This window comes from Anastrepha obliqua, chromosome 2 (assembly GCF_027943255.1).
Source record: "Anastrepha obliqua isolate idAnaObli1 chromosome 2, idAnaObli1_1.0, whole genome shotgun sequence".
Lineage (NCBI taxonomy): Eukaryota > Metazoa > Arthropoda > Insecta > Diptera > Tephritidae > Anastrepha > Anastrepha obliqua.
The window spans coordinates 92319502-92391590 of NC_072893.1; the positions used below are offsets into that span (position 1 = coordinate 92319502).

Consider the following 72089-nt stretch of genomic DNA (forward strand, 5'->3'; position numbering starts at 1 on the left):
TTTGTAACTAATTATTAAAAATGGTGCAGGGAATTTAGTTATTTGCTTTATAAGTTAAATAAATACCCGTTCCAAGTTTTCGGAAATCGGACGCAACGAGTTCTGACGCCACTTAGTACTCGCTATGCAAAATTTTTTTAAATTCAAAGAAGAGTTTACGCAAAATTCGTCTTTATTTGACTGAACACAGTTTTTCCGCGTTGACTCAAACGTGCATATTTATGTATATATGTATATAACATGTTTTACGAATGTCTGAAAAAGTATATATACTCTGAAACTCTCACTTATTTCACAAACGGCTGCCTGACATGTCGAAAGCTGCGAATGAAGCGCGATTTTGTCACTCAACTGGAAACATCAACACATATGTAAATTTGTATGTAGGAGTATATGAACGTGAATAATTGTAATATACAATGCGCATATATTTGTAAAATGAAGTACAGTATTAGCACGATAATCATGGCGCATTTGTCTGAGTGCATCTATAAAGAGCTATAAATTGAACGGCTTTAGTTTTTTACTCGGACTCTAGAAACATATTTATGTTGTCTGTATGAAGAACTATATATTTTCGATTTGCTTCGCACATTCTTTTTATATTGAACAGAAAGACACAGCCGTGGATCATGTGGGTTGGTTGGTTGAAGTGATGATTCGCCAGGATGGCCACCTCCTCGCTACCAACAAGTTGTACGGTTATTCTTTTACGACTACTTCCAGTCTGTGTGAATAAGAAACCTCAAAAGGTTGTTTACGTCTATGCTGGCCAGCTTTTCGAAGATTTCAAAAAGCTGTTTGCCAAGGCTTAACATCCTCGCCTTCCATACGGCAGTGCATTGACAGAGGAAGTGGAAGACAGTTTCCTTTTTCTCCGGTGGATTAAGTGAAACCCAAGAATGATAGAAAGAAGATTGCGCCCATCAGGGAGTGCGTGACGTCACGTTTTTCCGAGTTGGGCAGCATTGCCAACCATTTACTCTTCGCAATAGATTTATTGCTTTTTTATACCCAAAATGCGAAAATTTTGAAGTTTCGTGTTTGTTTCTTTTTTTAATTTAAACCTATCGAAACTTAAAGTTTAAAAAAACTGTATTATTATACAAAAGAAGGTTAAAAAAGGCCACTCTGAGAAGATTTTAGTGCTAATGAAAATTAGTTGGTTCTTATAAAATTTGATATTTTGAAAGTGTGAATTTAATTTTTAACTCCTTTTAAGGTTATGGAAGAATATTAAATGTCCCTCTCTCAACTCTTCTTAAAATTGAAAACCTTTTTACACATTTTAAAAGGCGTTTGAATTTACAGAATGCGGATTAAAACCATAGAGGTGTAATCGTTACATCCGGCCATCAATCCTTAGTGGGACTTATGGCATCAAGAGGTGTATTCATTGTAAAAATAAGCCACAAAATACCAGAAAATACTAAAGAAACCATACTTACATTTTTACAAAAAGAGTACCTTATCTAGTTACATAACCTCAAATATAGCAAATAAGTCGTTCCCTTAACAAAAGAGTCTCGCTTAACAAAAAAAAAAAAATCATAAATTATATTGTACATAAGCACAACACATTTATTTAAAAAGAACGCACATTCTAAAGACAATTTGTCACGCATACAAAGTTCTTTAAGTGATTAAAAAAAAAATTTGGTGTTTTATTTTATTTCAATGGGCATTTTAGTGCGTTTTTATATCCAAAGCTAGGCAACACTGCAGTAGCGAGAGAGAGATTTGACTGCCGAAAGCAGAAGAACACCAACAACACTTGCAATAGCGGGCAATGCCACCAGATGTTAAAGCTAAATAAAACTGAGTGAATTATTTAACTAATTATTGAAAAATGGATATTTTACAAAATTTTAAACATTACATTTTAATTAGAACAGGCTAAAAAAATGTCATGACGAAAGAACTAAAACTCCGAGGCTAACTAACAAACAAAAAATGCTAAATCAAGTTTCGAAAATGGTAATCTGGCCATACTGGTGCTAAAATCACGTAACTCGTTGTCAAATTCGCTGAGAGCAAAGTAACGGGACCACGATAGGCGCCATCTCATTAATCTTTCCATCATGCATTACGACTATATCCAGTCTGTGCGATTGCGAAACCTCAAAAAAATTTTTACGTCTATACTGGCCAGCTTTCGAAGTTTTCATAAAGCTGTTTGCCAAGAGTTAACATCCTCGCCTTCCATACGGCAGTCCCCTTTTTCTCCGGTGGATTAAGTGATACCCATTTTGGCTGCCTGCAGCTTACGCTTTAAGTTTATCATTTTATAAGCCCGTTGAGAGATGCAGTGGTCTGCTCGGTAAATGAAATGATAAACAAAGACGCCACTTGCTGCACACTTATAGGCGGGAATGAATTTACAGCTGTAAAAAATAATAATAGCAAATAAAAAAGGACCTTTTCTTGTTTCATCTTCAAAAGATTCAAAAAAACATATTTCTAAAATCATCATTTTACTATTCAGGCGAACAGTTCTTTTAAATAAAAGAAAAAATTAAAAAGTGAAAATCTTAACTTTAACCTGTGCGTGATCCATTACTTGTCTGTGTGCATACCGCAGCTGTCTAGTTCCAATATGAGTGTCAAATAGTGTCAAATATGATGGACGTACGACTATGATAAAATACTTTGCTTTATTTGTATATGTATAAATAAATGTAATGAAATCAAGTTAATATGTAAACTTTAACGGTATTTTTTATAACATTTTCGAAAAAACGCCAGTCCATGGGTCACCCTGTAAACATATGTACAAATATTATGTGTTATTTTCGTAATCTCTGTGAAAAGCCAGCTCCGCCAATAGAAATAATCTGACAAAACTGTTTTTAAATTAAAATTATTTATAATCCAAAATTAAAGCTCTCCTTATTCTGCGTGTTCGCATTATCGAGGCAGTACTGTGTACCAAAACATTAAATGATTTTCGCGCTTCTGCGACGACGTGCTCCCGCGTGGAGGCACGTACTTATTGTGTATACTATGCAGCGGGTGGTGTGGACGCATATGTTGTTGACAGTTGCTGTTGCAACTGTTTTGTTATTTATTTATGTGCTGTTGTGCTTATTACTGTTTTTACAGTACCAATACAAGCTGAGTTATTTAAATGATATTTATTATTTTTGCATTTTTTTCCAACCGCTTTGGCGCCAATTACCATTTTTGCCAATTCAAAATTTTTTCACAAATTCACTTGGAACAAATGTGAAATTAATTATGCGGCAGCTACAAGTGGCGGCGCACTCATAGCGCATGACTGGCATGTGTAATTTGCTGAATAATAAAAACAAAAAGAAAAAAAAAACGCTAAAATAAATCGAAGCTGTTGCAAATGCTCCCGCTTTTTGCTTTGCCGTATAACGCTGGGAAATCGCTTTCTTTTGCCAATTTTTTTCTGCGTTTTTTTCTGATTACTTTTCAAGATGACAACCAATATTTACAATAGCAACCTTAAAAACAATCTCAGCAACAGGAATTGCAATTAACCGAATTATTACTGTCAATGTATTGCGGTGGCTCTATACGTGAAAGTGTGTGTGTGTGTTTTTTACCGGCGTATTTTTATCGCGAGGCTGTATTGGTGGGAACCAGTTGCCTACCATGCTACTGGTTTTTCTTCGCCACAGACGAGCAGCTGCAACAGGAGCAGCAGCGGGAGGTAAGCTGGCAACCAGCGGCGTTTGTTAGCTTTGAGCGGCTATCAAAAATAGTAGAGCAGCGAAGCGCGGCGCCGCGGCAATGCCTGTCTCACGATAATTGCCTATTATTGAAAATATTACACATTATTATGATTTAATAGCAGAACAGTGATAATTTGGCGAAGCGGTGGCACGGCACGGCATGGCGGAGTTGGCATTGAGGTTTGGCGCTAAATATCTTTGCCAGCCATCGTGTTATGCATTGTTTGTTGCTCGCTGCTGGGTGTTGATTACTGCGACTACCGTGCGCTTCGTCAACTCCTCTACATGCATCCCTCCTTGCTTCTATTCGGCCGCTGCGCTGTCAATAAAAGTCGTTTACCGCTGACGTTGGCGCACCAGTAGGCCCCTCGCGCAACTGCACTATTATCTTTGAAATCTGTCAAAATCGCGTTTGTTCAATTATAAATTTACTGACAATTGCCACACAAATGCCAAAAGGTGCAACGGAAAACAGCAACAACACCAACTCGAGCTGTACTATGTATTACTGTACTGTCGCCAATGAATCGAAAAGATGCAAAAAACAAGCAAAAACAAAAACAAAACAACAAGAAAACCAAATAATATCTACAGTCAATAGCTTTTAGTTGCCGCTCGTAAAGTCATTGCATGCGCTAATGATCACTAAAATCGCTGCACCACCAATAATGCCACATACGCTGCCTTGCAACTCTGTTTGCCTGTGTGCTCAGCCGTCATCAGCAATCACAGATGTATGTATGTGTGTGTGGCGGTGTATGCCTGTGTGCGACAATGCCAATTTAAACGGTTTCGTATGCAATTTTTTGACTTTTAAATACTTTTAAATGCCATTACCGCTATTTACCACTGCCTGTTGCCTTAGCGATCTTTGCTGCAGCTAAATAGTTTAATAGACAGATGGACGCAGCCACTGAGCGAGAGAATGTGCCAGGCTCCAATCAAAGTTAAATTTTTTGAGTGTTTCATTGCCATTAGGTGGCTAGTGATGATGACTGGAATTGCAATTTATGCGCGATCGGTAGTAATTACGTCGGGAAACAGAGAATGATTAACGCCAGGGGTATTCATGGTATTTTTTAGTTCTTATGAACGTTTCAAGCCGTGAAAAAAATAGAAATTTCGATTCGAACTTCAATTGGGAACGGTATTAAATACGTCGCTTAACGACTTTTGCTTATGGTAGCCACTTCCTGACCATGGTTTAAGCCCATATACCTATGTGTGGCGCCGTAATCGTTATTTCGCTCAAAATATTCCTCTTGATTATTTTTTCCTAAGACCGACAAATGATATGCATAAATCGCGCGTGGTTTAACATATCTCTTTTCGAGTTGCTGTTCCGTTTTCCCTGGGCTCCAGGTCCATTTGATGTATTTCTTTTCAATATTGTCTTCTTTCTTTTAACGTGAAGATTATTCTGCATGACCATTTCCTAGTCTTAATTTAACACCTTTTGGCGCTGCGATTATTTATAGATTAATTTTAAATATTCTTGTATTAGTATAACATTTTTTAATAGATATAGTATGAAAATTAGCTAATTCAATCGTTTTGCACTTTGCAACAAGAAATAAGTAGTAACTGCAGTAATGGAAAATCGCCACAAAATGTGAGTTAACTTTTATGAAGCCGAAAGTTATTTTTAAACTGTTCTTTCGTTTTGAACCAGTTCCTTTTTTGATCAAGTCGTTGAAAATTTCTAATAAAACCTTAATAGTTCGGCTAAAGAAGCAGACCCTCTTCCTTGAACTCTGGTGAAGGTAATGATAGTCGGGCCAAATCTTTGCTGTGTCCATAGCTCAGAATAGCTACTTAATTTGAGAGCGTAATTCCACAACTTTCAAAAAAAAAAAAATGTACGCCACATATTGTTAAGTTTTTGACTACTTACTAATTTAAATTACTCTTTTATAAAAATATAGTTTATGCTTAAATGATAAAAACGCAAGCAACTGAGCTAACGACACTACAGAAAATTTTGAAGCTGCAAAGGAGACAATTTAGAGAACTATTTTGAAACACTAAAAAGGTTTTGCAACACACCAACATTTCAGTTTGCAGTCGTAGTGCACACAAACACATTTTTTGATCCTTTCTAACCCTTTACAAATATATGAATTATGCCAAATCACATTTCATTAAGAACAAAACTCGCCGTAATTGATTCTAACGAACAGGAATTTACTGAATTTTTTAATAACGAAATATTTATAAATACACAAAAAATCAATTTTTTTATCTTTCAAGTTTCTCTAATATCTTTAATATGCGTATGAGACACTGAGACACAAAAGATTCAGGTGAAGAAAAAGGTTTTAAAATTTATAATTTGCATTTTTGACGCTTTGGCTCTTAGACCGATGCATACCATACTGAAAGTGTTAAAAGCGCTTTTTGTTTGAAATTACATTTTTCAAGTCTCTCTTTCAAGTCAAAGTGTTAAACTACTGATATAGTTTTCCATTTTCTCGGTGGCACGTTGGGCTCCAAAAGTATTAAGGAACAACTCGTCATAAGATAAATTTTATTTTGTTAGTTGGGGCATCAGTGATATGAAGAAGTTGGATTTATTACATAATGATCAATTAAAATTTCGATAACATTTTTTCTATAAGATCCGAAATAAAACTTGTTCCAAGGCGGATTCTTATAAGGTAGAGCAGCTGATTTGCTTGTTGGTGGTGATCTTGCGATTTTTTCGTTTGAATGCCGAAGGTACTCTGTTTTTTTGTTTTGTTTTTTGTAAGATTTTTTGGACAAAAAAAAAACAACCGCAACACCGTACGCGGGAAAAATGGTTGAAAATCAGCGAGAATCTAGAGTCAGTTCAAACTTGCACTTCTTTATACCTAAATACTAAAATTTAATTGGCTATAAAACTGCGCACCCATTTTTTTCTTTTTTGCTTTGAATAAGCGCATTTTTAGCACTCTGATTTCAGTCATAACGGGGCACTGCCTAGATATGTACGCCCAGAGGATGGGTATGCAAACACATAACTTCTGTAGAAGTTGTCTGGATGAGGAGGAAGACACAATCTCGCACCTCTGCGCCATTGTCCTGCTCTATCCAGGCGTTGATTTACCATTCCAGGTAGACAATTTTTTAATGTATTGGAAGATCTCAGTTCTGCAGAAATCAGGGATATTCTAAAATTTTTGAAAAGCTCACTCTGGTTTTAGGAGAGATAGCGAAAAGCTCCCCACGTGGCATCACAATGGGTTATGGGTGTGCCCCACAGGACAACCGCTTCAACCTGACCTAACCTAAGTTTGAGTAAAAGGTTCGAAATTTGTCGATTTTGTATAACTCTTGTACAAACTTTAATTATATCTTTATAAATAATTAATGAAAACTAAGCAAACAAACGAAATGTTGTAAAAACTTATCAAAATACGGCGTTATTAGTTAGTTACATTGCCGCCCTTCGATTGGCAATGGCAAACCTGCGGGTGTTTTTCTGCCATTAAAAGCTTCTCATTGTAGTATTTTTACTGTTATTACATTGAAGAAAGTACCCAACACCGTCAGCGAAAAAAAATTATCAAAAATCAACGCGATTTTTAAGCAATCCCCCATTTGTGGAACAATATCATAAGGACGCACACCACAAATAGAGGCAGGAGCTCGGCCAAACACCCAAAATGGGCACTTACTAAAATTCAAAGAGCGATAAAACTGTATACACGAAATTCTGCTAAAAAGTGTCAGATGCTAAAAAATTCTGATTAAAAAGTGTGAAATTTTACGAATATTTGTTATTTTTTTTTCAAATTTGCGCAAAGTTTGAAACTTAGGTATGGAGAATGAAAAATGTTTTCACACATAAATTATTAAAGTTAAATAAGAAACAAATATGCAAATTGTTAATCAACGAGGTTACATGAGCCTCAGGAAAAACGTGCGGTACAAAAAATTGAATTATAATTATGACTATTTACAAATCTACGAGTATTGTCAGTTCACAAAACCAAAAATAAGGTATTAACTTCAATTACTCACAAAAAAAAAAACTTTCAATTAAGCGATACATAATTCTTCCAGCTTGTGCGGTTTCTTGCTATCGATCTTAGCCTGCCTCATGTTCGTCTGCCTTGCGCATGTAGCGAATGTAGCGCAGCATGCGGAATTTCACCAACATCTTTCCTGAGCGTGGGACCGATCTACCTATATTTTAATTTCTTCATATCTGGAGTCATTTGTACTACCTCGAAAATAGGCATACAAATAATTTTACCTATTGCAAGTGTGGCGAAAATCTTTCCTGTGTGTACATTTTTGCTGGTTGAACGCTGCATTCCTGCTTTCGATAGTACTAAGTAAACTCTATAGATACTATCTAGTCCGCCCCACATATCTCTTTAGGTTAGATGCGGGAACAGTCCTTAATGATTTACATTTTATTATAACTCAAAAAAAAATTGGATAGATTTGGATTTGCACGATCGAAATGTGCAACGAGGGCTTGCTTGCGCTTTTTTTGCGACTTTAACATTCTCATACTCTGACGATGGATGCCACTATGTGCCTCAGATGACTAGCTAGTGGTTCCTTTTTGACAAAATCGCATTGACTCTACACCAAAATTTCTTTTCACAAGTTCAGATTTGCTTTACAGGGTGGCAACGTTTGATCAATACGCTGTGCCTTGGTGACAAAGTAGATGGTGGCATGACAAAAACAAAGCGATAAATAACATTTGCTGTAATTGTGAATTGTCTCTGTTGCCACATTCAATTAGTTGCTATTTAATTTTTTTCTTTCTGCAAAACTGCTGACAGTCAGGCGGTGTAGGAAAAGGCATCTCGCACAAACAGACACTCATACATACTTACGACTGCACATATACATACACATATATAATATAAAAATTAAAATGGAAAACAGCAGCGCATCATCAACAGCAGCACACCGAAAAACAACAAAAACAAAAACACTCACTTAAAACAAAACCAACAACACCACGTTTTGCCGCCGATTGGCAATTGTCTATTGCGCTGAGTGGTTCAACCGCTACGCTTGTTGCTGCTACATGCAACAGCTGTCAGCAAGTCAGTCACTGCTGCCAATTCAGTTGGTTGCGCTGCCAATTGACGGGCCTTGTAAAAAACGGTGCCTTTTATTGTTGTTGATGAAGATTTAAAAAAAGGATGCGAAAAATTGTATCAGCAGCAGCATTTTAAAGCGAAGCGGGAAAAGTCCAAACAAAGCGACAAATTATCAACGTAAATTAAGTAATTGTAGTGAGTAAGCGAGCATTCGAACGAACTGGCTGACAGCCGTTTTGTTTTTATTGTTGCTGTAAATTAAATAGTTGTTCGCAAATGCTTTGTCCACATTTGATTAAATATGAATTGACAATTGTTGTATGCAACGCGAGTGATCGACCGCACAATCAACAGAGCAGCGAACGGCGAGCGGCTAACCATTTGCTGGCCAGAGAAGGTAAATTGCAGCAAACAGTCACCCAAAACAACTCAAGTGCAAAGCACTAAATAGGGGCAACAGCAACAGCATCAGCAGCTGTAACGCCAGCGTTTGGGGAGCAATGGCGGATGCATACATAAATAAGTTGATTGGCGGCGCATTTGTGGCAAGCGGATAAGCAATTCCGAGGCACACAAATCATTGAAATAACATTCACTTTATTTAAGTTTTTGTAGAGATTTTTTTCTTGTCCAAGCGAATAAAATTGGCTAATGACAGTTAATGACAGTAAATGCCGTTTGGTCGCCTCTCTTAACTTCAGTTGAATTGGCCAAAGTTGACCACCTGCTGTCACCTTAATTGAGTGGCTAATTGTTTTTTGCTTTTTTATTTGACTTGAAGCAATTAAGGGTTAATTATGGCCCGTTGGCGCAAATATAAATATTCGTAGCTACGTCGATATGTACATACAAGTCATATTGGCGGACAACCGAGTCAATTAAATTGTAAATTGCTGTTCATAAATGAAAAGTATTGAGATAAATTGAATTTATTTCAATGGAATTATTAAAATCTTTCAAACAAGGTAAAAACTATTTGATTGAAGTATTTAGCTGATGAATAGTGAAACAGTAGAAACAATGTGTGCCAATAACTTGGCTACAGATTTAATGCGATTTGACATTTTCCATAAGAGATACAATTTTATAATTATCACTACTACACTACATTTATGTAAAAGTCGTTGGTGAAGGAGAATAAACAGAATTCCACTCGGAGGTCTCATCATGTGGAATATCATGCATTGTTAACTAACTACTATTATTTGAATATTTTTCCATAAAACCTGACCTTACAGAAGAGCTAAGTTTTTCTTCGATGTTGAAGATTTGAAATAATGCTTAAGTGAGACAGCTCATCTTGCATGCAGTACAAAGCAAGCGAAAGTATTTACATTTTAGAAATATCGGTATTCCTTTAATACAGGGTGGGCCGTATAACGATTGCTTTTAGAACCACCTATTTTTTTGAGAATGGTAACACAAATGACTTGTCAAATGTGTTCATAATTTACTTAAAGGTTTGACATTTACGAAATGGGACGCTATACGCTTGAACAAAATTGGGAAATATTGAAAACCTATTTCCAAAGTAGTGAGTCTTCTTCTTCTTTTCTGATGCAGCTCATTTTCACATCGGTGGCTACGTCAATAAGCAAAATTGTCGGATTTGGGGCTCAGAAAATCCACACGTTACTGCAGAGAAGCAAATGCATCCACAACGAGTCACTGTTTGGTGCGGTTTTGGTCTGGCGGCATCATCGCGACATTTTTTTTCGTGACATGTTCAACGAGTTGTTTCCAAAAATTGAAGAGGATGACATGGACGACATTTGGTTTCCCCAGGACGGTGCAACTTGTCACACTGCCAAAGTTGCACTCGAACTTATGGCTACCGTTTTTGAATTCCGAATAATCAGCCGAAATTCCGATATCAATTGGCCGCCTCGGAGCTGTGATTTAAGCCCGTTGGACTATTTCTATTTTTTGTGGGGAGCCGTTAAGGACAAATGCTTTGCGAACCATCCAGAGACGATTGATGCTTTAAAACACGAAATCGAAGTTGCCATTCATGAAATTGGAGCCCAAACAATCGAAAATGTGCTTAAAAATTGGGTTGATCGAATGGCCTACTGTAAAGCCAGTCGTGGCAGTCATTTCAACGATATTATTTTTCATTCATAAATGACAATGTTCAATCTTCAAAATAAAAAAAGTTAAAAAAAATATTGATTATTTTTTTTTTTATAGCCGATTAAAAAAGCAAATTTTACATGGCCCACCCTATATTTATCGTATGGACTATATTTATTGTTATCCCTGTGATCGCTTTTGATTTTTTAAATTTAGAATTGTTGTTTCTCTTAAATTTTCCACTGTAGAGTAGTGAAGCATTGAGATTACGCTGTAGAATGATCGGTGAAAGATTTTTTTATTGGGGGGTCGTAACTCTGGCCATTTAAATTTTCATACTAGTACTTCAATATTCTATTACCCGGTGTAGCTTTAACTAATTATTCAATTACGTTTAAACTGACTCTAAAAATATTTCTCAATACATTTTTTTCCTACACCTGCCTATGTATTGTTTAACAAAGTAAAAATTCAAAACAATTTATTTAATCTTCCGAATCTATTTCTTCGCCTTCAGAGTAATTTCTTTTCTGCAAAAATTCACTTTTGCCAATGTCTTTCCAAATGCCTGAAACAGTTGATAAGCTTGATTTCTGAAACGGTCTGTACTTTACGTAGCGATTTGTGTTGATTTTCTTCTATAAACTTCAAACGGTGTCTTTAAAATGGTATTTTTCCGTTGAAGTCACACCGATATATTTGAGTCAAGTTTTTAGATAGATGATCCATAATGAATGGATTTTGAGTTGGCGAACTGTATTGGTGTAAACAACAAGGAGCTCTTTTAGTTCAATTTCTTGTATCAGTATACCTGTATCAAAAATCCCTTGATTTTAACCATGTTAACCAATACGGCATTCATTCAACATCTATCGCTCAAAAACTCTGCGAATTGATATTTTAGTCGATTGATATTTTGTAACAGTCTTTAATTCTTTCAGTTATAAGTGACCGCATTTCCAGGAAATCAATAGTTTTAAGCCATCTCCGAACTTGAAACACAACTAACTGCCAAGAACACACACATACACATTTTGGTTTTGTTTTTCGCATTTTACATTATCAATCGCAACACCAGGCAAACTCTGCCACTAATACTCAAATGATAATTTCAATCGCAGTGTAGACTGAAAGTGTATTGATGCGTGGGTGATTTCTGGAATCTCGCAGACCGTCCTAAATATATCTAAGCTGCAATTGCGTAAATTGCGCTATTAATATGAATAGGTACGTGTATAAATGTATGTGTGTGTATATAGGCCAATGTCAGTTACTCCATTTCACCAATTCCTTGATGATCCACAATGGAACTCTATTCATTGCTATCCCAACCAACCAACCAACCGTGGAAATAGCTTTTTGAGTACTCTCTGCATTTTTTCCTGACCATTGGCCATGTGAGTCTGCTTTTGCTGCCGCATCATTGTCCAGCACTTGCCATTGTTTGCTAACATCGTTCAACCGTAGCTGCTGCTAGCATTGCGCGCTCTTAGTCTGCAGTGGCCGTCCGCCGTTCATTCCATAGTTGGCAGTTGGCGGCAGCAAATGTGCGCGCCTCATAAAAATTCAATCAAAATCAAATCAAATCACTTTATGTAAATTTAACGCGGCGGAAATCGTTTGTAACTCGATATGGCAGCAAAACTTCATACACTGACATCTCATCCTATAGATTCCTAGTCTCCTAGATCCATTTCAACACACACACCCACACCCGCTAACCCGCTCACTCACTGACTTAGTCGATGAGTCGCTCAATTGCATGCCCATTCACCGTCCCCACATGCCCTCACTTTCAGTTCCGCAGCGCTCCGAAAATTCAGTTCCATAAACATCAACGAATTCCGCTAACCAATTCGAATGCCGCCAAACAGCCAATTTGACTATTCCACACCCAGCCAGTCCAAAGCTAGTCCAGCCGCGTGTTGCCAAAATTGGTCAAGAGTTTTGCATATCTGTGAGCACGTATCACATTTTATATGAATGCAGGTGTGTATGTATGTGTGTATATTTATGCAGAAACCAGTTTATATGCAACGGCACTGGCTTGCTTTTCATTATTTGCCGCCGCGGTGCGCCCTTTTGTTTTCAATTTCACCACTGAAATGGAAATTTAAAAATATTCATGAAATCATATTTCCTCCCCCATCCATCGCTGTTAGACAGGCGCTCACTGTAGTAGCACACCTGCACCGCTAGGTCATCCACTCAATTTTGCCGACTTAATAGGCCATACAAACTGATGAGTAAATGTATGTTTGCACAAATACCAACGCGATTTTCATAACAATAAAAAGTAACTATTCCTATTCGTTTTTTTTCTTTTTTTGTATCTAAATATCAATTTTTCTACGCTTGTAAATTTCCAATCAATTTACTTTCCATTTATGTAGAAATTTATGGATTTTTGAATTTGTCTGTTACCCGAGTTGGGTTTGTTTTATGCTTAGGAATTTAGATATCCATTGACATTGAAACAGAATGCCAACAACAAATTGTCCATTGTTGCGTGTTTGAGTGAGTTATTTACAATTTTTACGATTGACTGATTTACAACTTTATTTTATTAGAAACAGCGTAAATAAATGCGGCCAATTCATATTCCTGAATTAAAGTCATTTTGATTTTTATTTGGTTAGATAATTTTTAATTATGACGGTTTTCCAGCTAGATGAACGTAAACATATTTATTGCCAAGATATAAAAGCCTCCACTACCCGCTGTTGGCTTCATCATTCCCGAAGAGCCGGTTACCCATTTGATTGATCACTATTCACGCTACTCTCAAAGAAGCCTTCCTGTCCTACCCAAAAGGCTATCATAATTTCATATTCCAGCAACTCCACTATATCTATTGCATTGAAAGGATCTGCTGATGGTCACAATTGTAACACCTCTATCCACTATTACTCTGATTTTGTACTTTATAAAAATTTATTTAAAGATATAAAGTGGTGTGGAGGGAATAGAGTGTTAGCCAAAGTTTTCTAGCCAACGAAACTTTTAAATTTTTGAAGATTTAAGCTTTTACTTCTATAGAGTATTGATGTGTTTCAAGCATTTTTTGAATTAAATTTGGAATGATTCGTGGCAAAAAAAAGTACTAAGATTCTTCAGGCTGTATTGCTTCATATGTGAAATAAAATAGAGTAAAAATTGCATTCTACGAGTAGCAATTTAAGCGAAACATACCAGTAAAAAAGGTTTATATTTAAAATTTACTACTGCGGTGCAGCAACACTTGTAATTCGCATTCCAATGTGGAATGAACCAAGTGTTTTGGAAGCTGTCGTAAATTTTTGTGAAAACTGGTTTATTTTTAGGCTTTTAATTTGAAAAACCTAGTTTCGAAGAAAATGTATAATTAAAAAAAAAAAAAAATATAATAGTTTCTGAAAACTTTTGTATAGAGGTTTTCTAAGTGAAATATCTTCGAGTATTTTCAACATTTTTATATATTCTTTTTCTATGTAAGTTTTGGTATAAAATAATAAATAAATTTTGTTTTGCTCAAATTTTTTGGGAGTAATTGTTTTTTGTTAGTTTTGAGAAAACCCCACTCAGATTTGTTTCTTATTTTTTCATTAATCCTTCATAGTTTCATAGTGGGATTCCCATAACTTTTCGAGTTATATTCAAATATGTAAAGCGAGTCAGTGGAAAACAATACAAAATACTGCTCCAGCGAAGGCCTGGCGCATTTGTTCCTTACCGATACTTTGCTTTTTTTGGTAATCCTATCCAAGACGACATGTCATCTAACTTAGAAAATAAATTCAATTTAACATCGGGAGTTCAGAAACGCGAAGTTAAAGCTTACTTATTTACTGCACGAGTTAAAATGGGGAACAACATTGCCACCTTCATGAAAAATTTTAAGATTCCAGTCTAGCGTCATTCGAGTGAAGTAATTTGGTGGTGTGCTGTGCGTGTGGTCTATCCTTCGCCATTTTCTGCGTTTTATGTGCCGCGGAACGGGCTTTTCACCAGTATGATTCCACAACGCGGCATTACTGATTATTTTTGGCTAGAATATTCTGTAAATTATTATTATTATTAACTGCGCACTGCGACCAAAATAGATCTACGTCCAGCAGCGCTAAAAATGCGCTAAAAGAAAAACTGTTTTTAGAAGGGATAACAATAGAAATAAACATAAAAAAATTTTATACATTGTTTATCAGTACTTAAACTTTATAAAACAATTTATTTTAATTTTTCTTTACAAAATTTAGTATTTAAAAAATCACGTGACCCAAAGTACAATGAAAAAAAGTTGCTCACGGTCTGCCTTGAAATGTTGATGGATCTGTAAAAAGTAAAAATTTCTTGTAAAATAAAGTTGTAGTTATAGTCTTTCGCGCGGGATTTTTGAATTTCGAAAAATTTTGCAATTTACGGCATTAAAAAAAGGATGTGATTTACGTCATAATTACGTCACACTTTAATTATGTTTAATAAAAATATCCTAAATCCGGGTTGACAGACTATAGAGGAAACGCTTTCGAATATTTAAAAAGAAACTGCATTAAAAAATATTAAAAAATTGTATGAGTTATGATGCAAACCGTGCCGGAAAAAGTAGTTTCGAGAAAAATGAGTTTAAGCCAGCTGCCTCAAACGAAGGACAGCTACCTGTGCGCATCAAACTCTCGTCGGGCAGATACATTTTCTACCATAACTTTGTATGCATGGGGAATTTTTACAATCGACTTCCACAGAAATACGCCTAAAACTATAAAGAATAATAATTATTACAGATTATAATCTGTAAGAAAAATCGAACTATTATTGTTCCATAGTTTATATGGAGGCACGGCAGTGCCAATATAAATGATACGTAAGCAATTGTTTATAAAGGTTTGGAGCCTCTGTGTGATGCACCAAATTTAGAACGTAATTTATTTGCAGTTTCGGAAGGTGGTTTATAATTGTCCAAGTAAATTTGTATTATATCACAACTTTGTTCAAGTGGTTTACGTTTCAAACATTGGATGCCCCACTCTATACAGAGATCTGAAAGTCTACTTCGAGATTTATTTGTTTATAGATTTGTAGTTTCAAGACTTGACTCGTTTTTCTTTAGAAAACGATATCAATTGTCAAGTAAGTTTGCCGGATTGGTCTCATGCGCCCACAGTCTTTATTATCCATCATTTCTATTCATCTATTGCGTAAAGTAGTTGATCCCAAAAGTTTTTGAATGCTGTTAAGGCATAATCTCATATTACCCGATCGTTATGCATGAATTTGCTCTAAATATCTTAGCTGACAAATTTAATTTGTAGATGGATCCGATTCGAAGTTGCTATGTAAAAGCAGATTAAATTTTGGCGGCAAACACAATTTCTCTCTGGACGTTTTTGGGCTGTGCGCGACTTTGCTCCTCCTAGAGAATTTTAACTTTGAATTGATTTACTTTTGGCAGCAGCTACACTGTCTCTGTGGTCATGTAGACTGCATATCGGACGAATATGTATCAAATCTTATGGTATTCCAATGCCCTTGAGATCGTTCCTCAGCGTTAAATACTTATTTATTTGCACGCTTGGTTTTCACAAGCTTAAATACGAAACCTCAGTTCGGCGTAGAGCTATTTGCCGCTTAAATTAAGTCATAAGCCAATTGCGGTGACGCATTTTTGGTTTAGGATTAGTTGTTGCACATTGATTTGAACATTTTGCCGTTAAACATTGAACAGCATTGATTTGAACATCAAAGTTATCATCAGCCGAGCTTTAGTTGATATTGAGACTGAACTTGGCTGACTTGGCTTAACCACAACGTGATACCTATTTTTATTGAAGCTTTGGAATCTGATCTCGGTACCAGCTAATGTTAAATGAAGAACAAACAACATAAATCACCATTTGACACTAGTGGCTTATCCGCCGTCAGACAAACCGCAGCAATAAACACCAATCAGTATCGAGAGACAGTGTTGCAGCTGGTGCCCTGCGGTAAGTGGAGCAATCTAAGGATAAAGTCAAAATTTGCGACATGAAATCAAAAACAAAAAAGTCGGGGTTTAAGTTAAACGCCAAAAAGTATGCTACAAAGTACTGGCAATGCATGCAATGCAGCAAAAATGTGCAACAAAAGGGTGGGTGTACGGCAGAAGATACTCGGTATCAGTGAAAAAGTTAGAACAAAGCGGGTGTAAAAAATGTTGCTATTGCACATTTTGCGTCGCATTTGAATCGCGTGCACTGCGTGGAATTTCGCGTATTTTCACAAGCTAAATAAATAACCAAACATACGCGCACAGTGAGGCGGAAGAGAAGAAATTATCGAAGCCAGTTGCCGCTCAAAGGGAAATAAAAGCATTTACGCGTGTATGTGTAGTGGTGTTTTATATATGTATGTTTGTGGTGGTGTTGCAACTTTATTATTTGTTTATTACTATGCTTGCTTAAGTTGAGCATTGTTTGCTATACACACATACATGCATACACATTTTCCTTGTTCCACTATGGCGCCTTGCTTGCCGCATTTTGCAGACTATGGGGGCGCGACGTTTGACAGCTGTTTTTGACGCTTTAAAAGTGTTCAAATGCGCAACGCTATCAAACTCAAAATCAGCGAGAGATAAATGCGCTCGCCACATTCCATAGCCAGCCATGGCGGCTGACAGACAGGCACGGAGGCAAAATCATACCATTTATGAAATCTCAATATCAGCAACTTTAATTGAGCGCCGCGCTACAAAAACTACTGAGCAAGAAATAAACGCACGTTAACATTCTAACAATTGCTGTGTATTTTTTGGTAATCATAAAAATTCTATGTGATTTTTGTAATAACGCAAACCATTAAATTTAATTGCGCCAAGCGTTAGTTCCATGTTTTCTTCCCCCATAATCTGCCCAAACAACTGCCGAGAGAAAAATGGTATGGCAGGTCTGTTGATTTGGTTTTTAAACTTTTAATTGCCTATTAGCGAAATTGTTTGGCGCGCAAGTTCCACTAAACTTCATCACACAAATGACGGGTTTTTCTAAATGCACATAATTTGTTTTTAGTTTTTGCTGCGAAATTCGCTCTACATTAAATATCAGCACAACACCTTTTGCCTTCTCGCCTGTCTAAATTAACGTTAATAAACCATTAAAATTGACATCTTTGGCATAAAATTCACTCATACCGCCACTTTGCTTGCCACTCCATCACTCACTCACTCGCGCGCTCGCTTGGTCGTCATGAACGTTAATGTGCTCGCATTCTAACACTTGCGCACATCAGCCGCACGTCTCATAAATTGGCCAAAATGGTTAAGTTAATTAGTCAGTTATGAGTTTTGTGCATGTTGGTATGTGTGTAGCTATGTGCAATATTTAATTGTACATACAAAGTACTGTTCGCCGTTTTGTCGCTTATGACCAACCAAATGCCCAAATGGCGAGCGTTCTTATAGTGGCGCGCGCAAATTCATTGCCTCAATCGCGCGTTAGACGACTGGCTGGTGGTTGGTCGCTGGCTGTTCCCCTAATTAGAGCATTAAAGACATTTTAAGAGCCCCGACTTGCGCTAATGAATTGGCAGGTGTGAAGCGAAACCGGTACTACATATACATACATGCAAGTGATTGTACTAAATAAGCAAATGTTTATGGGTTCGCTTCCCCGCACACCTGTTATTCGCTTCACCAACTAAAAAATGTTACCTTGCTGCCTCTGGGGCTTACTAAAAAATCTATGTGTTTCAATCAACATTTTTTAAAATTGACCAATAAATATTAAAACTCATTCCGACAGGAGGTATGCACTAAATCTATTTATATAGATGAGAGGAATTTTTAAAATACAAATAAATATGTCAAAATTGCATTTACATCCATTTTGAGTTATTCTACAACTATTAGATTTTCGGATCCATATGGATCCGATTTACAATTGATAGTTGATCGCACTAAATAAGGGCGTTCTAAATTCAATGGCGTCCCCGGTTTCGTCAGATTTATTATTAAAAAATTTCCCCTGGAGCCGCTGGGGGCTCATTCGCAACAATTTTAATCTTAATTTATATGTAATATACGCTGAAAAAAATAATTGCAGTGAATTGTAACGTGTTTCATTGATTTAACAAAAATTATATTTAATTTATAATTTTATATCTTCTATAAAATTTTTAAAATTTTTTTTCTTATTTTATTTATTTTTATTATTATATTTAATTTTTGCTCAGGAAATTCGCTTCGACTTTAACTGTTTCGTAAATACATGCTTGAGTTTTAAAGCTATTCTGCTAAGATTTTGCTTAGGCCTGTTTTTTATACAAAATTAATGCAAAATTAATTACCCTGTCTGAATATTTATAATTTTTGCAAGTGGCATCGTACATCAATCATATTTGACACTTCTGAACTAGAAAGATTTTATATTAAAAAATAAAGATTTCCATCACTTAAAATAATTTAATTTTTATTTATTACAAAAGTTATTCAAAACTAAAACTGGATGACTAATTTTGCGCCACCTTGTATAATCTCAGATATTTCTAAAAACAATCAAGATCACATATGTGACCGGTCTACGTGCGAAAACAAGTTTTCGAGAAAACAGCAGTTCAAGTTTAAACTTCTAAAAACCCTTATAACTTTTTTAAATATTAATATTTTTCAATCCGGTTTGGCTTATTTTCTTCAGCATAGATCACAGTATCAATAAAATCACAGAAGCAGTGAAAAACATTTTTTTTTATATATAAATAAACAAGAAAAAGTTAATGCATATATATTTTCATTACTTTAGTTTTTAAATAGAATAAGTTTTTAAAAAATTTCAAACGAATCCGATGAATTTTGATTTTCGAAAACCATATTGGATCCATCATTTAGAATCTTTTAAATTTGATATTGGATTCGCAAGTAGCGACACCAAAAACCCCTAAGTAACGAGTTTAGAAAGAATTCGATGCATTTTTTTAAATTTGTCCGCCATATTGGATCAGCTATTTTGATTTTTTTAAATCTCACAACAGATTCGTAATCAGCGACCTCCAAACCCTCGCGTGAAAAGTTTCAAGCGGATCTGATGAATTTTGAAAAAATATGTCCGCCATATTGGACCCGCCGTATTGAATTTCTGAAATCTGATATCGGACTCGTAATCAGCAACGCCAAAACCCCCATGTATTGAATCTTAGGAGGATCCGTTAAATTTTAAAAAACATGCCCGACATATTGGATCCGCCATTTTGATTTTAAATAATCTCGCTTCATATTCATATTCAGCGACCTCGCAAACCCCAGAATAACAGTTTTTAAATATTTTAATTAAGTTTTGATGTTGAAACAATGCCACAATTCGTGACAAAAATTTTGACAAATCCTTAAAAACCACCATTTATAAAGTTATGAATACATTTTTTGTAACAAATTTTTTTAAACCGACTTCAGTATCGTATTCATTACACCTCAGACTGTCCAGGAATGCTTCAGTTTTTAATTTGCACAAATTATTGTCTTCGTTATTCTAATTTGTATCATGACAAAAAAATCAGTCTTTTTCGTATTTGTACTTTTCTTTTTTTTTACTTTTAACAAACTTTTAAACAAATTATGACTTTCTGGTTTTCACCATTTTGAAGAGCCTTTCACACACTATTCGAATCAACAAAAAAGTGAAAAATGATTTTTTGACACGTAAGGTACCTTTTCATAGACCAGGTCACATATGTATAACACCTACATAACTGATTGCTCAAATTTAAGGTTACCATGTGGCAGTTCTACCGTTATCTAGGAAACTGCAGCAAATCTGACAAAACGGGGTGCGCCATTGAATTTAGAATGTATCAATTCAGTGAATGAAATATTACCCCTTTGCCAAAAAAAAATTTAAAAGCTGAGCTCATTGCAATTTTTTTTACTCAAACATATAAATAAATAAATAAACCCGACCGGCCAATTCCTATGTAAACTCGCTTGCTGAATCTGAAAATCCACATTTTTTTTTTCTAAAAATGATTTAGTGATATGCAATGTAAAATTTTCTGGACTGTTCCGTTTTTTAGACATCTTTGACATTTGTCAAGTAAACTGATTTACAATTTTACACGATAGAACAACACGTTAATATTATTAATAATTATCATGAAAATTAGCGATTTTTATTTTAAAATTTGTGATTTGTTTGGGGGAAATAATCGTCCGAAGGAGTTGGCAATTCAACTTGGTGAAAATATTTCAAGAAACTGGTTCTGTCGGGGATAGAAAAAGGACTAACGAAGCTTTGTTTGACAACCTTCAACATCGATATCTCGACGTTCTCAACAATTAGACATTCATGATTCGAATGTTTAGAGAATTTTATCTGTAGACGTGCTCAAGGTGGATAATGTAATTTTTCACATATAATTGTGAAGAGTCATATTTTGAATAAAAATAGGGAAAGGTGAAAAAATCTGAATTTTTACATGTTTTATTTTAAAACAACCTCTGGGTGCCTCTTTTGAAATACAATTTATTTCAATGGGTAGTCAGAATTGGTTGCCCATGTTTTAGCTGGAAAGGCCTTAATCTGTAGTATAATAAATAGGTATATTAGGTACTAAAATTGAAATAAGTGCAATCTTTATGAAATTTTTGAATGACAATTTTAGGAATTCTTCGGAGCATTTTTTAAATGTCGTATTATTTTCTAAGACCTTTCCAATGATACACGCCGATTAGATGCCAAGGTGAACAGTTCTAAATTTCGTGTGTATGTATATAAGTATGTGTACATAGCGGTTATTGTATACATGTGTATTCATTTCTATATATATACACACAAATTGATTTAAAGTATTATTTTTAACCCTTGCCATTATCTCTCATTAACAAAACAAATTTCTACCCAGTTGTGGCAAAAAACAAAAATAGATTAACTCCCTAAGCCCCTAATTAAGCCCCTTTAAGTTATTTGCTACTATTTGTTTTTGGGCATTTAAATTGTCATTAAAAGCTACACCTGCTGTTAATTTGTTTTAAATGTGTACAGTGGGACCACGATAAATAAACACTCAAAAAGGTAATTGATCGGAGATATGTTTAATTCCTCTTTATACAGTAAGGGAGAGCAAAATAAGCTATTTTATTTTTATTTATTTAGGTTCGGACTAGCTAATATGGCATGCAATTAAAAATTAAATACCAAAATAAAAACAAAGAACAAACAAAAAATTTAAAAAGTAAAGTAAAAGCTACGAATTAGAAAAATATTAAACAAATATATTTCTATTAATTTATTTGTCTCAGCCCAGCGGATAAACAACATTTTTCGTCTTCTTATTTGGTGGCTTAAATGAACAATTTATAAGAAGTCCGAAGTCTTGAGTAGGCTATAAAAAGTTGGCCATAGAAAAAACCAAAATTATTTACATAAGTTCAGTGCAACCTTATTTAAAGATTGTTCTTAACTATCGGTTACTGAAAGTAATGTGTTTAATGGGGAAGTGACGCTTGTAACACAGCAACTTCTCTCCAATTGACAACGTCCAACCACTGTCCTCGAATTACTGTTTTGGACTTGGTGCCCCCTGTTTTTGCTAACGCGGCTCTAACGACCGAGTCAAGGCGGTATAATCCTTCCATCAGCGAGGAAGAAACTCCTTCGCCTTGGGTAGCATGGTGGCATATCCGGCAGCCCCGGTCCCAAGCTCGGATGCAGAAGGCCAATCTCCTATATATATGTTCATATATAGGGTCCGCCATATAACTTTACGGAATTAAAAATGCTATAAAAAAGAAACTACTCAATATTTTTCCAAACTGTTTTTTTTATTTTGAAGTACAATCCTTCCGGTTAATGATGGAACACAACTTCATTCATATGGCTGCCTCGGCTAGCCATGCACCATCCCATACGATCGGTCCAATTTTTCAACACATTTTCGATTATATGCGGCTGTATTTCAGCTATGACATTGCGTATGTTGGTCTTCAGTGCATCAATTGTCGCTGGTTTGTTGGCATAACACTGGTCTTTGACGGCACCCCAAAGATAATAATCCAACGGCGTCAAATCGCAGCTCCGAGGCGGCCAAACGATATCGGTGCTTTTCTTCTTTCCATTGCCGTACGTAATTTTCGTACACATTCTGCAACATTACCATGATTTTCAAAGTAATGTCGCAATATTTCCCAGCGTTCTTTGAGCGTATACATAACCATTTTCGTTCAGCGGAAGAATAAAACTAATTTTCTGTCAAATCAGATGACAGCTAAGTGTTACCATTCTTTAAATAATACCTAGTTCAAATCCGTAACGATAGATGGCGGGCCCTATATAATTGGCGCATATACCCTTTCTGGGTGTTTGGCCGAGCTCCTCCTCAAATAGAGGATCCTACAGTTTCAAGCCGATTCCGAACGGCAGATATTTTTTATGAGGATCTTTTTCATGGCAGAAATACATACACTCGGAGGATTGCCATTGCCTGCCAAGGGGCGGCCGCTATTAGAAACGACTTTTTCTTCATTTTGGTGTTTCGCTGAGATTCGAACCTACGTTCTCTCTGAATTCCGAATAGTAGTCAAACATCTACTCACCTTAAATTGCTAGATTACTGAAACCGAGCGGCCCTATGTTTCACCTAGGAACCACAAGAAAATATACATATGCATATACATAGGTATATATACCGCAAGTGCTAAATTTTCCGCTACTAATCCTACGGCCAACCTCCAAAACCTTCACTTTCAACTATACCATATTTAATGCTCTCGTTTTTTCCCCGCAAATTAAGTTTTCGTTTTCTTGGCATATCTAAAACGAGAAAAAGTGCTAAAACGGACTTGCGTATTAAAACAAAAAGGAAGTTTAGGAAAACACACAAACGCATAATGGAACTAGGGTTTTGTAGCTGAAACGATATGACGGGTTAAATATTGAAAAAGTGAGAAAACCATGTTGCCGGTTTAGTTCATATTAAATTTCATAAGCCTTCAACCAATTTGTTTGCGAGAATAATTGTTGGAAAACTTTGAGTAATTTTGGTGACCTACGAAGAGTATTCATTATGCTCAAATTTATTAGTATGCTCATTTTACCGAATATAGCTTTTGACAGATGGCAACTCTGTTCCAAAATATACCTCTTTTGTTTGGCACCCATATAACTTAATAGTATTTCAGTTAACTTATTCCTTAAATTGAGTTAACAACTCTTTCAAACAGGTGGCAACACTCCCTAAAAATATTTTCTAAAATAAGTTTTATTAAATTTCTTTTATTTGACCCCCATACTGAACATAATTTTTTAACAGGTGAGAACCCTAGGCAACGATGTATTCGAAATTAAAATTTTTCAAAACCTCTCCTTTGACATTCATTTCCTTATACTTTATTTATTCCATTATTTTTACTTGAACTTACTTTACTTGAACAGGTGGCAACACTCTCAAAAAAGTGTGATAAAAAGTTTGTGGAATTTTTATGATTTCTTTATAAAGTTTAAAACTTGGATTTATGTATATGGTTTTTGGTAGATAATGAATTGCTGAACTTTTGTAATAACAATGAACATTGAAACAAGTAAAGAAAGGTAGTCAAATCTAGTTTAAATATTGCTGTGCGTTCATTGGTTACTGGCTGTAACGAATTTTCGTTAATTTAGTGCCGCGATTGTTAACAATTCAGCAAAAAACTTTAAAACAGTATTTTGCAGACCTTCCAGAAAGTCCCTACACAGTGTAAAACTATTGGAGGATTATTGAAAAAAAGTGTATTGAAGTTGAGGCAGATTATATTGCCAAGAATTAAGGAATTGAAGAATTATTATTAAAGAACTGATTTAATTTAAAAAGTCAACTTCGTGTTTTTTGGCTTTGTTACTTTTCAACAACCAACCTGTAAATGTGCTAATTCGTATATATTCGTTACTAAAACTGTTTGCACTACAATAGAAGAGTTCACACCGAAGTATGATAGTTATTTTTGTACTCGTTACTAAGTATTTATCCGGTGGCATTTTGGTTTTGTACAACGATCTTGCTTCTTGATCATTGACAAATGTAATAAAAAAATAAAATAAAAAAAAGCGAACATGAAACGAAGAATTGCCACCAAATAGTATTTGCAATACGTCAGATTAATATAAAAATGAACAAAAAAGAGCGTTTCCAGCTAACGAGATTACGAGATTACCAGCTAAGTAGAAGTAAAAAATACCCTAAATATTATTTCAGCTATAAAAAACACTTTCAAGGCACCTAGAATACATAAGCAGCTCCATTATAAGATGTTTCCAAAGCTTTTACGACGAGTCCGGTTGATAACTTGCTACATATACTGCAAAATTGCGAAACCATTTTTGCATAAACTTTTGAAACTTCTAAGGGAATGAACTCAAAACTACCTTTGAGAATTCTAGTTGATGATACGCATATTTTCTCTGCCAGATGTCGTCTTAAAAATAAATACCATTATTTTTCTCTCTTAGAAAGGTGAATACATATCCAAGATTTATATATGTATGAAAAATTTTGACATTTATTTGAAAATTATTAAAAAATATTTATATGTATATAAGTTTTAGTGTAAAAACTTGGTAACTTGGTAATGAAAATCCTATGATGTATACATATGTAGATTAAAAAATTATACAGTTTCGAAAAAATTACAAAATAGAGACAGAAAAGTTGGATTAGATCTTAGTAAATAATTAGAAAATCTGAAAGGTTTGTAATTGCAAACTACACGTTTTTTCGTCAAATCGTAAGAAATGTTTGATGAAGTATTTGAAAAGGGTGAAAAATTGTAACTGCTCTGTGAGTCTGTGCGTGGAAACAAAAAAGTGGAAAATATTATACGAAATTTTAGACACTTAACAAATTATATGTAACTACAGCAAAAAAGGCGCGTAAACCTCTGTTAGTTGTTTGACCGAGCTCGTCTTCCAATTTGTGGTGTGCGTCTTGATGTTCTACCACAAATATTCTTTATGACGAGCTTATTTCAGGCAATAGCAAACTTCCGAGTGTTTTCTGCCATGAAAATCACTATATGCATATGTACATGCATTCAATAACTCGTAATATGTACATTTTTCGATTATTTCGTTTAGTACAGCATTAATTTTCAGCGAGCGATTTGTTCTAAGTTTTTGAACATTTTTATTTATTTAAAAAAAAATTATAGCTACTTTTCGAGATCTGTGCCTCCTGTGAGGTTTGAACTCACGACCCCTGGTTTACGAGACCAGTGCTCTACCACTGAGCTAAAGAGGCTCAATTATTATTAATGCCAAATGCCTAACAACAACGCCACACGCACGCTATCTCCTTCATTCCGCTAGGCATGTTTTTGTTGTGTAATTGTGCTGTTCTTATCTGGCACATGCTGTGTAATTTCCAAACATGTGCGCTGCCGCAGAACGATAAATGCGCCAACAACAAACAATGCAAAGAGGTCGGTCGTGAGCGATTGTAATGACAGCCGTAAAGCAAAAGCCGACAAACAAAAGCAAAATGTGTTAGCAAAGTAAAAAGCAGAACAAGTAAATAAATAAGAAAAAGTAAACGCTGGAAGGGGCGCTGCTACTTAGTGAATTGCTTTTGACGGAAAAAATTAGAATTTTTGCGCAAAATGTATGTATGTGGGTATACAATAATTTTTCACACAGTTCTCTGACTCATCAGGCTGCGAGTTTCGTATCTGTGTTTCAATACCATTCGAATAGTTGCAAAAGATTTTGTATGCATGTACATATATATATATTTTGCGAATTCCCTCCGCATGGCTGTGCTAAAAATAACTAAATATATACATATGCTTCCATCGCTATATTGAACGTATACGTTGCTGTTGTTTTGCACATGCTCCGCCAGATTAGTAAAAGACTTGTGTGTATGTATTCATGATGACGACGTTCTTGATTCTTTATCGCATTCGCACATTTGCTGGCTCACTCGACTGGCGTGAAGTGTGTAATTTGGCTGTGTGAATATAACGGCTTGTTGGTCTAGTGGTATGATTCTCGCTTCGGGTGCGAGAGGTCTCGGGTTCAATTCCCGAACAAGCCCTTAGGGTTGAATTAAATATTTTTTTAAGAATTTCTCAAGTTCTATACATATCGAATTATAAGAAAGTTACCAAACAATTTGCTGTTTCGCCTCAATGAATTTGTCCGAGCTTCTGGCACAAAGTTATTGAACGTTAAGAGCACATGAATCGGCTGTCCTTGGCTTACTATTTAATGTTCGAGGTCGCAATGTCGATAACACAGTTCGCACATGTTTCTGGTTAATCTCTGGCGGCGCGTTATATCACACGCAGAAAAGTATGCTTCATTATTTGTAGTTCTATGTTATTTTCCCATAATGTTGTATATTCCTTTATAGCTCTGCGAAGAACAAAAATCTTTGAAACTTATCACTGCTTTAACGGCTTATATATTTTTATGCGAAATAAGTGATGTAGTCTTGAAATTGTAAAAAAAATATTAATTTTGTATTGATTATCAACTATTAAAAAAAAAATTACCTTGAATGAAGCTATCAGGAAAAGGAATTAAAATGAATAAATGTGATTATGTTCATGCTTATTTTTTTTTTTTTGCTAAATTATATACATAGGCAAAAAAATAGACTCTTAGCCTTTGCACGCTTTCCATCGTTCATATCTTCAATAATAATGCACTGATAGTGAATTGTTGTATCACATGTTTTTGTGCTGATCTCGTGATCGTAGCAACAACACAAGCATTTAGCTTTTCAATGAAAAATAAGCAAAAACACGATCGATACTCTTACAATGGCAAAATTAGGTGACAAAAAAAAATATATATATATACTCATAACATTTTAAGGAGAAATTTGTCATTACTGATTTGCCAGTAGAAGAATTTTTTTGCGATGAAGCTGATTAGTTAATAACTTACTTTTGAATAAAAAATTTATAAAATTAGACGTTGCGGTCATTGTACCGAAAGTGAAAAAAAAACTATTCAACATTTTCGAACAAAATAATATATGTATAATAAAAAATATTTCCGAAATAATTAATTAAAATAATTAATAATGTTCTGATCGTTTAGTCTGAAAAAAAAAAAAACGGGGAAGACTACGAAAAACGACCGTTCAAGAAGACCGTGTTCTCATCGGAATCGCAGACATTTGCCACATCCAAGGAAATTAAAAACGCTTTGGAACTTCAGTTTTCAAACAGTTCGTTGTCGTTTGACTGATGCAAATTTAAAAAACGTTCCGCTTTTAAGTAAAATCAATATTCAAAAAAGAATTTGTTTTTCCGGAGAACGCGTAAATGAGCCTAACAACAAATGGCAAAATATTCTATGGTCTGATGAGTGAAAAAAACATGTTTAGTAGGAATGACCGCACTTATGTTCATAGACCTCTACAAAAAAAAAAAAAAAAAAAAAAAAACAACAAACCGTGAAACACGACGATGAAAGTAGCCATGGTGTTTGATCAATGTATCGGATCGATGGCATAATGAATTCGGTAAAATACACGACTATTTTACGAGGTGTCATGTTACCTTATGCTACAGAGGGGATGCCGCTATTTTGGCGCTTTCAACAGGAAAACGATCGTAAGCACTCGGTTTCTGCTACAGAAAAAGGGGCTGCGTGCTGGACTGGCCCTCTCAAAGCCCAGATCTCAATCCCATTAAGAATTTATGGAAAATTGTGAAGTGGGAGTTCTCTAAAATGCCAAGCCCATCTAATAAAATGGATTTATGGCAGAAAAGCCAATTGTTTTGGCAATCTTTCACGAAGGAGCAGTGTGACGGACTAATGAATTTGATGACTCGAAGATGCGCCTCATTTATACGAGCCAAATGATTAACAATTTTACCTATTAGGACGCGAATGTGATTTCCAACCTTTATTTAAGTTAAATTGCTTTTTTGTTTTAAATGTTAATAATATTGGAAATAAAATGAAAATAGTCTATATTTTTTGCCAACCTATACCTTGAAGTGTATAAATCATTTTTTTCTTATTTTTCATTGAAAAATTAAATGTTTGTATTGTTGCTAAAAACACGAGTTCAGAAAAAAACCGTGCATTGTTATTGGGGATATGAGCGGTGGAAAGCGTACGAAGGTTTAGAGTCTATTTTTTGCCAACAATGATATAATTCGGCAAATTACATTGTTATATTCCACCTCTCACTTATTTGGCCAATAATGTGTCGATATATGTTTTCAACGGAAGTTTAGAAAATACATATTAAAAATCAAAGATTTAATGAATAATAGTTTAAGCCTACGTGTGAGTTCGTCCATATTTTAATACCCAAACTAATATTCTATTGGGGGCTTCCAGCACTGCTTCCATTAAGAAAAGCAGCTGCTAAACTGTGCGAGTTCGTTTGACAACCCAAATTATTTGTTTTGAAATTTGTTAGCTTTTATCAAGCGCATATAGAATTTCCATTTATTTAGGGCTTTTCTCTATTTAGGTAATGAAATAGACGAGCTCGCATACAGCCTAAATAATAGAAACAAGTCTAAGTCATACAGTAGACGTTATAGTAGTAATAGTAATCAGATATGTGTATATGTAGATCCTATTAGTTTTCAAAAATGTAACCGATATTTCCAAATTAAGCTTAGAAACTATTAAGTTGGGGAATAAGTTCTTAGTGTTTTTACCGAAGACCTTTATTTAAACAAAAAACAATAATTATATCAATAAGTTAATCAATTATATATTCGCCGTTGCTGTTTACAACCTCTTCCCACCTCTCGACCAATTTTTTGATGCCGTTCCGCCAAAAATCGCCTGGTCTGGTGTCAAAGGAGTTGTTGAGTCAGTTTTTAAGGACTTCTTTGTTATTGAAGGTAACGCCGTTCATACGATTTGTCAGGGAGCGGAAAAGATGGTAATCGGTCGGTGCAAGGTCCGAAGAATACGGCGGATGCTGATGCACCTCCCATTCGAGCTCTTGGATTTTGACGACCTGTGTAACATGGGGCCTGGCGTTGTCGTCAGGGAGTATGGTTTGACCATGTCGACCAGATTTTTTCAGTCGAATGGGCAATGTAGAGCTCATTGTTGACCATGGCATTCTTTTCGAGCATTTCCCAGTGCGCCATGCCCTCCCAGTTCCACTAAATGCATATCATGATCTTCTTTGAGTGAAGATCCGACTTGACTCTCGGCTTTAGCGTACCTGCTGGAGTCACGCACTCCTTTCTTTGCTTCATACTGATGTATAGGCACCATTTCTTATCTCCCGTGACTATTTGTTAGAAAAAGCGCTGTTTATGACCTCGAGCTGCTCGATGGCAGGCGAGATACTGAGAAGCAATTTGAAGGCGACTTTATTTGTTTTCTTCGGTGAGCTCGTGAGGCACAATGGCTCCCCAATTTTTCGGTAAATCCCATTGAATGAAAGTGATTGATGAAAAGCAAAGAAGAGCAGGAGTCGAAAATATTGATTTTTGCCTAGTGGGTATTCCATTTCTAAGCCTCAAAACTAATAAAAAATTAAATAACTCAAAAATACCCAATTATATGTCTGAATATCGCCAATTATATGTCTGAATATACCATAAAAGTACCATCGTTTATTACGATAGTTACATTAACGAAAAGGTATATATTATTTTTTTAACTCAGCGTTATAAAGTATAGAGAAAAAGTTAAATTTCTATACAAAAAAATAATGTTAAAACGTTGAAATAAAAAGTCGTATTTGCAAAATATTTAAGCTATGCTCTTATGCTTGATGATTTAAGAGCGAAAAGACTTATGTCAATTAAATTTTGTTTTTGCACGGAAACAAATTATTCTAAGAAAATAAAATACATTTCCACAAACATCCCTGCTACTCATAACTTATGGTGATGTTGAATTGAGAGTTTCATAGAGAGAGTAGATGGATATTCCAATTTCCAGCATATTGTTTTTGTCTTCCTTTATGTAGTTTTCATCGCCACTTTCCCGATAACGGCTCTGTTTGTGTTTCTAAATTGGTGGCAAAATGTATGTACAGTCGTAATCCACAAAATTGGTTAGCTCATATCTAATTAAAAAAGAAAATAGTTATAAATAATAAATAAAAAAATATTTAATTTATGTGGCTTAGTTATTCACATAGTGAGGAATATTCCCAAAAGTAATTTTTAATGTTATATGTATTATAAAAAAATTCAAGTAATTACCCCTTTAATAGCACAGGCCTGCGAAATCTCGCTTTTTTACAGTTTCTAAAACCGCTATGGGTGTTTCCTAAAGGTTTTTTTATGCTGAAAACGAATATGACCTTGAAAATGCTCCAGCACGTCAGGATTTTTGGCAATTTGAGGTTAAATAGTAAAAAAATGTAGATTTTGGCTATTTTTAAATTTTTTTTGAGCAAGGTAAAGTTTTTTTTTTAATATTCCACAACGGCATCGCAAGGTAGACCTCTTTAGCTTTAAGGTCCTTTTTTATAAATATTTTGACGATTAATATAAAAAAAGTTATTATATTTTGAATTGGAGACTTTTAGATATGCAAATTCCACCTTTCTAACTCTCTAACGCCCCTGTAAAGGGCGAATTGAAAATAGTATACCTTTTTTTATATTAATCGCTAAAATATTTTTAAAAATGGATTTTAAAGCTAAAGAGTAGTACTTTGCGATGCCGTTGTGGAAAATTAAAAAAAAACTTTACATTCTCAAAAAAAAAAAAATTTAAAAAATGGCCTAAATCTGCATTTTGTGACTATTTAACCTCAAATTGCCAAAAATCCTGACGTGCTGGAACATTTTCAAGGTCATATTCGTTTTCAGCACAAAAAAACCTTCAAGAAACACCCATAGCTGTTTTAGAAACTGTACCTCGCAGGACTGTGTAGTAAAAAAGGGCATATTTCTGCCCATACGTCTGATAGAAAATCAAAGAGGAACACACTTCCAAAAAGGCAGTGCCAAATCTTATTACTTCACCTGTATAATTTCGCTATGGTCTCGTGGTTTGACTTCATTTCCCTCGTTATTTTCCTCATATTCAGGACACGTATGTTTGTTGCTGCCTAATAACGCATGCATATTTTACATATTGATAGGACCATTAAGCCGAAATGCGTTTCCTCAATTAAATTCGTGATTTTCTTCGAACGTTTGCAGGACCTAAATGGAGAAGTTTCTGTACATCAAATGATAAAGAGACTTCATTTCTTTTCATATTTAGTTTGATCTTGAACGGTGTGGATTCGATTGAATTGATACACTCTCAGCTGATGCGATATTTTCAGTACTTCGGCCGGTGCTTGTATCTAGGCATGAGGAATTATATTCAATAGTTTTTTTTTTTTGATTTGATTTGGTATAAGTTTTTGCCTTAACATTAGAGATTTTAAAAAGGCGAAACGCATAACTTGATTAAAAACAACTTTATTGAGAATCTACTATTGCTAGTCTAAGATGTTTGAAAAATTATTAATTTGTTTGTTTTTCTGTGAGTTTACAGTCCACCAGTTGAAGTAGCAATATGCTCCATTATAGCCGTGTTTTTTAAGTGCTTATGTACAAGAAGGCGCAAAATTAATTATCGAATTTTGTTCTCGATTATCTTTTATTAAATAAAAATATGAGTGATGGAAATATTTGTTTTGACCTTTACGTGCTCTATTGTTGGTTTGTTTGTATCCCTTAACGGCCGAGAGCTTTTTTGTAATATTCGCCCATAAGCCGACGGGAAATTAGGTGAAATTCTAAAACGTTTATCAGGATGAAAGCTTAAGGTAAACATTTAAACTGATTTATTTGGATATGAATTCAATATATTTACTTGACTTATAATTTTATATGATCAACAAACCAGGGCTGCACAAAGTTGCAAAATTTGTTAAAGAAAAAAAAACTACAGCGATGATAAATAAATGAAATGAAATCTTCCGATAGGGTAATTTTTGTAGGGTAATTTTGCGACACCTTGTAATTGCGCTTACAGCAAAAAAAAAATAATGTATATTCAAATCGTACATTGACAATTGTCTAAATCCGTAAAAACATTTGGCATCGCTACTCAAAAAATATCATATCAATTTTACGAAGTGCTGGCGGTAATAGTTTTAATTAATAAATATGTAGAGAAATGTTTATTGATCTATATGTATGTATGTATATCTTAATTGTTGTCAAAATTCTGAGGATGTGCTGCGCGATATCAATGCAAGCTTCCTCTCTTGACATTTTGTTTAATATTTACGGCCGATAAAGCAGTTTACCAAAAGCCGTTAAAAACTGCATAACAAAACTTCGATGCACCGATTTCATCCACAACTAATGCATAAGCCCATATAAAACTATGCGCTTATTGCTTCGTATTAATTTTAAGCGCATACGCAAATGCGCTTATAAAACGGTTTATATTTGGAGGGTTCAAACGGTTCATGTGAATGAAACCACCTGTCCAAAATAAATGGAGAAGTTACAATGATTATCCTTTGCCCCCTGTGAGGTTTGAACTCACGACCCCTGGTTTACGAGACCAGTGCTCTACCACTGAGCTAAGGAGACGTAATAAATAATACTCCTTCATGCGCTCTTAAGCAAGTAAATAAGGGTGAGTGATAGCTGCTCTCAGATGAGGTACGGGGATGAAATATAAACCTGAAAACAATTAAGGTGATTGCATTTTTTTGATTAATTTTACTTGTAATATGATAACTAAAATCAAGCGACGATAGTAGGCTCCTCCGTTTTGATGGTAGTACTCATGCTGTTGTATGTAAAAAGTAAAAAGTGACACTTGTTATTTGATAACTTCTAACTGAAATTTTTTGATTGAATATAAAAAGCAAAATTATATCACGATTCAACTATTAATAGCCTCTGTAAATAAGCAGCTCTTTCGCTCTTCCTTGATAAGTCTACTCCATTAGTAAAAGCAATGTACCATATTTTATAAAAAATTGAAATTATATATTTATATAATTGGCGCGTACACCCTTTTTGGGTGTTTGGCCGAGCTCCTCCTCCTATTTGTGGTGTGCGTCTTGATGTTGTTTCACAAATGGAGGGACCTACAGTTTCAAGCCGACTCCGAACGGCAGATATTTTTATGAGGAGCTTTTTCATGGCAGAAGTACACTCGGAGGTTGCCATTGCCTGCCGAGGGGCGACCGCTATTAGAAAAATCTTTTTTTGTGATGTTTCACCGAGGTTCGATTAAAAAATTTAAATTACAAAACTACATATGTATTTTATCTAGAAAATGTTTTCGGCATCACAGGTGTTTAATTTGAATGTTTTTTTAAGCGTTAAATTGGGCTTGAACTCATATGCGTAAAAAGAGAGCGGTGTATGAAAATTCGCAAAGAGGCTAATGCTGCCTTCACTTTAACGAATTCATCGTGATCGACCAGGATAATGTGTAAAGGACTTTTCGACTAAAAATAGCAATGTCAGTGGTTTTGTATGTTTCATTGCTGTATAAAGCGGTCTACAGAGTTCGAAGGTGATTATTTTGCAAATGACATAAAACTGTTTTATGGTCGATCTTTAGCACTACGAACATGCTAGCCAACTTCGATTATGTCTGTGATTTTATCGATATTTTCGACATTTTCTTTGACATCAAAAATGCCTGAACGCAACCAACGAAACCAAAATGCACGTAAGTAGCTTTTACGGTACCGGCACCATAAACACCATTCATAATTCAGCGGCCTGGTTTGTTTTATCAGAAAGAAAAAAACTGTTAAAGGTACCGAATTTTCTCTTTATTGACTTTGTTTAACTCACAACTGAATAAATAAATAAAAAACAGTAAAATAATTAGTAATAAAGAAGTGGCGCTTCTTTGTTGAAATCCTTTTTAGAATTTTTAGCTTTTCATCAGTCACGAACTTTTGCCAGCTTAAAATTTGATTTATTGAATACTCGTAGTTTCAGTATACGAGTATGTTTAGAAAGTGCTTTTACACTTATTATTAAACGGGTTATTCTCACTATTCATTATATAAATCCGCCACAATGAAATATTTAAGCCCCTTTTTTGAGTGCACCGTTCGTCCGAAACGAACTTACGTATGATGAAAAGAGGTAGGTAGGTGTTGGATAGGGGACGCTGCACCTCCCTTACAAACTGAAATTTCCAAATCGCTTTTCTCAGGAATCACAAAAGCTAAAATAATGAAATTGCATACAGTTACACAAATTGCTAGTACTTGTCCTAAGAAAAAAGTGGGTGTGGCACCTCTCATATAAACTGAAACCTTCATATAGTTACATGGTATAATTGAATTAGAAACCAAGTAGTAGGTGATAATTGTTATTGGTCGAATTTTCGACTACGGGCAATACTAGTTTACTGAATTTAACACACAACGAGGAGTTATAAAATTACTAAGGCCAAATTGTGGAACAGTATTTTTCCACTGATGTTTGGGAATTTCAATAAGTGAAACAACTTAATTTATTTACATATATTTGCAATTGTTTTATAATGATATAAATTTGAGCACTCGTAGGAAATAAATCTAAAATTACACAAAAAATGTTGTGCTAGAAGTTCAGAAACTGCCATTTTCATCATATTTTCTACATTTCATAGGGCATTTTATTTGTATGTCCGACAAAAATTACTTCACTTACAGCGAGAAAATTGTTATTTTATTTATTATTTATTATTTATTATTTTTAATTGGTTTGGATTAAATGTAATAATTAAAATTATAAAATTTGTACTCCTTTCTCCCTAATTCCAAAATACAAGCAAAGATTAAGGAGTGTCAGATTTCAGCTGCCATAACACAGACCCTTTAATAGTTGAATGATGAAAATAAATTACAAAAAAGTCAAAAGAAAAATATCCAAAGCGAAAAAGTGTCAGAGTTGTAACCAAAGCGAAATTCTGTGTACAGGCTATTCACCACAAGCGCATACAAGTAAAAATAAAAACACTTTAGTAACTGCGTAAACGTAAAGGAGGAAACGGAGAAATGTGGAAATCCACAGCGCAAAAAATAACAAATTAAAAGGAAAAGTAACGACTAACAACACAACTAGCATCAATAATTTTTTCGTCGGACATTTGCCAATTGTGCTTTGTGATTTGGTAAACATCCTCCACAACTGGTGACTGCAACGACTATGGCTTGTCGGGTGACTTTTTCGAGAAATAGGTTCCATCCACATGGCAATCCATTGGATCGGCCACGGAGCACTCTGCCTCCACCCCTTGGCATCTCACCCTTGGAATGGCTTAAGAAGTTGGCACGAAAACATCAAACAATGGCGATAAAAAAGCACAGGAGAATTTTGGACTGGATGGAAAATCTGCAAGTGAGAGCGGAGATGTGAACATAAGTGCAATTGTTGCTAAGTATTCATTTACAAGTACTCGTACAGTAGAATGGAGAACAGTTGTCGTTGTGTGTGCATTTGTTTGTGCTTTTTTTTTTTGCTGGTTTCCTTGTTGTGCTGTTGGTCACTTTGCGATTTGTAGCGAACAAGGCAAATCTATACAAGGTGGTATTACTGGAGCAGCTTGATTTGTCAAAGTTTTTGTTACCATTCTGATGGAACATTTGGCATTAAAAATAAATGTTGTTTTTGCTCTAGTGCCACCACCTTGTATAGATTTACCTTGGTGGCAAAATTCGTAATGAGAATGAGAATGCTGTAGAGTTTTGTAAATATTCTTGTTGCGCCCGAACTGATTTCAAAGTGGAAAAATGTTGAGGAGAATAATAGAGGTAAACAAGTGGGCGTATTGAGGTCGGATATCAACTCTTTTCTGCTCATGTTGGACTATAATTAAGAGCCTGGTTATAGAAATGACCAACAATTTTTCTATAGCGGTATTATTCGGAAGCCAATACTATAGTATATATAGAGACAAAAATTTATGAATGTACAGTGTGTATTTTTATGATAATGCTATACAAAGCAATAGCATGCAAATTTGATTCCTAAAATATCCGTGGATTTCTCTAAACTACAGCGTTAAAAAGCTGTGGTATAGAAAAGCGTTTCAATGCCTTATTTTTTTAAATACAATAATTTTTTACAGTTGGGTCTTCTGAGAGTAAAGACTAAATCATTTATAATTAATACTTTATAAAGCGAGGTACCACTCAATAATGCTAAAACACGGGGGGAAAAAATCACCCCATCTTTTTGCACTGATCCGCAAATGGTCTAGCAAATGAGAGATGAATGAGCGAATAAAACAAGGACTACGACTATGCTAACTGTTAAGCAACGAATTTCTTTAAATTTCCAATTAATGGAGTTGAAAAAAAAATTGACTGAAGTTATCACTTGTGGTACTAGAAGTCTCAAGAGGTCAAGTGGTTTTTGTCACTTGAATTTGTACTTGAGCATACTTTATATTTATCTATCATACATATATATTATATAAATCAAAATATGCGTGTTTGTTCTCTGTTATTGTTGTTGTTGTAACAGGACAAAATCTGTTCTATAAATTTTTGGGGGAGCAGCATCCCCCCAAGTGGCAGTCCTTGATTGGATATAAATCCGGTTCGCTCGGATAATGTAGAACCGACAGTTGTGGGAACGTGGGATAGTTTTGTCTTGTCTTAATTAATCATCCAATTATGTTTCTGAATAACGTTTTTACTAAATTAAAAGAAAAAAATATTTCGAATGATAAAAATTTTTATCTTGACCTTTACGCGCTCCATTACCTCCCTGCTTGTATACTGCAGCTCTCTAGTTCACAAGTGTTAAATATGGACGTACGATGTCAATTGCAAAAATTGTAAATTTTCATAAGGGGTGATTAATTTCGTGCCACCTTGTATATGACGCTGTGTCTGAGATATTTTTCTGTTTATGTCAAAAATTTTAGGCTGCGAAAGTTTGACATGTCGGTCGAGCTAAACTACTGACACATCATTTTTGTTAATTGTTTAAAATAAATCGATAATTAAAATTCCAAACTCTAGATGGAAATTTAGGAAGGTTGCTTTTCTTATTTCAAAAACAGTTCTTGTTTAGTTTTGTACTTTAAAAGTTTTCATCTGAAAAAAAAAAAAATTAAGAAATTAGCACGGTTTCACAAACCTTTTCATTCCCTTATTTCATCCTTTTCCTCCTTTTTACTTCCCTGCAGTTGTGCAAAATACTAGTCGATAAATGCAATTCGAAACTTTTTTACACTTTTATTTACATATTTTTTCATTACAAGGCGGCGTAATGTCACGTGAGCGCAAATGCCTCAAACTATTCGCTGCTACCTGCTTAATTTCCGCCAACAAACAAGAAAAGAAAAACAAATGCCCGCAAAAGCCAGCTCGCACCTTCATCCCTTCCATCACCTTGAGTGCCGTTGACATTACAACCCTTCTCAAGCACACCAATTCAAACCGATGCCAAGTGGTGGCAATTATTTCCATGATGACTTTTTCAAAGTGGTATCTTCGGTGGCGGCAGCTTTGTAGACGCGTGAGGTCGCACGCTGCACGCCAAAGAAGCATTCACGACGCGATTTTTCCGCGTCTCATTCCATATCTTATATTTAGCATCCGAGAAATTAAAAGCATCAACTTAGCTAATTTATTAGGCGTAAATGCTTAAACAACAAAAAATAAAGCAAACAAAAAATGTAATAAAAATGGTTTATTATAAAACCAAAGAGTAAAAATGACAACAACGCCTCCCACAACTTTAGATGAGGCGATAAATCTTTTTCGCCAATTTATTTATTTAAACTTTTTTGTCCACTCTCAGGTAACTTTAATCAGTGAAAAAAATAATTCCTTCACAGATTTATTTCCCTTTAGATTAGTCGCTCATGCATACTCTTAACCCTTAATTTATTTAACCCATTTCTTTTAAACTCACACCAACACTCATATACTTATACGTAAATGTGAATGTGCCCCTTTACATGCCATTTTTAATTATTTTTCTATTCCTTCTCTTCTCTTGAATAGATGATGACTATGGACATCACCAAAACGGAGCCCAACATGGGTCCAAACAATCCACAGAATGCGCAAAATCCCAACAACGGCAATGGCAATCCGAATATTGGTAATCCCAATGGCAACAACAACGGTCTCACCAGCGTTAACGCTGTCGGCAATGCAAATAGCAGTGCCAACAATAATAACAATGGCAATGGTAGTCAGCTGTGCGCCGGTTGCGGCAAACACATACAGGATCGTTACTTGCTGCGCGCTCTAGACATGCTGTGGCATGAGGATTGCCTCAAATGTGGTTGTTGTGATTGTCGTTTGGGAGAAGTTGGTTCCACGCTCTACACGAAAGGCAATCTTATGTTGTGCAAAAGAGATTATTTGAGGTATGTTTTGGCAATAAATTTTTTTATATAAATATATTATATTTATGAAAATATTTGAATTTGTATTTATATTTAGATTATTTGGTAACACCGGTTATTGTGCAGCTTGCAGTAAAGTCATACCGGCGTTTGAGATGGTGATGCGAGCGCGCACAAATGTCTATCACTTGGAATGTTTCGCTTGCCAGCAATGTAATCATAGGTAAGTTTGGAATCTTTGTTACTTTCTTTACACAGGTCTACTTTTTTTTACGATACGAGATTGGTTTCCGATGCATTTTTTTTTGCTCTGACTTTACAGTAGGCCTTTCGATCAACCCAATTTTTAAGCACATTTGGGCTCCAATTTCATGAATGGCAACTTCGATTTCGTGTTTTAAAGCATCAATTGTCTCTGGATGGTTCGCATAGCATTTGTCCTTAACGGCTCCCCACAAAAAATAGTCCAACGGTCTTAAATCACAGCTCCGAGGCAGCCAATTGATATCGGAATTCAAAAACGGTAGCCAAAAGTTCGAGTGTAACTTTGGCAGTGTGACAAGTTGCACAGTCCTGTTGAAACCAAATGTCGTCCATGTCATCCTCTTCAATTTTTAGAAACAACTTGTTGAGCATGTCACGGTAACGCTCGCCATTTACTGTAACCGCGGCTCCTCGCTCATTTGCGAAAAAAATGGCCCGATGATGTCGCCAGACCAAAAACCGCACCAAACAGTGACTCGTTTTTGATGCATTTGCTTCTCTACAGTAACGTGTGGATTTTCTGAGCCCCAAATCCGACAATTTTGCTTATTGACGTAGCCACCGATGTGAAAATAAGAAAAAAAGAAGAAGACTCACCACTTTGGAAATAGGTTTTCAATATTTCCCAATTTTGTTCAAGCGTATAGCGTCCCATTTCGTAAATGTCAAACCTTTAAGTAAATTATGAACACATTTGACATGTCATTTGTGTTGCCATTCTCAAAAAAATAGTTGGTTCAAAAATCAAGCGCTATATGGCCCACCCTGTATCATCAAATGCACTACGTTTTTTTTATAAATACTACATACAATCTTTTTCTATGCATCCAAGTCTATTAATGTACTTTCAAAGTAACGCCTCTCTGAAAAAATACACTTATGCCAACGTTTTTTTTAATTCTCGAAACATTTCTTAGACTCGTTGTCCCCAGTTTACACAGTGAATGAAACATTGAATCATTTCTATTATGTGGAAAAGATATTCTTGGAGTACTTTCTTAATATATCGAAACCTGGCACTTACGGTGGTTGCGGGACTATGGTTTTGGGCACGGTTTGGTGGTCATTTAAAAATGGTCCATTTTTGTGGTTCAAGAATTAAAAGCTGTCTTGTAGCGATGCATTTTAGCGATGCAATGTAAGGACGGTACTACCAACCTGAAAAAATTAGCATCAATATACTCTCGAGTAAGTCCCCGACCTCAACTTCAAGAAAGGCTTTACGGTACGTTTTCCACCGAGAACCGAGTGGAGCAAATGAGAGGTGATTGGAAGACATGATATCGAAATTTATACCGATGGTTCTAAGTTGAACTGTAATCTGGGAGCTGGCTTCCATTCGGAGCCACTCAACCTATCTCAATCAATTCGTCTTCCTGATTACGCCAGCGTGTTCCAGGCAGAACTTTTAGCGATCAGAGAAGCATGCAAATCCCTAGAACTCTACAAGGAAGTTGGTGCAAGAGTAGCTATCTTCTCAGACAGTCAAGCAGCTATTAAGGCCTTAGACTCCAACTACATTTCATCCAAACTGGTCCTACAGTGTAGAGAGGAGCTGAAACTGCTAAGCCATTGGCTTGAAATTACTCTGATATAGGTTCCCGGTCATAGGAACATACGGGGCAATGAGATAGCGGATGAGCTAGCAAGAAAGGGTTCGACACTAGACATAGCAGAGGCGGTAGCAGTCTCCACCCCACTGAACACACTAAAAGCATCCATTGCTTCACACTATCATGCTTTAGTCGAAAGAAGATGGAAGCAAATACCTACATGTATTACAACAAAAAACACTTGGCCGTCATACAAAATCCAAAGGACGAATGACCTGCTAGGGTGTTCTCGGCCAAACATTTCACGCATCACTGCAAACCTTACAGGACATTGGAAAGTAGGGGATCATGCAGCTAGACTCAATCTACCCTTCAATCCTATCTGTAGAAGCTGTCAAGCGGAAGGGACGAAGGCAAGTCTTTTCCACTATTTATGTGAATGTCCGGGACTAGCCAGGGCACGACTTCGATCCTTCGGTAAGCCTTTCCTACAGCAAATTAAGGAGATCTCAGACATCGAGATAAAGGATTTGCTGCTATACTTGGACCTCACTCAATAGATCTGATTTGGAAAAAAACACATCATCATCACATGAGATAGTGGTAGTAAACGGTGGTGGTCACTAATTAGGAGCATTTCGGTTCAGAAATGTTCAACCACCTCAACAACAACAACAACTACTCTCGAGGTTTACAGATTATCTTTCTATAGGTTTAAAAATTATCTTTCTTTCTTTCACAGTACCTTTCAGATGCCATTTATTACGGTTCTACTTTGCGTTGATATTACACACTTATGTCCATTTTTATGGCGTGTTAAGCAGTTTGCTTTATTAAAATTTTATTTCTATGGGCAATTATCGACTCTACCCATAAATTTATTTGAGAAAGGGTGAAGTCAACAACCAACAACACTTTCTCCAACTTACTTACACATTCGCAAATATGACTCCATATTGTTCAACTTTCACACATCCACATTGACAGCCGTTTTTCTTTCTTCTTTTTTATTTATTCTTTGTTGTATTTTGTATTTTTCGCCCTTAAGTGCCAAGTAAATCCTTTTTTAATCTCGCATCGAATAATACCCAAAATGGCAGTTTAAATTTTATTATAAGAAAATTGCAATCGACACCACCACTACGAGAATAAATATGGCAATAACAATCAATAAAAAAGGAAGAAAAGCAAAGTAAAGGATATCGCATAAGTGTGGCAAATAAACGCAAAGCACAAAGCATACAATAAGCGAATACAAATCAGCAGCAAATACAGGCAACAACAAGTGCGCTAGCGTGGGTGGAAAAGGTTTGTTAGGGGCAAGGGTTTGTTTTTCTTCACTCTTGCTTGTTGGTTTACTATAGCCGTTTTGTATGTATGCATGTTTATTGCTGTTTTGCGTGCTGCGGCAGCAACAATATGCATATTTGTTGTGTTACATATATTTATTATGCAGCAGCGAAGGATTGCTCCTGCGTCGGAGGGATTCGCATAAATTGGCAATTTCTGGACTTTGCCGCTCTTTCGAATTTCTCTTATATTTTACATTATACTATGTAGTTTGTTTTCCACTTTTGACTTTGCCTCTAAGTGGCATGATTTTTCAACGCCAATTGCCACAAATACTTCTGATCGGCCATATTCCACCCTCGCGTGCTCTCACTCATTGCAATCATGTTCAGCATCCAGAGAGATACGCTAATGGAAAATCGCTGAATTTATAGCATTAGGCCAATTCTTGAAATGTCACTCAAGAGAATTTCAATGTGCCAGCTTGTAACACTGCCAACAGACGGACTGTGTGCTGTCTAACACACACACACATATACACGCATGAAATGTCCGGGTTTTGTGTGTGAGCGCACAGTTATCCCCGAATATTTGTGAATAAATTGAAAGTGCGCTTTATAATACCCACGGCTACACATTGTTTTTTTCTACTGCTATTGCATTCATAGTCGCTGTCGTGCGCTGCATATCCATTTCCGCTTCCGTTGTGTGGCATATTTTTGGGCGCGCCTATTCTTTTACTTTCCTTTTTGGTTCAGTGCTTATACGCGTATAACCCTTTTGTTGTCCGATTGTTAAACAGTTTTTCTCTGCTTTTTCCCTCACAAAATAAAAACAATATGCCGCTATTGCATACATTATTAATATGCTTTTCTTCATAACAAGAACAACAATTGGCACCGAGAGGGAACTTGCAATACTTGCGCGTTGCCTGCAGTGTATTGGCCTTCAATTTGATACACACACACACACACACACGCAAGCTGGTTTCACCTCAATTGTTTGGCCACATTGTTGTGAAATGCTGAGGCGCATTTTTAAAATGCATTTTCCAATTTTTCCACTAAATAAAATATTTAAATTACCAATTGGCTATGTTCGGTTTGGGTGGTTTGGGCGGTTTGGGCGGTTTGGGCGACTTGGAGGCAGTGCTCTGCGTGTATCAATCGATTTCGATTTCAATACACGTTTTTGATGAAAATTTCACAGAAAGAAGAAAAAAAAAACATCGTATAAAATATTGGATACTCCCCTGTTTTTATTTATTTTCTTATTCGACGTATTTTTCGAATTGTGGAACAAAAAATGCGTTTGCGGCTTTATCATGGTTCAGAAGAGTTGACTAGGCGATTTTAATATTGATTGCAGAACTTTTTTTAAATGAGATTTGCAGTTATTTTAGACGAATTTATGTATTAAAAATCGTTATCCGCATACTTTAATTTAAAACAATTAAAATGCCGTATTATATTTTTTGAAATAAATTTTGTACATATACGTGAGCTATTCTTAATAGCAGTTAGAGATTTATTTTACTACCAGGGGGAGCCTGGTTTATAAGGTCAAAAAAATCAATTTTTTTTTTCATTTTAAGCGATTACTAATACATTTCGGAATATTCACACAAAGTTACAGAGCCTAATTCTCAATATTTCCGTAGATACAAAGCCAAAGGTAGGCGAGCGTTAGGTAGTTACGCTGTGACCGGACAGCTATAGTACAAACTTTATCTTCTTTTCTCGACTTCTCATTTTTATGATTTCTTTAAATTGGCGTACATGAATGGAAAAAAACCAATGAACATTTTGAAATGAATCATAGCTTGTTCCCTTCAGTATTAAATTCTCTTCTATTTGAACTAACAAAATAGATTAAAAAAAAGTTTTCAAGATTTTTATATTAAGTTGAAGTGAATTTTTTTTTATAGAAAGGCATTTTTTTCTTTAAAACCTCCAAAAAGTTGAAATTTTGGAATTTCTCTCACTTTTCTTAGTTCATCTAGAATTAAAAATCATGATAATTAGAAATCCATTTGAATTTTTTGCTTTAGATAATAATTACGAGCTGTATCTTGTACGCCAGTTGGAAACTCCAGCGTTGCAGCGCTCTACTATGTGAAGCATTTTTTTCAACATATTTTAACCAGTACAAAAATAGTTTACACTTTTTAAATGTTCATTAAAAGATAGAAAAAACTTTACAGTGCTAAATTAATTTTTTCCTTAAAAAAATCGCAAAGAGATACAATTTTTAGACCTCATAAACCAGGCTCCCCCCTTAACATCCCTTTGATTAATCCTGTTTTGTTGCTGGGCATGTTTCACTTACCTGGCTGCCTTTAACCGTCTAATATTCAGCGACTCAGACTGTTTTGTTGTGTTTGGTGGAAGAATGTTAGTTGCAACTATTCAATTGCCGATTAATTATTTATTTTAGAGATATTAGATATATTTTATTCCTTCACTCCTTTACTAAATTATTGAACTGCAATCTTTATTATTTTTGTCTACAACCATTCATGCCATTTATTTCTTAACCCTTAACTGGTCCGGCGTCGTCTGAGAGACTACGTCATATAAACAAATCCTGTTTATTTGCTACTGGAACCACCTACATACGGATCGCTCCGCCTATTCCTTCCCCTATTGGTCATTAAAAAATAGTCACATTTCTGTCGATTTTGTTCAGTTATACTCTAAGTTAGGAACGATTATATTTGCGCGGTAGTCTGTCAGACTACGCCGGACCCTTTACGTTACTTTAGTGCGTGTTTCAAATATAGTGAGTTATGGCTGGGCCATCTAAACGGGTGCGTTTGGGCGATTGTGATTATGAAGAAACTCTCTCTAAGTGGAATAACGAAGACACTGATAGTGGTAGTGATATAGACGATGTGTCAGACGACTATAATATTGAGTCAGAGCATGACACTAACTCGGAATTATCTGAATATGAGGAGGACAATGACAGTGATGAAGTGGACTCAACGGAAAGTGAAAAGAAATATATATATGGCAAAAATCGGTATAGGTGGTGTTCATCATCTAAAGTCCGAAAACATAACATTGTGATGAAAGTTCCCATACTGAAATCAAAGGCAAGGATGCTTGGTGAGTCTGCAGATCCGCTAGCTATTTGGGGCTTACTTTTTAGTGACAATATATTTTAACATATTATGCAGTGCACTAACAAAAAGCTAAATTCGATGAGTGAAAAATATTCTGCTGTTTCAAAACACCACCTATTTGCAACAGATGGAACTGGAAGGGACATATTCAGAGCAGTTCTCAGTAAGAAAAGGTTTGCTGTCCTTTTGGCTGCGATAAGATTTGATAATCGAGAAGATAGAGAAGAACGCAAAAAGGATGACCCTACTGTAGCTATATCCTTCGTGTTTAACAGTTTTATAGAGAATTGCCAAAGTTTATATGGATTAGGGCAATCTGCTACTGTAGACGAAATGCTGGTGAGTTTCCGTGGGAGATGCCGCTTTAAGATGTAGATGCCAAACAAGCCAGCAAAATATGGCCTAAAAATTCAGTGCTTAACAGACGCGAGAAACAGCTATCTTTATAATGCTTATATCTATTGCGGAAAGGACTCGGATGGTTTTGGTCTCAGTGACGAAGATAAGAAACTTTTAAAACCTACGCAAGCAGTATTACGCCTAGCAACGCCGCTCTTCAACAGCAATCGCAACATAACAGCTGATAACTGGTATTCTTCAATACAGTTAGTGGACGTCCTTCTAAAGAAAAATAAACCCGAAATACCACAGACCTTCCTACCGAATCGCAAAAGAGCTGCTGGATCAACATTCTATGGATTTAGGGAGGAATGCACAATAATTTCCCACGTTGGAAAAGTTGGAAAAGTCACAATGCTGATATCTTCCATTCACGACAGAGAATACACTGACCAATTAACTAATAAACCAGAAATAATCACTTTTTATAACGAAAATAAAGGAGGAGTTGATTCCATTGACGAAAAGTGTTCAAAAAGTACATCCAGTCGTCGTAGTCGAAGGTGGCCATTGACAATCTTTTTCCGTGTCTTGGATATTTCTGCGGTAAATTCTTATATTCTTCATCAGTGTTACAAAAACAATCCAATAATAAAAGAAAAAAATGTTTTTGGAAAACAGCTAGCTATGCAATTGGTGGAAGATCATATGAAACGGCGTATAACAATGATGAATATACCACGTGAAATACGAACCATGATTAGAAGGATACTTAGAGTTCCAGAAGAACAACCAACTAATGATGAAACAAATCTTATTCTCCAAAAACGTAAGATTTGCCATATATGTCCTAGCAACAAACACAGGATGACCAAATACCTATGCGTTTATTGCAAGAATCCAGTCTGCTTAGGGTGCACAGATCCAATCTGCAAAAACTGTATCTCAAACTTGTAAACTTTGGGCCTTGCTGGATACAAAACCACCTTCAACTTTCCATATCTTTATGAGTTTTATGGTTATATAATGATTTACAAATCAATTCTTAAAAAAAAAAATAGTTAACTAGCTTGTTCCCACTTTTTTATGATTTTCGGAAAGAATAAGCATTTTTTTTGTAGATGTGTGGTACATTATTCCTTCTTGTGTTTATAATTTGTTAGACTTTGCCCCAATTGCATGTATTTTTACTAAATATAGTTCATTTGTGTTCATAATATCGATGTTTATTAAAAAATAATAATAACTTTATGTTGTGTTTTATTCTTGAGCTTCAAAACGTACTCGTCTCACAGACTACGCCGGACCAGTTATGTTACTCATGGAGTACCGGACCAGTTAAGGGTTAAAGATAATCCCTTTAAAATGTTGCCCGCAACTGCTTCGTAATTCGATCATCGGACTTCGGTCGGTATCTCGTGAATAACTTTAGCAATTGACCTTTAGTGTTGGCTTTCAAAAAGCTGGTTTATCACAAAGTATTTGTCTTTGAAAAAATATGGGCCGATGATTCCCCCAGGCCGGACGAAACGGCTGTGTTCAATGGATGTAATAGCTATAGTCGGCTTGCTCTTCAGCCTAAATATGGCAATTTTGCTTATTGACTTAGCCATTAAGACAAAAATGAGTCTTATCGCTGAACACCATAAGTTTTCTGAACACCATAAGATTTATAAACGTTATTGAGACGAAATGAGAATGAAATTGAGATGAAATGTCAATGAATACTGAAAAAATGTTATATTTAGTTTGACAGTAGTCACCTTTTACTAATCCTAGCATACAGTGGCATATTCATAGAGCTTTTGCATATAGATACTCCAGTGCAAGTTACGTAAATGTCTATCTCATATTGCCATGGGTTCGCTGAACGGCAGATATTGAAAAGTTTTCTCTCCTATCAGCTTAAACCCAAACCTTGGTTGAAATTGGTCTAATGAGAATTTATTATTGGGTAGTCTAAATTTGATGAAATTATAATCTAGTGTTCTTTTAATTTTTTTTTTAATGTTGTTAAACGAAATATATGTGATTGTCAACTTTTCAAATGTTTTTGGTCGGACCATTACTACTTCAAAGTAGTATTTCTGAGTTTTTTCTGAAGAAAAGAATAAGTAAAGTAAAATGGGTTCAAATGAATTTTGCTGGCCGTTCATGAATTTAACTTTATAAAGTTAAAATAAGTATATTTTAGGAATAAACAAAATTTCTGAGAGAGGTCCTTATTTTGCAAGTGTCATAAACTGTATAAATATCTCTTTTTCTAAAGTAATATAAAAAAATAACGGCTGCCAATTTGCAAATGACGACTAACATTTTTTAGAAGACGCGTGGCTGTACTAACTGCAACTACAAATTTTAGTGTACTGTAAAAAATATTTACGATTATTTGAGGTACTTAGAATTGTTGAAGTATAATTTTTGTAGAGATTCTGAGTTAAAAAACAATTTACAAAAAACAAAGAAGTCCGAAAATTTAACATAAAAAAATTATGTAGCATATTTTAAAATCCATCAGTTCTTGTAATTGTGAAAATCGTCAGTGTTAATTTGTACCGATTTGCTCGATTTCCGAATTATTTAAACGATTTAGGCAAAATTAAACAATAATCGCTCGATGTTTTTAGAGTAAGCTTTGACTTCCAGTTTTTTAGCAGAGTAGAGCTTTGCAAGGTCAATCCATCTTCCTTCCAACATTTACAGGACACACATGACGGCGATGTGTTAAATACTTCTTGGGCTGCAGTATCCTCATCCTGTCTTACTAGGGTCACTGGACCTTACTTTGGTTATTTAGAGAACTTCTGGATAACCTTTTCTCGAATATGTCAAGAATATGACAATTTTCGCGAGTAATTTTCGGGTCGATTGAAAACCTGGCACATTTTCTATGTTCATTGAGTTTTAAAGCAAGATTTTCCAAATATTTTTGGACCGATTTAGCAACGTGTGGCCTGGCGTTGTCATGCAGCAAAACTAGTTTATCATGCCTACGGTCCCATTCTGACGAACGTATGCATTTCTGACGTCAGATAAAAAAAGATCTTTACGCTACAAACGAATGCCAACTACTGCGATCGAGACCTCACATATACACCTTCAAATCACCAATATACCTATTACTAGAGCGAACACAAAAATAGTATCAGCAGCGACACTTCTTTTACGAGGGCGGAAACTTATTCCCATATCAAATATCAAAACATGCGCTTGGTTGGAGATAAACATTTTATTTGTTACAGGCAATGGCGAGCGTTATCGCGCCATGTTAACTGACTTTTGGTTTGTCCAAATTTCAGAGGGCGACACAGCCCACATTTGGTTCGAAGAGGATTGTGCACACATCCAATCCTACTTTCGATCTTTTCACACTACCTTCGAAAATCGATGAATCAGCTGATATGCTGCGAGTTTCTAATCAATTAGTTCTTGTTGCTATTATTTTATTAATTTTATTGTTATTAGTTTTATTGTTATTGTAGTTGTTGTTGTTTTTGGTGATGGCGGTAGTGTGAAAGTACTTGGTCGCATTTAAATCGCTGTCGTTCCAGTAACGTCGAGCCGTCTGCGTGTGAATGAATTCGTAAATTTACATATCTTCTGCCATTTTCATAACTGTTTGATTGAAAATACTGCACTTTGGAGTTTTATTATTTTGCGTTAATGTCAATGTCCTGCAACTGTTCTCTCCTTCCTTTATGTCTTCTGTGCAGTCCTTTTTACACAATTCCATATTCATTTCCAATTCACGCAATGCTCAGCAGCTAATCAATTTTTAAAAAATTAATTCAATTGCCAAAAATCATTGAGCCATGCAATTTACATGACTGCCCGTCCCAATCCTTGTTTACCCATCTCTCATAGACTTTATGCGCTCACGTGTGCGACAGGGCCACTTCATAGTGGCGTTGACAGCCTCCGGCCGACTACTTTTTCCTTGGTTTTTTTTTTTTTTGAAATTTCTGTGGCTTTTGTTCAAGCGGAAATGTGACGTTCGTGTTAATTTAACATGCGGGCCTTCAACTGCAGACCTACAAGTGAAACAATAAAAAAAAAAAATCTGGCATACAAAAAGAAAATGGAAAGTTGCAAAAAAAAAATCGTTTTTTGTGGCAAAAAGAAAATGGACGCGTGCGGTGGACTATTGTTTTTACTGTTAATTTTTTATAATTTTTTTTTGGGTATTTTTTTGGTTTTTGCTTTTGGCATAAAGTTTGCATAATTTCCTGTCGTCATCGATATTGCCGCTTGATGTGTTGATATGAATGTCCGAATTGTCGCTGATGTTGACTATTGTTTTTTTATTGTTTTTGTGAATGCTTTCGATATGAGAGTTTCGGGTGCGACTGTTGCTGTCTGCCTATTTTTTCGTGGTGTGAGTTGGGTGCCAGCGCAGCTTTCTGCTGCTCCAGCTTGACGCTGGATGGTGCTTTGGGCACTAAAGTAAACTCGGTGGTGTCCGGAAGTGCCCGCAGCTACTGCCGCAAAACGTTTACCGTTTTCCATTTATAAACTCCACCACAATACTACGCGGCTTCTTCCTATCAAAGTTGGTTGTTTGCATTTTTGTGGCGTTCTGCCTCTATAGTTACGCCCAATACAATTTTTTGCTGCACTTATTTGTGGGAATTTATGAAATTTTTTTCCATTTTTTGAGTTCACTATTTTGCTGACTTTTTTGTAGAGTTAAAAATCACAGATTGGTTCCAAGTTCCCTACCCTAACACACTGGTAATAGTAGTGAAAAAATCGTAGGCGGGCGACTAGCGACATTCATCAGACGCTGCCGGCGATTATGCTATGACAGGTGAAAGGAATGAGCAGTGATATGTTGGCTTACATATTGGGGGTGCCGCTCAGCTGCTGCCTCACATCGCCCAGTAGGTACTGGTGCGCCTATCTCTCTCTTCCAACTTAACACAGAGTCACAGGTGCTTCGCTAGTTGTTGTTACTTTTTTGTAACTGTTTGCGAGTTTTCACAATTTTTTGCTTTGTAAGATAAACACAAACATTTTTCCTGCCAAAATATCAACTACCAGCCACATGTAGTAGGTGTGTGGCATCAGTTGCTTGTCGCTCTCTGCTTTTTGCCTGCAACTGTCAATCGACTTACTGTGTTCAGTCATTGTCGAAAATATGAATTTGCCGTTGAAGGAGAAAATGTTGCATAAATCATGGAGACACACTGTTTGGAATGCTCAGTTTTTTTTTTACTTTTTTTCTTTGTGTACACATTTGTAAGCCCTTTGTAAGCAGCGCTGATTTAACTGATGTCGCTGATATTTGGTTGCACTCACGATTACCACAATACATACATATATGTATGTTTACAGTGAGACCTCGCTATAATGCTCCTTGTTACCTCCAGCATAGAAATCCCCTTTATCGAAATTTCGGCTCTAGAACTCATGATATCTAGTTCATAATACAAGGTGGCGCAAAAGTAATCTTGCGATGTTTTTTGGCTGTAATTAAAAAAAAAAATGAAAAACTTTGATTCTTTTTGTGGATTATTTTTATTTGGTCTTTTAAAATTTTTACATCAAGTCGAGAATATGATGTCATGTAAATGGCCGCCGCCACAGTTGATTGCCATTTGAGCCATTTTTATGGCATTTTCCATCACTTTGGCCAAAACTTCCGGCGATAGGTCCTCACATTCTTGACGGATATTTTCTTGAAGAGTTGCAAGAGTCTGAGGCTTGTTGACATAAACCCGCGACTTCAAAAAGCCCCACAAAAAGAAGTATGGAGCGGTCAAATCAGGCGATCTTGCTGGCCCGGGAAATGCATCGTTCCGCATATCGGTTGTGGCACGTGCAGTGTGTGCCGTTGCACCGTCCTGTTGGAGCCACATGTTTTCCAATCCCAATTCATCAAGTTGCGGCAAAAAGAACTCGTTGATCATTGCTCTGTAGCGCTCACCATTCACAGTAACCGTTTGGCCCGCGACGTCTTCGAAGAAAAAAGGTCCGATGACTCTTCCAGCGAAAACAGCACACCATACAGTGATTTTGAGCGGGTGTAATGGCCCTTCGTGGGTTACACGCGGATTTTCAGTGCCCCAGAAGCGTAAATTTTGCTTATTTACGTACCCGCTAAGATGGAAATGGGCCTCATCACTCATGATTATTTTTGATGACAAATCATCTTCCTCTTGGTGGTGATTAAGGATTTCTTGAGCGTATGTTAGACGCGATTGGCGGTCAGCAGCTAATAGCTGATGCACCGTCTGGACTTTGTACGGAAACATCTTCAAATCTTGTACCAAAATTCGCTGTAAAGACCGTCGACTGATACCCATTTGCGTGGCACGTCGTCTGGTCGATGTCGACGGCGCTTCCATGACATCCTCGGCTACAGCAGCAATATTCTCTGCAGAACGGCTACTCCGGGGTCTGCCACGCCTGTCAGCATCTCGTGTTGTGCCAGACTCTTCGAGGCGAGCGGCTAAACGTCGCAGTGTTTCACCAGTAGGCGTTGGACGGCGAGGAAATCTGCGACGAAATTGTGCCAAAGTCTCCGACCGATTATTGGTCAAATAAATAGTCAGCAATATTCCGCGTTCTGGAGCAGTGTAGCGTAACATTGTTTATTAACGAGTATTTCGCATGTGTTTACTACACAAATGTTAAAACAGAACTGACATTAGGGGCCAATCTCAAAATGTATAGCATTTTCTGATAGGAGGATTACTTTAGCGCCATCTGCTACAAAAATAATGCAGTATTCACATGAAACTTTGAAGGAATAGAGGAGAGGTGTATTTTGAAGATTATGAAGTGCCTTACAACTGAAGTCCAATTTCTTATTCCCAAGTATTTATGTCTAAAATACAAATGCTTTCGCTTTGGATAGTAAACAAGAAGTCACTGAAGCGAGAAAATTGGAATGTTTGCTCAAGTTCCTTTAAATAGCTTTTTGTGTGGTAAATATTGTTAGAAACCGTTTAAACTTGTGTGTCCTTTTCCATTCAGCTCTTCCCAGTTTAAGTGAAATTATTTCCATTTGCATTTCTCGGATACGTTCCCGACTGTTGGTGAAATGAACGGAAAGCAATTGTCAATGCACGATGATGGGTATTGTCTTTCGTTGAAAGGAGCCTTCAGAACAAATGAAAAGTGCACACATAACAGTGCTTATGGTACCATTTTTTGTTCTAAACCACTCTGGCATATCGCTATTACTATGTTGCTTTGTTTTCGAATGCACTCGATTGCGAATCAAACGAGTGGAAGAAATGTTTCCTTTGCTGCTAGTTAAGAATACAACAAAAAATAGACATCATTTTCTACAATACCTTCTTAATTTTTCTTATTTTTTCTTTTCTCTTTTTCTCTACTTTATTGCAGATTCTGTGTAGGTGATCGTTTCTACCTGTGTGAGAATAAAATTCTCTGCGAATATGACTATGAAGAGCGTCTCGTGTTCGCCTCAATGGCCAATCATCCGATGTTGAAGCGACATGCCAGTGCCATTGGCCAAGGCTCCCCGACGGGCGCTGGTGGTTTAATGGGCGGCGGTAGTCCCGGCGGCCCAAGCAGTGTTGTGCAGAATGGACCGCGTACACCAGGCGATCACAATAACAACAATGGCCCACAAACCGGTGCTGGTGGTTCACCGTTCGGCGTGCAAGCGACAGCCGCAGCGCACATGAAGAACTCATTGGGTGCGTCCAGCTAAAATAAAGCCCTGGCCATGATTGCCGGCAGCGGCAGTGGCGTCAGCAACGTCGGCATCAACGTCAACGCCGTAGCTAGCGTCAGTGGGTGCTACTATAATAATGGTGTAGGCGGCGTGAGCGGTGTCAGTGTCAATGCTGGAGGTGGTGTTGGTGCTGGTGCTGGTCCAGGCGGTGTTGGCGGGGTGGGCGTGGGTGTAGGCATGGACGGCGGCTGTAGAAGCTACCAAAGAAAATACTATGACATAAATTGACTGAAAGGTGGTGATGGTTGGAGGTTTGTCAAATGAAGCCAACGAGTAAAGTTGCGAAAGGACATACTTAAAAGGATGATTAATACTAAACGATGATAGTGTGTGTGTGCTTAGTTTATTTATGATTTTATTATTACACTCTCAGTTATTAATTAATTACCTACTTATTTACTTACTTACTTTCTTTATTACTGGCGAACTGAAAGTGGGTTTAGAAATGAATTTAGTTTAAGTTGCTAGCAGGACAATATTTATATTTAATTTTAATTGTTAATATAATTTAGTTATTATTAATAGTTTAAACGTATGTACTTACTTACATACATATGCATAAGTATACATAATTTATTATAATTTATGGAATTATTCAGTGTGCAGTGAATTAAAATTACAAATACAAATTGTTTTGAATAAATAATTGTAAGTGAAATGTGAGAATTCAATTTTGCTTTGATGAGTGAAATATACCGATGAGAAAATTTTTTTTGGAGAAAGTGGGAAAATGTGTGCCAAAAAATGTTTGTAACCAAAATTAAGAGTGTTTTTGCATACTTTTTTATATAATTTAATTTTTAGTACATTTCAAAATAATTATTTTTTCGAGAGATTTGAACCAATAGCTTTCATCGAATAAAAAAATGAAGCACTAGAATACATACGTTCACGCGGCTGTTTCTACAACTAAAATGTAACATTACGATTCATTTTATCACGCTTTTAAATAAAAAATCCTTCGAAAGTGTTTGAAACCCTTGGGCCGATAAATTTGTATTTTAAATAAAGGTACTCATAATTTGTCATGAAACAAAAATTGAGGTGAGTTGTCTTAGCAAAATAATTTTTAAGGTTTTTTATCAAAATTGGACAAACCTTTATACAAAATCTGAGATCTGCAAATGACATAACTCATATCTCAAGTTTTATGCAGCAGATTTTGAAAAACTTAGACCTGCTTTATTTGAGTTAATCACGCTCAAAATCCATACAAAATGTATTACCGTGAAATATGTGTGAAATTTCGTATGTATCTCACGCAAAGTAATACTCAGTTCACGTCGTGAAAACACCGCGCAGTGTGCTAGCAACATGATGCCAGCAACATTTTTTCAAACCTATTTAAAATGCACATCTCATTCAAAAATGAGCGAAAACTGACAGTTCGTTTGCGAGTGAAGTGTCTGAGTACGAATACTCAAATTTGCCAATTGCTTCTGGGGCGATGTTCATAAATTTGACGTTTCTTCTCATTTGGCCATCAATGTGGCTAGCAACATTTCACGGCAAGCCAAATGCATGTTGCTGGCGAAATTTCACTGCTGTGAAGTTATTACTAACTTTTACGTGTCAAAAGTCCTTCTTTTTCGATATTTTTTATGGTCGATATTTTCATATTTTTACATAGTTTCGGATATTCCTGAGAGGCTGCATGTAGCCTGTCCGTGAATGAACGGATGCTTTTTTTCAATTTAATGTTCGCACCCTCAGGGTACAAAAAAAAGACAATTTAAATATTTGCTGTATTCTTTTGCAACCGACCTGCAGTTTATATTTTACATTGACTTACAATTGCTCCATTTTGCTTCGGTTTATTTGTGTATCAAGCAGTTGGACGTTTCGTCTTATTCAAGGCGAATAGATGCAAAGTGGTAGCAGTTACAAACCCAAATTGCATGTATTTTGCACTATTTTGTTCTTGCAATTTGTTGGTTTAAGTATAAAAAAATCAATCAAAATGTAAACAAACAAGCGAAACAACGCTCACGGATGGGCCTCGGTTTTATGTGTATCCAGCAGTTCGACGTTTAGCTGGAATTTACTTTACAACCTGGTTGCATATACTTACAGTTACTCCCTTTCAACTCAAATCGGTTAAATCAACTCAGGTAGAATCTTATAAAATGTTGCTCTCCACGTAATTCGCTAAATTTGCTAGTGTTCTTTTACAGGTCGGATGCAAGAAGAACACAGCTATTGGCGCCAGAAAATTCTTTTGCTACCATAAGGTTATTTTATAGAAACACATTTTTTTTAATAATGTTTTACTGCTTACAAACTACATATAATATTCATACCTTAAAAGTTAGTTGCTCCGCCCTTTAAAATTTCTATTTCGATTTAAAGTGAAAAAAAAAAATAAAGTGAAATTAATTAGGGCGATGAAATTTAAGTACAGCTGGTTCTGCGCACCGGTGTTACCTGCTTTGAAAACACTTGAACAAAACAGGGGGTTTTACTTCCTCGCCATAGTTTCCAAACTTTATTTTGCTTTGTCAGAAGAAAATATTTAATGCGAACTTTAATAGGAAATATTTAATGCCGACCTTAAGGAACAGTTTATCGGCTCGGTTGGCAAAGCTTAATTTATTTGTTAGTTGTGAAAACGGCGTAAGGTTTATTTTCGTTTCGAACTTAAATAATTTTTGGTTTAGAACATTTTTTTATTATTTTGTGTTCAGACAAATTCATAAATAAGAAAATATTTATGAAACACTCCACTTGTTTTCCAATTAGTTTTAGAGTATTTTTGTAACTCTAAACCACTAACGAGTTGAGCATTCGCTGAGATAAAAAAAAATATTCTGTTTTTAGAAAATTATTTTTATTTTCGAATACGAAATTTCTAAAAAAAACTTTGTATGGCTTAAAGCAACAAGTGACCAAGTCAAATATTTAAAAATTTACAACTTCATCGCCAAGCTAGGCCATTATGAATGTTCCAGATACAGGTTGCCAGCTGCATTATTGAGCAACTTTCATATTTGATCTAAAAAAAATAAATATAACTTAAAGCTCTTTTAAACTAGGGCAAGACAAACGCTAATTTCTAGTGCCAGATGCAAATGTTGCTGGTAACATGCTCATATAGGGCACATAGGCTTGTCAATGCGTACATAACAATTATGTGTTTAAATAACTGATATATATATATATATATATATATATAATTGGCGCGTACACCCTTTTTGGGTGTTTGGCCGAGCTCCTCCTCCTATTTGTGGTGTGCGTCTTGATGTTGTTCCACAAATAATTGAGATAGCTCAGTGAAATTCATTCATGGTGTATGTTATATTTAAATATTACTCAATGTCGTTCTTATGACCACCTCGATAGAGAATATTGCTCTAACGGAGTATTGGTACCTGAGGTAATGAAATATTCACTTTTTGAATTCATTTGATCTTGTAAACATGCCAGATTATATACACAAAAAAAATGTTATGTCCCTATTTGAAACACCGCTACCTGGTACAAGCAACAATGTTGCGCAACATTCTCATTCACAAGCACAACTAGGGGTTTTTTGAGCGTCGTGTTGTAGGGGAATTGTGTATCATCGGGTGAGTGCTGTTAAATTTCAATGACTGTCGAGTTTGGTTCGCCTTTTCTATCCTTCGTGCGTTTTGTGGAGTAGCGATCATTAAACAAATGAAATGAATTTGATGGAAACTGCCGCGTTGTTTTCTGCTAGTAAATATCTAAATTCCATAGTATCTCCAATTCCAATTTTCTTCGATTTAATTTCTTGTTTTATATATTAAAAAGAAACAAAAACACATACAAGTAATTCTTAGTAATTCAACAAAATTATGAAAAAAATTATACTAATCATAGAAAAGCAAGCAAAATGGTGTTTTAGTCATCCCCACCGAACTTTATCGATTCATGCATAGATATTTTTATTACCAATATGTAAATTTAATATGGAAAATAACTTAAAGTAATATTTGTAATTTAATTTATGTTGCTTAAATACTAAGTGAACTGTTTTTATTATTAAGAGTAAAATAGGTTTTCATTAATATTCACTTGTATATAAAAATCGTAAAATAAGCATGAATGGTACGAAGCGTAGGATTTGATTTATTACATGAACAACAAAATACATTGAAAATAATTCTATTGAACTCTTGCACGGTTTTTTGCATTGTGAATGAATTGAATTGTTGATTATTTTTTAAGTTTAGTTTAGTGTGAGGCTAAATAAATTTTATGAGTATGGTTTGAGAATAAAAAATAAAAAGCAACAAAATAAAAAAAAAACAAAAACAGCAACAGCTGCAATATATTGCACAAATCGTGTATGAGCGTATTGAGTATTGTGAGCGGCATTCAAATCGAACTGTATTTTTGTGCGAGTAATAGCAAAACTATTTTTAAAAATATACGCTGTAAGTGTGTTTATAATTTAATACAACTTTAAACTGTAATATTAATTAAAGAAAGAAAGAAAAAAAGAAACAAAAACAAAGTAAACCTACATACATATTAAAGTTCTTTGTTGTATTTTTCAAATATAATTGATTAATTACTTAATAATATTTATATGCCGAACAATGAGCTGTCGAATTAAAAAAAAAATCAGAGTGATTAATAAAAAAGCATTAATAAAAGGAATTTTAATGGATTATCATGCAATCTCAATATGCATATGTGTGTGTGCGTTTGTGTTTGAAGAGTGGGCGTCGGTGTTCCAAGCGATTTGTAGAATTTTATGTACTAAACTAAACCGAATTGAGGGGCTCATTTTAAAAGATTAAAAATAAATAAATACAGTTCCAAAATATTTTCAAAATCGCAAATAAAGAATTTAAATACAAAAGTAACCACAAAATGTATCAAAAAAGGAAAATAAGCACTAAAGGAGCATTTGAAAAGTCCACTAATCGAACGCAACAACAAGAATTTTAAGCAAAATATAAAGAATTGCATATGTATTTAATAATTAATTGAGGGCGCAATCAAAGACAGTTAAACCAAAGTTAGTGAGGAGCGCAGCAAATAAAAAAAAGTAAAATAAATAAAATCAAATAGCGAAAAACAAAAAATTAAGGAAAAAAATTCGTAGCCGCTCGAATGTGACCACTATACCTATACTATTATGTAATTAAGTAAGAGCATAAAAGCTAAAAATTCTAATGAAATTCAATCAGAAATCAAAATATTACATAAAACTGATATTGATATGAAATATATTGAGATGTATGTAGCAGATGCAAAAAAAAAAAAACAACAACTGCAATGCAGGCGATGAACAAATTAATACTTAGAAAATAAATAACACAATATTACGAAAAACAGAACAAAAAAATAATAAAAATCTATAATTATTAAAAAAGAAAATATTCATGCCTCAAAATTCATTTCAATTAGAATCGGAAAATGTTTAAATATTAGGTGTGCAACTAAGTTCTCGCTGTTGTTTTGATGAAAATAGAGGGTGGGCCATATAGCGTTTGCTTTTTGAACAACCTATTTTTTGAGAATGGTAACACAAATGACATGTCAAATGGGTTCATAATTTACTTAAAGGTTTGACATTTACGAAGTGGGACGCTATACGCTTGAACAAAACTGGGAAATATGGAAAACCTATTTCCAAAGTGATGAGTCTTCTTCTTCTTCCGCGGTTACAGTAAATGGCGAGCGTTACTATGAAATACTCAACGAGTTTTTGTTTCCAAAAATTGAAGAGGATGACATGGACGACATTTGGTTTCAACAGGACGGTTCAACTTGTCACACTGCCAAAGTTACACTCGAACTTTTGGCTAACGTTTTTGAAAACCGAATAATCAGCCGAAATTCCGATATCAATTGGCCGCCTCGGAGCTGTGATTTAAACCCGTTGGACTATTTTTTGTGGGGAGCCGTTAAGGACAAATGCGATGCGAATCATCCAGAGACGATTGATGCTTTAAAACTCGAAATCGAAGTTGCCATTCATGAAAGTGGAGTCCAAACAATCGAAAATGTGCTTAAAAATTGGGTTGATCGAATATCCTACTGTAAAGCCAGTCGTGGCAGTTATTTGAACGATATTAATTTTTCATTCATAAATGACAATGTTCAATCTTCAAAATAAAAAAAAAGTTTGAAAAAATATTGATTAATTTTTTTTATAGCCGATTCAAAAAGCTAATTTTACATGACACACCCTATACAACTTTATTCTGAAGAAATGGTTACAAGCGAATCATTGAAAGTATTGCCCATCGCTGGCTACTACTTTTTCCCATCTTTCTGGTAGATCTCGTATACCGTCGCGGTAAAACTGTTCATCTTTTGAGGCTATCTACGGATCAAGCCATTTTTTGATATCTTCATATGAATGGAACTGCTGGTCAGCTAGACCATGTGCCATCGATCGGAACAGGTGATAATCGGACGGCGCAATATCTGGAGAATATGGCGGGTGAGGTAGGATTTCCCATTTAAGTGTTTTCAGGTAGGTTTTAACGGGTTTGGCAACGTGAGACCGAGCGTTGACATGCTGTAGAATCATTTTGTCATGCCTCTCCGCGTATTGCGGCCGCTTCTCGCGCAGTGCTCGGCTCAATCGCATCAACCAAAGTCGGTATCGATCCCTAGTGATGGTTTCGCTTGGTTTTAACAGTTCATAATAAATAGCACCAACTAAATAACACCCACCAAATACATAGCATAACCTTCGCAGCGTGAATATTCGGCCAAGGCGACGGCGTAGAAGCATGACCGGGAAGTCCCCATGATCTTCTTTTCTTAGGATTGCTGTAATGAATCCATTTTTCATCGCCCGTCACGATGCGACGAAGAAAACTCTTTTTTTTTGCCGCTGGAGCAGTTGTTCACAGGCGTAAAAACGACGTTCAACATCGATTGGTTTTAACTCATAAGGAACCCAAGTCCCCTGTTTCTAAAACACTCCCAAAGCATGCAATATGAATACTGAAGCAAGGTCTTCTTGCGTTTGACACGGATCCTCATTGAGCAATGCCTCCAATTCAGCGCCTTCGAAGTGTTTTGAGCGTCCTTCACACGGACGGTCGTCAACATTAAAATTACCGTCTTTGAAGCGACTTAACCAGTCTTGGTATGTTGTTTCACTTAAAGCAAGGGAACGTAGTTGCGCATCAATATTTAAAGTGTGTTAGGTAAGTTGATTTTAAAAAGATGGACAAATTGATAGTACGGTGTTTTTGTTGTTTAATAACATGAAACATTCCCCTAAGCTGCCGAGGTAGTAGTTCTTCGTCAGATTTAAATCCGGGTCCTACCCGACTGTTGTAGGAACGCTAATATGTATCTGGAAATAAACTTCTCTGATGTTGGGAAATATTGTTATTTGGCTACGATACGAAACACGTCCAAAAATAAGTGTATTAGTGCTTACACGGCAGTAGGCTATGTGTTTTCAGCATTTTGCCAACATTGCCGGTAGCCTGGCTCCTCCCCTTCAAGCCGAGACAAACTCGAGGTTAATTTGTTTAAAACTCTTGTCCCAGGAGTACCTCTTGCGAATAATATCCATGTCCTCTACCTCATTGTGTAGGGAGAGAAAAACTCTAGTTGAGATTTTTCGTGAGGTTCAAACTGTTTATGGTGGTGGAGTTATAAATCGTATAAGTGGTGCCCGCTGCAGTAGGTGGTTCAAAAAGCAAACGCTATATGGGAGGCAGAATAGGAGATAATAAAATGTTTTGCTCTGTCCCTTCCATATGTAATATTGGCCACAAACCACTACCTATCTGATCATTTCCGTGTGTCTGATAGAATTTCCCAGAGCTGATTTTCACAGCCTTGTGGTTCTCTGGATATTTAAAAAGATCTTTACATATGGGTATTAGGTCTGGGGAAATTACAGGAAACTTTGTGGCTGAACTAGTTAGGCAGTTGCTCCCGTGCGGGAGTGAAAACGGAGAGCAGAAATTCCTTTGGTTACCTGAGTTATCCTTTTAGATATGTGGATGGCGAGTTAGGCAGAGACCCGAGAGTTGGGTCACTAATTCCTTCTGGCCTGGAGTCGTTTGCGAGAGCTTCTAAGGATATCAAATCCGCAATTTTTCATAATGGCGGGGGTCTTAACCGGTTTCGGGTAATGGAACCACAATCAAAGCAATGGTAAGCCTTCGAGCCAGGGACCGTATTCACTGTGAGTTTTATCAAAAGCATTTGTATTTACTTATTATTTTGAGATTTTGAAATTTGCGATTTAAAGTAATATATTTCTGAGTTTTATTGTATTGTTTAGATAATAGAATCATATATCGAACTACATTTTTTTTATCAAAAATAAAGCTATGATCGACAATACAACTCATTTCTTGAGGGTAATTTTTTATTTAAAAAAATATATATTAATTCGATATACTTATGATTGTATTTTCTGAGCGATTAATTAAAAACCAAAATGGGACTCTTAATCATATTTTGTATTGATATCGCTCAACAATTTTTAAATCGTAATAGATTCATAAAGGGTATCTAAAAATATATATATGAAACTGTTCCACGATATTTGTAAGTTTTCGATTTTTTCATTTCATTTTACAAAAACAAGAATATTGTTTTGGTACCTACTTTGTGTATTACTGCCATGAAATATTTCCTTATGCCTTTTATATTTCGGGACTTGGCAACCCTGATGTTGCAATCTGGCAACTGACAGCTGTATCGCAAAGTTTGACATTTTTTGGCTTTTACGTACTCAGAACGTTTTGAAATACCAGCGTTATTTGTGTTGTTTACAGTAACTTAAAAGATTCATCTCGGTTCAAAAATGGAATTAAATCGTGAACATTTTCGTGCGATTATTTTTTACAACTATCGACGTGGATTAACTCAGCAACATTGCATGGATGAACTTAATTCATTTTTTGGCGATGAAGCTCCATCAAGGACCAGTGTTTATCGACGGTATGGTGAATTCAATCGTGGTCGTAGTTCACTCCAAGACGAATTTCGTGAAGGTCGTCCAAAATCAGTTGTTGTTCCGAAAACCATTGATGCTGTGCGCGAACTGATATTGAAAGATTAACCAGTAGGACCAGCATACATTCAATATTGCATAAACATTTGACTGTCAGAAAAATTTGTTCGCGTTGGATCCCACACAATTTGTCAATCGCTCAAAAAAAGACTCGTGTCGATTGGTCGAAGGAAATGCTCAAAAAATACGATCGCGGGGCTTCGAAACACGTCTATGACATCGTGACAGGTGATGAATCATGGATTTACGCGTATGAGCCCGAAAGTAAGCAGCAGTCGACTGTATGGGTGTTTCAAGATGAGCCAAATCCAACAAAAGTTGTTCGCGCATGAAGCACTTCCAAGCAAATGGTCGCCTGTTTATTCGGAAAAACTGGACATGTCGCAACCGTACCACTAGAACAACGCAGAACAGTAAATTCTGAGTGATACACAACCATTTGTTTGCCAGTTGTCTTCCAAGAAATTAGGAAAACCAATCGCCAAAGACGGATCACTCTTCACTAGGACAATGCGAGCTCTCACACATCGGCTCAAACAACTGTATTTTTGAGCACCCAAAACATCGAATTAATGGGTCATCCGCCGTATAGTCCTGACTTGGCACCGAATGACTTCTTTTTATTCCCGTACGTAAAAAAAAAATTGAGAGGTCTACGTTTTTCGACACCTGAAGAAGCGGTTGCGGCATTCAGAATGCATGTTTTCGAGGTACCTCATTCAGAGTGGCAAAAGTGCTTCGACAATTGGTTCAAACGCATGCAAAAGTGTATAGACCTTCATGGAGAATATTTTGAAAAATAATAAAGTGATTTTCTATGATTAAAATTTGTTTTTGTTCTCTAATCCCGACATATAAAAGGCACCTCTCGTAAGCTTTTTATGAAAAACAAATTTCTACTTATAGATGCCATCCAGGCAAATTCTCTGTTGTTTTCCACAAGCACATTGTGCCTTCAAATCAGCATTTCGTGTAAGTTCCCATTGTATTTGGTCTGCTTTCACTTGTTCTGCAAGACTTCATGGCTTCGTCTTGAAATAAGAAATATTGGTTAGAAATACTTACATATATATTTACATTTACAGTAGAAGTTATTTATATGGAAGCTCTTTTATTGAGCCTGCACTAAAGACATGCTTTTAAAAGCAATATGGTACCATGGCGGCTATGGATAGTTTTTAGCTATCGAGAACTCATCGGTGCTCGACAGTTTTTAAATTCATATTATTTTTTTTATCACAATATACCCCCATTGTGCGTGTCTACCATTCGGTTGCCTCGTGTTCGAAATCGACAGTACGCAAGAAATATCAGTTGGCAGAAAGCTTTTTCTAATAGCGGTTCCCCTCAGCCGTGAAAATGTTTCTCATCAACACCGTCTGCATAAAACTGAAGACCTCTCCTTTTGTGAGACACAATCAAGACCCACAGACAAATTGGAGGCCAAATAACCAACAAAGGATGCACGGCCCTTTATATGCCCATATCTACTTGACAAATCATATAAATCGTCTTACAAGAATCTTCATTTTTTATCAAGGAATCATTTATTTTTCCCAATCGGTGATTTTAGTAATCTGTAACACGGGTTGTACAGTGCGAGCGGGTTACGCTAGATGGTGTTAGAAAGACAAAAAATTGTAATAAAAAAACTTGTGGAAGAGTTTTGTGATTGCTTGCAATACTAAGTTGTTTGATCGCGCGTCGAAGGTGGACAACAACAAAGAAAAAATATACCATATTTTAAAGTTTTTCTTCGATATATGTAGATGAAAATGGTTGAAAAGTGAGTGAGTTTTATCATTATTGTTGTGTTAGCAGAGGTATTACATACTTCGTTTTGGCGAGCAGTTTTATTCTCAAAAAATATTTTATGCTGCTTATAGAAAAAGCTAACCCCATTTCTCCACATTTTATCATTGCTTGGGCATAATATTTTATTAACAACATTTATAACAATGACGAATCATAAAAGAAGAAAATCTGCCAAAGCAATTCCTCTTGAGTGATAAATATAAATATGCGGCAGCTAAAGCAATAATACCAAATCACAATGAATAGAAGGAGGAAAAAAATGCATTCGTTAAAACCAAATCACTGATAACAGCAGAAAAATGACATTTTCATAAGCATTATGTTGATTATGACGCTAAGCAAGAGAACGAAAAACAAAGCAATATTAACCACAACAATCCTAGAACCACCAGGGGGAGGGTGAGATAGAACTTCTGAACAAAGGGAAGAATCCTTGTATAGCCGATGGCATCTTTATTGCGCGTCGTTTGGAGCAAAGCAAAAGGAACCAATATAAAACGCTCATTTTCCGAACAGCCGTAGCTAAAACGAACAAAAAGTAACAACAATAAGTGTAATAAAACAAAAGCGTTGATAAGAAGTTACACCAATGCCACTGGGAAAATTCTTGTCAAGTGTAAGTAAAGGAGAAGACAAATTTTCCTCAAAGCACGAAATCGAAGAAGTAGACTTTTAGAAGCGCAAAGCGTTTTAAGTGACCGGCCGAAAGGGTGGTGAAGTGGAAAACTTGAACGAATGCTTGAGGTGATTAGAGTCGCACATATTTACTTAGATTTTTGGTTGTAGCAATAATGAATGAGCAAACTTCTATACACATCTACATATGTATCTACATACATATAAAAACTTTATCACGAATTGTGTGAGCAGCGAACTTGAATATTAACCAATATTGAATATAGACTTCTATAGCAACCGCATCCACCAGCAACACATCAGCAGCATCAGCCTTCGCGTCCTAAACTTTCGCTTCGCCACCAGCCATAGCAAATGCGCCGAAGGAGCTGTTAAAATGACTTTTATTGTTATAGCTTTGGCAGGCGGCTGAATGGCGCACACGCACACGCACACATTACACCCTCTTTGACTGTTGGCACAGAAGTTACGATAGTTTTCTAATAAGTTTTTAGCTTTTCCCGTTTTTCTTCTCTCCCACCTCACGCTTCTCATCAATTTTTTGGCTTGTCAACGATATTGAATAGATCTTATCGAAGTTTAATAGAAATTCGTAATTTATCCTTGCCGCAACAAAGCAGTAAGAAAACTACGAACGGAATACAAATGGAATAGTATAATAAAGATTATTTTTATTTGTAGATATTGTAAGTGTAATTAAGAAACGCACAAGTTTTGCGGTTTTAAAAATATACGAAATTAGAACCGCTTCGACTGACGCAGAGCTCTGAAGCCCTCATGAACAAAAAATTTAAAGTTTCATTAATCATAGAAATTGAAAAGATTTTAATCTCTCTGCCAGTAAAACAGAGAAGAAATCAATAGTTTATAGGGGACTGAGAAATCATGTTGTTATCTATTTATACATAAACATACATACATATGTAAAAGTGTGCTCGCCCCCATTTGAAACCCGGCTGCAAATATGTGTGTAGATGAACCGATGTATTCATTTTGTCGAAATATGAAGTGTCATTAATCAGAGGATGTGCGTTGATTCAATGTATTTTTTTTATTTGTACACGGTGGTCCATTTAGCTTTAAGAATGTCAGCTATCGATTTATTTGACTTTGATATTGTAAAAGAAGTGCCGAATCTCGTGAAAATATATTGAAAATTGGGCTACTGTAAAGCCAGCCGTGGAAGTCATTTCAATGAAACTGTGTTCGAAATTTAATGCTAAGGTTTGGAATGGAATTGTGGATGGTCAGAAATTTGTTCAAGAATACAGTCAAAATTGTTCTTATTGCCCAACATTGCACTATGACCAAGAGATAGAGATAGAATTTAAAAGCATAGGGGGGCGGTTGCTTAATTACTCCCCAGCAAACTTCCAATTTTTTTTTATGGTCTTAGCAGTTTATTGAGGAGAAGAGACAACGAATTTCAATACATCCGACCCAAAGATGCATCATCATCTGGTGAAAGTCGAACAGTGGCAGCGAAAGTGCTGTGTATTCTCCTCATCCTTCATCCTCATTCCCTGCCATCCCTATGGATTGTGCCTTGTGCCCTGTAATTAGTTCTATCAGGACTCGTAGCTCATTACTACGCTCTCTGAGAAGCGATTTCGCTTTCATCCTGTTAAGACTTTTCAGGAAACTCTTGGTTGTTTTGCAAATGTCAGCACTGCACCAACGGTTCCCATGAGATTAAATCAGAACGCTAAAGGGACTAGCCCGTAGCATAGCGAAAATTAACACTAAGACACGAGTGTTAAAATATTTGGCAAATTAGATTTTGATTTCGACCAGTTTTCTTACTTCTTTTACCTTTTATTTAATTTTCAATATTTTTGTAAAATATTTAGCTCATTGGGTACCAACAACTATATAAATTCAATTTTCAAATTTTATAATAAAAAACAAAAAAAAACTAGAAAAATTTTCCAAAACTTTTGATCCCAATTCCGCTATTTTTAATTAGTTCTATAGTTCATTAAATTTTAATATAATAAAGCGCAAGGTTGAAGTTGTTAAAAAATTCTCTTGATTGACGATGTTGCTCATTTTCTCCATACAACAAACGCAAGATTTTTTTTTCATATGGCACAGTATAATCTTATACTAAATAATGTTGATCAAACCTTGGACCTCTAATTCGTTTCACAAAGACGAAAATGTCACAACCCGTATCAATGCAAGATTTTTCAGGACTAGTTTTTATTTTACCATAGCCAAATGGAAAATAAGGATCAAGAAAACAATGATTGAAATAAATATACAGCCTGTGACAGAAGAAAAGAGCCGGTTTTTTTCTTGTAACTTCATGATATATTTCGTTCTGCTTTTTGCTGCGTAATAGTCCCACTAAAGGGCTACGACGCCAGTGCTAACTCAGATGAGTGTCGTTCGAAACTTCCCCGTAAACGCAACCAAACAAAAATGAGTGAGAAGCAGTGTTGCCAACGCCAATAAATCTGAGCCGCTAGGGCCAGTATCAAAAGTCGCTAGAAAGTCGCTAACTCCCTCAGGGGCGGATTCTAAATTTCATTCTGAGAGATGCACAAGAGACCAGCTGCGGACTTAAAATTTTTAGATGAATAATAATTAAACCAGTAATACCAACAGTATTGAAATTTTGAGATCAACGGAAGTTAGTTTCAATGTCCTAAAATACTGCTTTTTTTCAGAGGTAAATCCATTATTTAAGCAACCTCGAGATAGATATAAGTATTTTATATTTACTTAAAATGAATTAAAAAGTAAGTAACCTAGAGGATAGTAAACAATCCCCGACCGCATTGCTCTTATGTGATCAGTGGTAAAAATAATTTGGTTACATTACAATTGTGTGAAACAAGGTGTAATTGAATTGGAATATATATATTTTATTATTTCTTAATGCAACGTATGATTTTTGTTGATTTCATAAAAAATATTCAGGTAAAAATAAATTTAAAATTTCAATTATAGATCGATGATTTATCAACGATAACACACCAATAGGTAGTGCTTTATTTTATCTATAGTCAGTAAATTGTTACTCTAGAGTATGGAAGGTAAAGGGCATTCACGGGTGACCAAGTTGACAGAAAAGTATCTATTGCCTAAAAAAAATATCTATTGCCAAAAGTCGCCAGGTACGTCACTAAATCATTTTTGTCGTCAAAACTTTTTTTTTGTCGCCAAGACTCAAGCAAAAGTCGTCAGTTCTAGCGACAAAGTCGCTAAATTTCCAACACTGCTGAGAAGTACGCGAAGTGTTTTGAGGCGGTATTTTTATGCACGCATTCGAAAGAGCCGAAATTATCTTACGCTGCGGCTGCAAAAGTGATTAAAAAATCAAAAAAGTTTGTTGTGGCGGTATAAGGTGTACAAAAATATAGATGACTTTTCCGAGCGCGGCTTGAAGCGAGTGACGACAAAAAAGGAGAGTAAAGTGGTCGTCCAACTTTTTAAGTGGGACCCTTCTTTGTGACTACGCCAAGCACGCACAGTTCTTGCTTAAAAGAACTAAAAAGAACAGATGTGAGTATCAACAATATCGAACGTCGACTGAAGGAGGCCTACCTTCTACCTATCCTACCGTCCCACATCATCAAAACCACTGCTCTCAGAAAAACACATTTAGAAACAACAAAACAAAAAAATGGCTTCACAGTATTGGACTGGCCTTCCCAGTCCCCAAACGCCAACCCCATTGAAAATGTGTGGGTAACTATGAAAAAGCATTTTAGCGGAATTCCAGTCCATGGTTTAAAGCAACACGTTCGTCAAGTTCGCAAAATCTAGTCCTGTTTGTCGACGAGCTACGCAAAAAAGCTGCTTCACAGCATGAAGCAGATGCCAGGCTATACTCGACAACGATGAGACTATACGGCTTACTGGGTAATTGCGACTCGTAGTTTTGTACATACTTTTATGTAAAAAAATTTAAATATCATATATATCTTTTATACTTAATGAATAATCGTGGTTCCGTTTTTCTGACACAGACTGTCGGATAGCTTCCGGTTCAGCTGAAAAATCCGGCATGACCGAGTGTATTCCATGTAGTTGGTATGAAAAAAGCAAGACTTAATTATACAAAAAACAAAAACTATCTCAAATATTTAATGACTTAAAGAAAGCCATACATTCGCAGAAAACTTTTCTCATTTCCTTCGAAATCTTTCCTTGTGCTACTTTTAAGGATGTCAAAGAGCAGCAAAATATTGTAAGTGGGGAGAATCATCCATATCGCGTTACTATAACAAAAATTATGCTGAGAATTTGCATAACCCGAACTAAATGTAAGTATTATATCGAGTTGAAACAGAAGCCTTTCCGCACAGTGAACCTATAATCAAGAATAATCAATACAATACAATAACAGGTGTTATTTCGGTAGATGTCACTTTTGAAGCTGTCATTTTTTGATATTTGACAAGTAGAAACTACGCCATTAATAAATAAGAAACTATACGCTTAAGCAACGCATTGAAATGATTAAAATTCACTATAAAAATGGTGAAAATTTGGCAGAGACGGTTCGTAAAACTCGAACATTTTTGGGTTATCGTGAAGCATCTTATCGGACCGCAATACAGAAATTGGTGAAAAAATTCGAGTTGTTGGGACAAGTTAGTGATGTGAAGAATAAAACCCGTGCACGTCGCTCAAGAACAGACGAAAATATTGCTGTTGTAGCCGAAAGTGTTGAAGAAAACCCAGGTTTGTCTATTCCTCGCCGTTCTTTGGAATTAGCCATTCCACAAACGTCATTACACCGTATTTTGCATAAAGATTAGTTAACACAAGAACTCAAGCCGGCCGATCATCAACATTGTCGTGTCTTTGCTGATTGGGTCGTTGAAATGCATGAAAATGATCCGGAATTCCATCGAAAAACCATCTTGAGTGATGAGGCCCATTTCCACCTCGGTGGCTTCGTCAACAAGCAAAATTATCGGATCTGGGGCTTAGAAAATCCAAGCGTTATTGTTGAAAAGCCTCTCTATCCTCAACGTGTGACTGTTTGGTGCGGTTTATGGTCCGGCGGAGTCATTGGACCTTACTTTTTCGAAAATGAAGCTGGAGCAACAGTTACGGTAAATGAAATGCGCTATCGAGAGATGATTAACGATTTTTTATGGCCGGAATTGGATGGTATTGATCTGGACAACGTTTATTTTCAACAAGAGGGGGCTACTTGCCACACAAGCAACGAAACCATTAATCTTTTACGGAAATAACACCTCTTATTGGAAACCCCTTTACTTTTGGGCGCCTCGAAGCCATACGAAAAAAAAATTTGGCATTGATCATCTAATTTTTTCTTGAAAAGTTTCATACATAAATATTTTTCGGAGACGCATAGAACATACACCTGAAATTGGGGGATAAATTCGGCTTTAATTAGGCAAGTCTTCTAATTTTGATGCCTGACTTGTGAAGCTGAGAGCAGCACAAAATTCAATAATTTAAAGAAGAGACTTCGATAGCCTCATGTATTACTTTAGTTAGTTTTCCAGCTGTATTGACACTATCTATCTTAGAACTAGAATAAATATTTAGGGCAAGGTGCGGACTAGTATACAAGCTGGTTGAAAAGTAGTGAAATCGCTACGAATTAATCAGTAGAGAAGTCAAAATGTATACGCTACAAACAAACAATTTTATATCGATCTATCTTTGCTTACAGGGGCATTTGAAATTGATATGTCAGTGCATTTTTTCACAATGGGAAGAACTAAATAACGTGCAGTAATAAAATTATTTATTTTTTAGGATTATCAGCAAAAGAATATATTAAAGAATGACAATGCCTCGATAGGTTTTATAGTTTATGAGGGTTCGTATAAGCATTGAATTTGAGCTCCATACTGGACGTCCAAAAATTGCAACAGCGATAGAAATCATTAAGTAAGTTTACGTGTATGCTTTTGTTTGTTAAGATTCAAGAATGATTAAGTGTGCATTGAGTGAAGGTCCAGACTTGCCAAAATACTGCTCGGCTACCAGATGTCTGCTGATGTCTCCAATACAACTTCTATATTAGAGAGAGAGATAGATAGATTTGAGGTTTGCACTTCGACCTCTTTTGTGCCCCCTGCCCATCACAGTTACTCATCAAATTCCAGTTCCTTTATTAAACTTAGCACAGAACTGGGTTGGGCTGATCATATATTCTTTTCTTCTGGCTGCAATTGACCGAGGTGTCTCAACCCTCTCCGCGCTATAGTGCCACATTCAAAGAGAAGGTGTATTGGAGCATCCAGGGCTTGGTCGCAGAGATGACAAGTGCCAGTGGACCATATCCCAATTCTGTGCAGTGGACTGCGTAGTCTGCAATAGTCTGTGAGAATGCTCAGTCTCAAGGAGGGTTATGAGTTTCCTTTATTTTTATGGTGTGTTCCTAACAAATTCAGTTTCTCGATACACCCAGGGATCAGTGAGGACTTAACCTCACAGGATGACGGTGCCTTGAACGCCGCCTGATTGCCGCTCAGAATGGAAATCCGCTCATTTCTGTCTTTGTACATAGATATATGGCACACACCTCCGCTTGGAAGACGATTGGGAAACTACCCATCGGCACAGAACGCTTCGCTCTGGGGCCATATAATCCAGCACATATACCTTCTGGTGTCTTCGAGCCATCCGTATACTAGTACAGTTTACACTTTTGAAGTTTCCTTTCAAGTGTAGGTGTACTTCAGTTTACTTTATCGTCGAGTTCAATTCAGAATTTCTTCTCAAATTTAATGACTTTAGTGATTTCATCCCTTGGGTAGTTGGGCAAGTGAGAGCTGCAGACTCAGTGATTTCATCTTTTTGATTGACATCGCTTTTTCGTTACTAAAACCGAGCCTAGTAATATTCAACAGGGTACGCTTGGCTGCCTGTTGAATAACTATGTGAAGCGGTGGCAGCTCGAGCATCACCTCCATCCCATCGCTTCCGCTGAAGCTTATTTAGAACTGTCCGCACTGTCGAGAAAGCGACAAGCAACCGCTCCATATGTTATCATTGGCCTTATTATCATGATATATGTATATCCGTCTTAGGTTCCTTGATCTACAACCCCAGAATTTTTCTGCTAAACGTTTGCAGATCGTGAGGGTTTGTTTGTTTGTTGCTTTGGACAAGGTTGCGTTAGCATACCTTTTCCAGTTAAGCTTGGTATCTAGGACATGACCAATCTAATATCAACCCCGCCCATTTCTACATTGTGAGGTATCGATGTTCCTAGTGAAGGAGCATATTACCATGTTCAGAAAGCATTTTCTACTAGAGTGCTGCCGTAGGATCCACATTACTTTGGCAATATTAAGTTTCGGATACTGTAGTAGGTTAAACTCCTAACTATTCAGAATGAACTCTGTCGTAC

General features: G+C 35.9%; 1 protein-coding gene and 3 non-coding genes across 4 annotated transcripts; 2 read left to right on the forward strand and 2 right to left on the reverse strand.

Annotated features, from left to right (window-relative positions):
* Positions 1 to 25963: 25963 nt before the first annotated feature.
* On the reverse strand, positions 25964 to 26035 carry Trnat-cgu (transfer RNA threonine (anticodon CGU)). Its single transcript has one exon. It is a non-coding gene; the product is annotated as a tRNA-Thr (tRNA).
* A 723-nt stretch (positions 26036 to 26758) lies between these two features.
* Trnap-cgg (transfer RNA proline (anticodon CGG)) lies at positions 26759 to 26830 on the forward strand. Its single transcript has one exon. It is a non-coding gene; the product is annotated as a tRNA-Pro (tRNA).
* Positions 26831 to 33217: 6387 nt separating this feature from the next.
* Trnat-cgu (transfer RNA threonine (anticodon CGU)) lies at positions 33218 to 33289 on the reverse strand. Its single transcript has one exon. It is a non-coding gene; the product is annotated as a tRNA-Thr (tRNA).
* Positions 33290 to 35639: 2350 nt separating this feature from the next.
* LOC129239569 (LIM/homeobox protein Lhx2) lies at positions 35640 to 54184 on the forward strand. The gene is made up of 4 exons (XM_054875160.1): positions 35640 to 36058; positions 38680 to 39050; positions 39127 to 39252; positions 52956 to 54184. The coding sequence occupies exons 1-4, from the start codon at positions 35867 to 35869 to the stop codon at positions 53284 to 53286; spliced, it is 1020 nt and encodes a 339-aa protein (XP_054731135.1). The 5' UTR covers positions 35640 to 35866; the 3' UTR covers positions 53287 to 54184.
* Positions 54185 to 72089: the final 17905 nt, after the last annotated feature.

What these genes read in the sequence shown, in the direction of transcription:
- LOC129239569 (XM_054875160.1), top strand. Translation starts at nt 35,867, where the DNA reads ATGGCTTGTCGGGTGACTTTTTCGAGAAATAGGTTCCATCCACATGGC. An exon ending in ACTGGATGGAAAATCTGCAA is followed by an intron (nt 36,059 to 38,679) that starts GTGAGAGCGGAG and finishes TCTCTTGAATAG; the next exon opens with ATGATGACTATGGACATCAC. An exon ending in TGCCAGCAATGTAATCATAG is followed by an intron (nt 39,253 to 52,955) that starts GTAAGTTTGGAA and finishes ACTTTATTGCAG; the next exon opens with ATTCTGTGTAGGTGATCGTT.